General features: G+C 51.9%; 1 protein-coding gene across 1 annotated transcript; it reads right to left on the bottom strand.

The window, feature by feature from the left end:
- Nucleotides 1–3,088: 3,088 nt before the first annotated feature.
- Nucleotides 3,089–22,735, bottom strand: LOC142363300 (myosin heavy chain, embryonic smooth muscle isoform). Its single transcript, XM_075436812.1, has 16 exons — nucleotides 22,698–22,735; nucleotides 17,885–17,930; nucleotides 17,073–17,196; nucleotides 14,644–14,815; nucleotides 13,665–13,877; nucleotides 13,425–13,563; nucleotides 12,476–12,685; nucleotides 11,775–11,987; nucleotides 10,309–10,470; nucleotides 8,521–8,649; nucleotides 7,197–7,285; nucleotides 6,824–6,947; nucleotides 6,508–6,716; nucleotides 5,555–5,663; nucleotides 5,003–5,175; nucleotides 3,089–3,233 (listed from the first exon to the last, which is right to left on the bottom strand). Exons 1-16 carry the CDS (start codon nucleotides 22,733–22,735, stop codon nucleotides 3,089–3,091), a joined length of 2,295 nt encoding a protein of 764 aa, XP_075292927.1.
- Between the last annotated feature and the right edge of the window lie 47,662 nt (nucleotides 22,736–70,397).

Below are 70,397 nucleotides of genomic sequence, written 5' to 3' on the forward strand. Positions count from 1 at the left end.
ATGCGAGCTGTCCCACCACATTTCTGTGATGACAACCTAGCTGTCCTGCTGTACAATGGCTTCCAGCTCCTCCTGTTTATTGCCCATGCTACGTGCATTAGTGTAGATGCACTTGAGCTGGGCTGTCGATCTCCCCCTGACCCTGCCATGACACACCTGGGCTCATCCCTAGTGATGTGATCCCCCTTGGAACCTTGTTTAAAGCCCTCTCAGTGAATCCTTTTTCCCCTTTGAGACAGCTGTACTCCGTCTGTCCCCAGCAGGCCCGGTGCTGTGTGCACCTCCCCATGATCAAAGAAGCCAAAATTCAACCGAAGGCACCAGTCCCTGAGCCACCTGTTAACCAGGTGAGCTTTCCTCCCCTTTCAGTGCTGTTCCCTGCCACTGATGGGATGGAGGAAAACACCACCTGTGCCCCCGATCCCTCGACCAGTGCCCTGAAGTCCCCTTTGATGGCCTTGGGACTTCTCTCCGCAATCTTGTCCCCGCTAACCTGCATTACCAAGAGGGGGTAACAGTCAGAGGATCACACCAGACCAGGGAGTTTCCAAGCAACATCCCTGACCCGGGCCCCAGGGAGGCAGCAGACTTCCCTTGGGATGGGTCCTGTCAGCAGATCGGGCCCTCTGTTCCCCTCTGCAGGGAATCGCCTGTGACAGTTACCCTCCTTTTTTTTCTTAGCTGAGGCAGCCGTAATGCATGGGGCTGACCGACTCACGCTGGGCAACCTCTTGGTTGGAGCTTCACCCACATCCTCATCAGCCGGGCCCTCACATTCCCAAGCCCCGTACCCCAGGGGGTCTCACCAGCGTGGGGCAGAGAGGCAGAATCCCCCCCTTGCCCTGTAAGCACACACGGCTGGGTCGTGTCCAGCTTCTCACCCAGCAGCACCCCAAGCCTTTCTCCTCAGGGCCGCTCTCGCTCCCATTCTCTGCCCAGCCTGTGTTTGTGCCTGGTAGTGGCCCAAACCCTGCCCTGAGGTATGGAAGCCATGAGAGAGGCAGGGAAAAGCCCTTCAGCAGCCCCTGCCCCCTCCCCAGTATGGTCCTCACAGCAGGAGGAGCAGCAGCCACTGCCTTGAAGGAGACACCTGAGGTAACGGTACCCCTGACTGAACTGGGTTCCAGGAGCGGGTGCCTGGGATCAGCTCTGGTCCCCAGCAGCCCTTCGGTGCTGGAGGCTCCCTCAGCCCGGGCTTGCTGGGACCAGAGGGACCACTGACAGCAGCCCTGGACTGTAGAGCCCAGGCAGGGGCTTCCTGCTCTCCCCCACCCCTCTCCTCTCACTCCAGTTTTAAGCCCACCATCTCCCTGCTCCTATCAGCTCCCCACGCTGGTCCACCTTCTCTGTGCAGGGACCAGCCCCAGGGCACCAGTGCCAGCCTTGGCCTTACCCAACGCCATCACTGCCTTGGGCCAGGGAGGCAGGTACTGCACACTGGGACCTCCGAAACAGGAGATTCCACCGCCCAGCAGAAAGCCCAGACCCCGCTGAAGGCAGCCATGGGGCCTCTGCCTGGGTCCCAGCCCTGCAGGTCAGCAGGAGGGGACTTTGGACTCTAATGGCAACACAAAGGCTCAGCCCTGACCAGGCCATTTACACTGTGTTTAGGTCAAAAGAGAAAAAAAACCCTGAGCAAACAAAAGAGGAAGAAGGGTAAATGCAGCTTCCAGTCATATTCTTGTTTATTAAGGTCTACGCCAGCCTCAGGAGATAGCTCTTCCTGTAAGTAAACAGAGCAGGCGGCCACATCTATAATGAATAAATTTATTGTCTTACAAAAATCATTGTCTAGAAATATGGGTATACAAGAAAACAAGATATTTGCAGTCAGATGCCTGGTGGTCAACAGCCACTTTTATTAAAAGTATCCAAACACACACACCAAAACCTTTGTGACAGATGTTAAAGCTTTTAACCAAAAAAGGAAATCCACGGTTTTTGAGTATGTGGCAGAGGAAGGTTCCTAGTTAACACTGATTCATTGTCACTAATATCAGTAATACCACTTGGACTAGAGAGGTACGTGATATGAAGCACAGTCAAAATGAATACATTAAATCATTGTTATATGGGCAAATTATATATGTAACATTGTCTTAGTACTGTAGTGTCTAAGGCACTTTCTGTAAGTCAGTTTTTCAGCTATTTAAACAAAAAGAATGCTAACTACTCGCTGTAATACTGTTCAAAATTAAAAAAAAAAACAAAACACAACAACAAAAAGGATTCACATCCACTGGCATGTCAGCTCCTAGGCAGGCAACATCCGTCGCTGAACCCCTGTCACCGCCGGCTCCGCACCCGCCCCGCGCGGCCCCGGAGCTGCTCCCGCCGGAGCCGCCGCACCGCCTCGGCCTCCACGCACCGTGCAGCCGCTCGGCTCTGCGGCTTGAAGGCTAACTCACTCGGCCCTAAATTAATAAATTAATTTCGCCTGCGTTGTCTGTTTATTTTCCACTGGTGTTCACATTATAATAGCCTTAATATATACACAGATCTCTCGGGCGTGGTGATAGCGGGTCTCTACAAACGCAGAAGTACTGTACAGATGAGGAACGGCGACGCTGTTTCAGTTTGCCTGTACTGCAGGAACGCTAACTGATGAAGCAGGTGCTGAGAACACTTCAAAAGGGTATTGCAGGTTAAAAATGGACGCTACTCGTTCATCCCTACATCTCCCTCTAACACTTCCCAAGGCCTTTTCACAGTTCACTCGCTGACTGTGTGCTGATCACAACAATTAGGAGAAAAGAAAAAAAAAAATACAGGTGCAGTTTGGTCTTCAATGATCCACCAGACTCGATACAGCCACGGGCCACCCGAGCACAGGAGAAACGGAAGGATGCTGTCTGTACAACAAAGCATGCATAGTCATGACGACGGGTCTGCCCCAACCACCTACCCTCTGCGAATGAAGTTTCCGTGTTAATAAAAAAAAAAGTTCCATTATTCACATGATGCTTTATAAAAAGGCTATACAATGAGTATCTGGAAAATAGATGCACTGAACAGAGACAATTCCATTTTATTTACTACAGGAAAAAAGCAGTTGTAAGTATATCTGAAGCAGGGTACAGACGGGGCTCTACTCGGCGGGCGCCGGCTGCGCTTCATTCACATCGCTGCCTTTGCTCTCCGCGTCGTCGTCCGAGAGCTCCAGCGAGGCCCCTTCGATGTGCAGCTGGCGTCTCCCGGATCGGCTGGAGGAGAAGGTGATGGGGCCCCCCCTCCTGCGAACAGCAACCAGACAATCCATGAAGGGTCGTGGCTTGCCCACAGCCCACGGCCCCATGCTGGTGGCTGCTCCAGGAAGACCTCCGCACTGAACCATGGGGGAACAGTTTGCCCCCAGCCACAGGGCAAATTTCACACACAGGGTCTTGAAACCCCTTCTCTGACCAAGGAGAAGACAGGCTGTGCGCAAACATTCCGGTATTCTGGTATTCCTGCTTAGCGCTTACCATTATCTTAATTTTGCAAGTCCCAAGCAACCTAAAATATTGCCTCTGTACAAGCACCGAGCACAGACCAAGTCCTAAACAGAGCAGGGTCTCTAAAATAATACCAACTACTCGTTTGTGCAGCGCCGCGCTGCACCCCTCCTGCCACTCCTATAAGCCTCTCTCTGCCCCCGAGATGGTTTTGTTCTGCAGCAACCTCACCACTGCTGTCTCCCATCTGTATTCGATAGAGACCTTGATCTCCAAGAGCTGCTCTCAAGGAAAATGCTGAGACATTCCCACTGGAGTGGGTATGGGAAAAAAAAGGGATTGGTACCAGCCACTGGAAAAATCACAGAATGACAGAATGGTGGGGGTTGGAAGAGATTTCTGTGGGTCACCCAGCCCAACCCCCTGCCCAAGCAGGGTCACCCAGAGCAGGCTGCACAGCACCGCGTCCAGGCGGGTCTGGAATATCTCCAGAGAAGGAGACTCCACAGCCTCCCTGGGCAGCCTGGGCCAGGGCTCCGTCACCCTCAGAGGGAAGAAGTTCTTCCTCGTGTTCAGCTGGAACTTTCTCTGCTTCAGTTTGTGCCCGTTGCCCCTTGTCCTGTCACTGGGCACCACTGGAAAGAGTCTGGCCCCGTCCTCCTGACACCCACCCTGCAGATATTTATCAGCATTTCTAAGGTCCCCTCTCAGCCTTCTCTTCTTCAGGCTGAACAAGCCCAGCTCCCTCAGCCTCTCCTCGTAGGAGAGATGCTCCAGTCCCCTCGCCATCCTCATAGCCCTGCGCTGGACTCTCTCCAGTAGCTCCTCATCTTTCTTGAACTGGGGAGCCCAGCACTGGACACAGCACTCCAGATGGGGCCTCACTAGGGCAGTGTAGAGGGGAAGGAGAACCTCCCTCGCCCTGCTGCCCACACTCCTCTTGATGCACCCCAGGATCCCATTGGCCTTCTTGGCACCCAGGGCACACTGCTGGCTCATGGTCAACCTGTCGTCTGCCAGAACACCCAGGTCCCTCTCCACAGAGCTGCTCTCCAGCAGGTCCGCCCCAGCCTGTACTGGTGTGTGGGGTTGTTCCTCCCCAGGTGCAGGACCCTGCACTTGCCCTTGTTGAACCTCATCAGGTTCCTCTCTGCCCAGCTCTCCAGCCTGTCCAGGTCTCGCTGAATGGCAGCACAGCCTGCTGGTGTATCTACCACTCCTCCCAGGTTGGTGTCATCAGCAAACTTGCTGAGGGTACACTCCGTCTCTTCATCCAGGTCACTGATGAAGTTAAAAAAGACTGGGCCCAGTACTGACCCCTGAGGCACACCACTAGTTACCAGCCTCCAACCAGACTCGGCGCCGCTGATGACAGCCCTCTGAGCTCTGCCATTCAGCCAGTTCTCAATCCACCGCACCGAGCACTCATCCAGCCCACACTTCCTGAGCTGAACATCCCTAACACCAGCAGTTCCACAGCTGGATACTCCCCAAGGATGCACTGCGGAGAGTCTGTGGGCACACGAGGGCTCAGACAAACCCTGCCCACCGCCACTGGCACCACCTACCTCAGCCTGTTCTTCAGGGTGCTGACCTCCCGGCTCAGGCCCTCGTTAGCCTCTGTGGCATCGTCCAGCTCACGCTGAAGTTTACATCGGGAAGCATTTGCACGTGTGGCTTCCTCTTCGGCCTCCTCCAGCTGGCGTTTGAGCTGCTTCATTCTGGCATTTGCCTTTTCCATCTGAAATATAAACCCAGGGACTCAGGATCAAACTAGACAGCTGTAACGCCACGACCAGGAGTTAGCCAACGTCCTGTCCACCCAACCACTCCAGCTGGAGATGAACCAGCACAGCCTCACTGCAGATTCCAGCCTGGGCTCCTGGAAACACTGCAGAGCTCCTGGGTCTGGGAGACCAGGATGCGTAACGGACCATCACATCAGAGCTATCACGGGGAAGTTTTGACCACTGGGAACTACTCTAGTGGTTTAGTCATCAAGATAGATTCCCCAAAATCTTTTCATTAACATGCTTCTTAGCAAGCCCTTTCTACTAAAAGTATGGTTTTATTTACGTTTTCTGAGAAATAGGCCTCAAAATCTAAGCCCTTCCACCTACCTGCTCCTTGTACTGGTCTGCGTGTCGACGCTCATCCTCCACCTGCATGAAGACTTCCTTCAATTTCTTCTCCGTACGACGGACCAGTTTGTTAGCAGCTGCTCTTTCCCTAGAATAATCAAAAGCCGTCATTTGTCCCAGTACTTGAAGGCCAGGAAGACAAAATCTGTTCCTTCTGAAAGGCTCTCGCCTCATGGTGTAACTGATACTTGAGTTCTCCTAACACGCCTGCCACCATCAACAGCAGCAACAGTTTTAGCGTGCTGGTGCTTGGCTGGGATGCAGCTTTGAAAACATGAAGCCTTAGCACTGGAGCAATACCAGGATGGTATGCAGGCTCAAAAGAGGGATATCAAGGTGCTTCTTACAGAGTTATTGCTAACCAGTAACATGTTCCTCCCATAGAGCCAAAAGCACAAAAAGAAAAAAGATTGTTATAAGACCTTCAGATTCTGGGAGGAACTAGCTTAAAACAAATACATATATTTGGAGGACCAAGATGACAAGGATAGACAGGAAGAGCTCACTGCAGAAAGACTTCTGCAGAGTACAGGATTCATCTCAACCAACTAAAGCTGTCACACCTAAGCTCTTCAACTGGCTTCCTCTAACCAAAGAGACCAGGTGTCTCAAGGCGATGTTTCATCTTGTCTCAAGAAACTTCTGCATCACCTTGTGCATCCTGGGACTACCAGTCAACATATTCACCTCGTTAATGTCCAGAGTTAATTCAGCAGCTTCAGTTACGGAGCAAATCGTTTCTGAAAATTTCAACCCCAGTTACTTTGCAGCTCTCTTGTCAAAATGTGTCCCCCAAACAGTAGGCTTCCTGATCAGAAACCCCAATGCCTTTGCCAGAAGCTCATATCTCAGCCCTACAAAAACCTAAGGCACAGAGGTTTCAGACATGGCAAACACAAGCAAACAGAATTTTTTTTCCTTTTTCTCCTTACTTGGCTTCCTGCTCAAGCTGTTCTTCTAGCTGCACAATCTTGGCTTCTAGAGTAGAAATTGTTGCCTTGAACTTCGACTTCACGGATCCCTCCAGTTCCCGCAACTTGGCTTTCAGCTCTTTGTTCTGCCTTTCTAGCTGCTGCCGTGCATTTTCACTCTTCTGGGCAGCACTCCGCTCCCCAGCTAGCTCAGAATTCAGCGTGTCAACCTTTCAGAGGAGAAGGATAGAAGATCATTTGGTGCTATTCAGATCCTCCACTTATCTTCACACTGAAACATAGATTGCCCCTACAGCATTGCCACCAACGGACTCACCTGCAACGTGGTCTTTCGGAACCACTCATTGAGAAGCTCCATGATGCTCTGCTCTTCCTCGAGCTCTTCCTCCAATTGCGCAATCCGAGCTTCCAGCCGGCGCTTCTCATCCAGCAGCGCTGACCTAGAAAAGAAGTATTTGGGTCAAGACACGCTCAGATCTGATACGAAGCAACTGGCTATTTTGCTTTTGATACTTTAGACATTCCAAACTGTAACGAGAAGCTACTGTGTAAGCAATTCTCTTCGTAACAAGAAGGAATTTTTATCGGGACAACAGGTCAATACAGAAATTGCAAGCAGGCTACCAAGAACTGCAGCTGCTGGTGCCTGAAGTTCTTCAGATGCACAATTAATACATTTGATGACTCACTTTCCCGAAGCACTGTTTGCAATCTCATCAGCCAACTCATCCCTTTCTTGCTCAGCATGACGACGAGCTCTTTCAGGCGCAGCAAACTCCTGTGAAGGTTTAGGAAATATTCATTACAGCATTAGGAATCTCAAAACTTCTGCAAACGATTATGCCTTCTAATAACTTCTGGGAGATGCTGTGAAGTGTGATATCGCCGAGGTCTTTTAATGGATAAACAGAACCAACAGCTATAAAAGCTAGGAGGACGCATCTCCTTGATCTTTCCCTCCCGTAACTGCCACATGACTACTATGAATTTACTTCTCCCCGTCCCCTGAAAAGGCCAGTAACATTCAAGCCCTAAGCAGGAGGAGAAAACCGTTCTGTCACATGCTCTAATTCATTAAGTATAACGTGGGCACTAAATTAAGCAAATTTTTTAGGTTTCTACAGAGTACGTAGCATGACTGAAAGCAAAGTATAGAAAATGAATTTTTAGCACAAAAGTATAACAGCGCTGAATCTTGTATTGTGAAATTGTATTGAGTGGTAGAAACACCCAGACATTCACCAAGAAGGACACAATCTAATGCACTGCAAGTGCAAGACTGACAAGTTTGAAGTCTGTGAAAGAATGACATGGAGAAGCTCTAGTAAGTTGTAGGTAAAAGTCTCAAACATTAAGTACAGTGTAAGCTGAGTGATTGCTTCAACCTTTGCAGCTAACAGGGCAAAAAGAGGCCGTCTCTCACACAAGGCAATTCTGTTGCCTTCAAACCTCAAACGTTTAACCTTGTGGCAGACAACGGAGATAATCGGAGATAAGTGACAGCGATATGTAGCACGACTTGGAGCTCTTACATGAATTGTCAACAATGAGGGAACAGATGCCCGTAAAAGAAAGGCATGAGGACCTCAGATAGCAGAGAGATAAACCTCCACAGACTTACATGGTCCACTGAGGTACTGGAGAGATTGTTAGGTTTTTATATACTTCCAGTGACCAGTTTTAGTACTGACACTGTGCACCACAGCTTCCAGAGACTCTCAAACCACCTTGCAAATTTTAGTGAGGCTTGAAATCTGTTTAAGCAGTAGTAAGGCTTCCCTGCTACCCAGGCAGGGAAAGGAAGTCCAGACTACTAGAAGGATTCCTACAAAGCTATAAGAAGCTCACTAATGACCTGGGGCAGTGAGGAAGAGAAACATCTCCAGGCTCCCACTTTTCTGTTCAACTCACTGGATGGCTTTTTACTTTTTTTTTTTTTAAAAAAAACAAACACACTCTGGCCTTCCCCTTTTCTCTAGAAAGAAAAACAGATTTCTTGGATTTCAATCTCACCTCTTGGAGCTGGAGTATTTCTGCTTCAAGACCTTTGAGCTTCTTTTCACTTTCTTTGGACTGTGCAAAGATCTCATCTCTGGATGCACGGGCTTCTTCTAGCTCCCGCTGGTAGTCTTTCATTTCAGCCTGCAATTGGAGAGCAGAGGAAAGAATAAGCCATGATACAGCAGGACAACCACCAGATTTATTAGTAGCTCTGATGCTTTTTTGCCCTTAGGAGGCAAGACCTTCCTCCTAAAGTGGCTTCATTCCACTTAAATATATTTATTTTCAGTTCTTATTTTCATAGAATTATAGAATGGTTTGGGTTGGACAGGACCTTTAAAGATCAGAGTTCTATCCCTCTGCCACGGGCAGAGACACCTTCCAGGCTGCTCAAAGCCTCATCCAACCTGGCCTTGAACACTGCCAGGGAGGGGGCAGCCACAGCTTCTCTGGGCAACCTGGGCCAGTGCCTCATCACCCTCAGAGTGAAGAATTTCTTTCTTATATCCAATTTAAATCTACCCTCTTTCAGTCTACACCGTTCATTTTCTCATCTTTCCATCACTCACTCCTCATCAGAAATATCCCATTAGAAGACTTCACTTCATTTATTAGTATATTTCTTGTAGGAAAAAACCTCTAGTAGAGGTAGTAGAGATACCTTTGTAGTAGATAGGTAATGCTCTTGCAATTGTCTTGGAAAAAAACAAACCTATTTACTTAAATTGACTGATAAAACCTATTACAAGTACTCAAGGTAAGAAACTTCTCAGTGTAGAAGTACCACAATTCACCATTTTGCACATATAACGTAGAAGCACATACTTATCCTTCCCGTAAGACACTTAACACAGACTGATATCTTAATTCACACAAGTTTGACTTCAGATGCTAAAAGAATAAAGCTAGAGAAACTGCATTTAAGTTGTACCTGCATCTTCGCAATACCACCAGTCATGAGACCACTTATTTCAGGTGCTTGCATGAAAGTGTACAGAGATCAGGTATGAACTCTGTAACTGACTCAGCCTCTGGGAATAGAGAAGCCGCTACTGCTAGGTACCAGCATTTCTTGCTTTAATCTCCATTCCCTTCTCATCCAGCGCCTGGACCAAGTTCCAAAATAGCCCTCATTCAGTTGAAGTAGGATTGCCAAGGAATAGAGTGGACAGGGCAGAAAGGCAATGCAGTTTGCTCTATGCTTTACATGGTCTTGCCACGGCCTCATACTCCTGCAGCTTTGGGCCATGGCACTGAAAGCCTTGGGAAAACTGACCTCTACTAAAGACGGAGTATTTCTCTGGGAATGGGAAATAAATCCTTGACACAAGTACTGGATTCTTCTTGCCAATCTAAAAAGAATAGGCATCTTGGAGCTTTTTCAAAGCAACTAAAATTTACTCCTCCTATTTCTCTGGAGCATTTTTGGCTTCCTCAACTAGAGGAAGTAGCAATCAGCAAGAGCTGAGCTGAAATCAGTCAATTCAAAGATACAAACAACCATTAAATTTTAGGATTCAGCCTCAAAAGCAATCCTCAGTAAATCCTTATGCAAAGCGTTGAAAATGATGACTATTGAATAGAAGTACGTGGGGGACAATCTTAACTCCTTAGCAACAAAAGGATGAGAGGAGTTTTGAGCGTCTGATAAGTTCAGGCCAGATACTGTGACGTGTGCCAGCATAGCTGAGTCTGATACTCCTTCTTGCCTTCACACTACAAATGCATGTAACGAAAAGCAGCACCCTTGACAGACTGTCAGCAGGAGGGAAAGCAGCTCAGCTGATTTGCTGTGCCTACCTGGAGCTTAAGTAGCTGTTTGCTTGCTTCATCTCGAGCCTTGTTTGCAGCTTCTGTCTGACCTTCCAGGTCTTTCATATCCATCTCCATTTTCTTCTTGGCTGCCACAGCAAGAGCCCTCTGTTTGCGCTCATCTTCCAGTTCTGCCTCCAGCTCTCGCACCTGTGAAATCAAGGGATTTAACAGGCTCAAGCTCCAGGAACAGAGCAAACACAAAATCCTAACAAAATGGCTGATGAATCCAAAAGGCCTTTGCAGATCAGAATTAGCATTACTCGATTCGAAGAGCCTACAGAACTCAAGCTACATGGGAAGACACTGCAGACGGCAAAAAAATCCACAAACTGGAAGCAGAGATCTCTGAACTGACAAAAGGAAAATAAAGAAAAGAGCTCAGCATCTGAAGCATTTCCATTTCATCTGTTCAGCTACTTCATGATCAGCTTCTGGCCCAGTACATCTGTTTACATTTAGGTATGACTTGGGGGCAGATGTTGCTAATTCTGATCGAACCACTAAGAGGAAAATACGACATAGAATCACCACACATTCTCAAGAAAAAAAAAAAGAAATAATTCTCTTTGAAACAGATGTGCTACTAGAATGTATACACCAACAACTTTTCTTTTTTTCAAAAGAAAACAGAGAAGCAAAGTATCTAAGAAAGCAGCTAACAAGAACTAAGATGAACTCATACAACAATAAAAGTGAGCCAGAAGTGCCACAGGTTACCAACATGAAGGAATATGTTTCTTTTGAATCAAGCCTCCCTCCTCATGCCAGGTCAGGAGCTCTTGTCCAGTGCAAGACAATAGCAATTCAGCATTGCAGGGAACTTCAAAAGCCTTCCAGGTCAATGCTTTTATTTATTTCTAGGAGATCTCTATACAGGTAATTCTCAGTAAGTTTTTGTTTTCTTGTGATAAATCTTGAAATATTACGTGCTTTTTCCTTAAAGCTTTAGAAATGTTAATTTAGATCTATCTTCTCCTACAAGCATGAAATTTTAAAGGCATTTCTTTAGAATTCTAGTATCATAAGGTAGATCTGAAGAGACTCAAGTCTGGCAAATCTGGAATCTTTGCTACGTTTTTCATTTAAGAAACTGTTCACTTAATTACAGTCTTTCAGTCTATGTCGGCATCCATGGATTTGTTGCTGTACACCAAACAGGACGGGCTTGAAGGACACCCATGCAGCAACAGCCAAATCTACTTGCATGTTGAGTGCTTTGGAGGCAAGGTACAGTTGAATTGGAGGACCATCACTGGCAGACTAACATGAACAGTGGCTAATCCACAACAAGACCTATTGTCTTGTTGGTAAAGATCCGTGCTTGGGACTTCTATAGGATGGGATCTTTAAGCACAGAGTTTTATTTTCCTGGTAGCAAGTTCTCAAAGCCATAGAGCTTTGTCAAAAGATCATCACGCCCTTCCCACTGTGAAGCACAGTAAGATACACACTTGTTTAACCAGCATCCTCTTTTTCTCTTCATTCTGTTCATCTCTGGCTTGCAGATCTCTCTCAAACTGGGCTTTCATAGCTTGCATGTTCACCTCCAGACGAAGTTCAGCATCTTCTGTGGCCTGCAGTTCATCTTCCAGTTCCTCAAGCTGAGTCCTCATCTCTTCAACCTGTAGCTCTAAAGTTCTTTTTGATTTCTCCAGTTCATGGACCTAAGCCACAAACATTAATCAGACCCTCTCAAAATCAGCAGTTGACAGCAAAAGTAGACATTATATGAACTCAGTACACTACACTTTGTGATGCTCCAAACTGGACAATCAGAACAGGGAGAGCAGCATCTCTAAGATACAGATTAGAGAACCAAACAAACATCCGTGCAGATGAATGGAGAGATGAGCTGTGCAATATTCACAGAGAAAAAGTAGTAGTAGTAAGACAAGCTCTTAAATCCAGCACAAGTGCCATTAGGCATTGGGCCAGCAACTGTTGCTCTCCAAGTCTTCACATCTTTTGAACAGGCCTCATCTTAATAGAGACCACCCTCTTGTTCTGAGCATTAATTCCTCCAGAATTCTGGGTTACAAATCAGCCTCAAAACGTTCCATATTTGTGTCAAAAACACTTCTCCAACCAGGGAATTTTCCTGTGTTGTTCCCTGTGCAGTTCATAACAAAATAGGGTCTGGAAAGTTACTTACATTTTTGCCCATATCATCTTTTGAGCTCATTAAGTCTTCCATATCTGCCCGCAACTGTTTGTTCTGTCTTTCAAACTCTTCCTTAGCTTCCAGGGCTTCTTCCAAAGCCCGAGCCAGAGACAGTGCTTTGGTTTCCTTCTCCCTTGCCTCTGCTTCAGCACGATCTCTTTCCTCTGCATATCTGGCAGAAATGTTCTTTTCTTCTGCCAGCATCTGAATATAAGAAATAATTAATCCATCTCATCAGTTCTATAATCAGGTCCTTCCTGCCTCAGAGGTGTTTTAGTCACTGAAGTGTTTTTTTTTTTTTTTTTACAAGCTAGAGATACTTTTTTTTTTTTTTGGCAGTGTTGGATTAATTCTACTTCTGAACAAAGACACTGTAGCTGCACTAGTAGGAACCACGTTGTCCAGGTGTGCCGCTTCCTCTGCTCTGGCAGGGGTTACCAGAGACACAATAGAACTCTGCAAATCAGCAAGATACTCCACAGATATCTAGCACTGGAGGTCACGGTACAAGCATAAAGTGAAGAGTGGCTGGAAGAACTTTTATGCTACCCGTACTCACAGTTTGTTATTTGTGAGTGTCGACATGACAATTACCTTATTTGGAACCATTCCGCAGTTCGCTTAGGCAGAGAACTGCTTTTCACCAAATAAGCACATAGGCTGCTCGAGAATTCCCACAAAAGTACTACATCAACTTATCTCTAGGTGCACTGTTTCCAGGTCTAACAAACACTTTTAGATAGTCTTGGCATCTATCTGAAAAGTTGCTATATGTTCAAACCAGCAGGATATATTTGATTCAACTGCAGTAGTTAAGTATGTACACAGGACAATTTAGATCTGCAGATATCACTGGAAGTGACCACGCCACTTATGTTACTTATAAAAGTCCTGAAGCTGAAAAATGTATTTCTGTAATTAATTTTCTGCTCACCCTTTCGGCCTGTTCCAGTTGTTCAGAGAGCTCTTCCAGGGCAGTAGCATGCCTCTGCCTGATTTCCTGGATCTGTGCTTCATGGTTTTTGGTTTCCTCTTCAATAGCTTTCTTCAGTTCAGCCACCTCCTGCTCTCGCTTTGTCCTAGAGGAAGCATCAATAATTATCAAAAATCAACATTTTAGTCTTTTGTAAATTCAAGGTGAATTTTAATGGTGCCTGCTTATACAGACACATGATCCTACCTCAGCTCTTGCTGTGCTGCAGTGGTATCCAAGGTATCTTCTACTTCAGTTTTTAAAGCCTCCAGCTCTTCACTTAAATCTCTTTTCTGCTTTTCCGCCTTGTTGAGAGATGCCTTCTCAGATTCAAGATCCTCCTGCAGTTCTGCAATTTGAGCCTGCAACTCTCTTATCACTTGCAGTGCGTTGTTTTTCTCAACTGCTTCTTCATCACCTCTGTTAAACAGAACCACAACAGTTAATGATATTTCATAGCTTCAGATCACTTCTCATAAGTCTAGTATAAGTTATGTACTCAAAAAATAACTCATCTTTCCCACTTGAACAAAATCCACCTCCTAAAATTTCATAGACAAAGCCACTACTGCACTCTTATTCTCAAGATCCTAATGAGCACAGTGCCCCAGGTACTACAGATGCACTACTGGAATGATCAAGCTTTCCAGTTTGCATTCAGGTATTCCAGTTTTGTAGACCTCAACACTCCCAAAAATGCACCCTTGTCTGTAGGACTGTCTCTTCCTGCAAAGTTAGAGATCATTACTCAGAAAACTCAGGTGGTGTTTAGTTTATAACATGTGGCTGCGAGACTACCACACAGATCTTTGATTGAGTTGGACAGACATTATCCAGTATTTGGACGAACTAAGAACACTCTCGACGATTACATGTTTTTTCCCCCTCCTGAGGCTGAACTCTGGGAGACTAAAAAGCTTCCAGAGCCAAAGTGCTATTAAGCCCTGATGAAACATTGGTTTTGGAGCTTTATAGAGCAAGGATGGTGATGAAAGATTGAGTTCCTTTTTTGCCCTGTCTACGCAAAACACACAGGTGTCTGGAGATGCTGTAGTACAAACATGAACTGGCTTCTGCTTGAACACTCCCAGTTTTAACTCATCAGTTTGCAGTCAGCTGACATTCTGTCTGGGAAAGTAGGTTTCTACCACACTTCTGTAGTCATAAAGCTCCATCATGATCTGACCTAGCAAGAGCAGCCTGCAGTTCTTCCTCTTTCTTGGCCAGCTGGATCTTCAGTTCTTCAATCTGGGCTTGCAGCTCAGCTATTTGGTCCTGTAGGTCTGTTGTTTCACCATCAAGTTTTCTTTTAGCTTTTTCTAATTCTTGACGGGTCTTCTCCTCCTTTTTTAAGCCCTCTATGGAAGTAAAGGATTATATTTGTAAGCAATTTTTTCCTGTTGTTATCCTCAGAAGGTTCAGGGGCAGGGCAATGGGACAGCAAGAAGGGTGGGAAGTTTAATATACACTGTGTCAATTCTTTCTCCAGACTGCAGCTGGAAGGGTGACTGGGAAAGATGAAATAGCAAAGTAGAACTGCATGATTCAGATAGAAAGTCAAGAAAAAGTCAATGACTGGAGAAAAAAGTTTGAAGTAAGGTAACAAACATAATCACATGTTGACAGAAAAATAAGGAATAGAATCTAACAGAAGAGCAGTTTGAGCTGCTCGGCCAGGTGATCGCAGACATCGGGATTCAAAAATGAAGAACTACAGACTGGAAAAAATTATGGCTTGCATAGTTGTGGAAGGGCTAGGCTAGACTCCAAAAGGTCTACTGGAAAATAGTGTAACTTAAAGAAAACTTGGATAAACATTTTTTGCAAGTATCTGTACCACTAACTCACATCCCATTGATATTTAGCAAGACTTTGCAACCCTGATAGCCTCCAGTAATTTCTTTGTGTAGCCAAGATACTCCTGCCCTAAGGTATTTCTTTGTGAACACCATCCAGTTATCAGTGCCCTAGCAATAAAATACATTTAGATGATCTGCCTGTGGTCTGATTAAGATAGTTATTGGCTGCATTGTCTACAGTTAGCTAATGACCAGGTATGTAATATATTGAAGTCACAGGAAGGTTTTGCTTAGCATAGCATTAGCACAATTCAACATCTATTAGAATAAATGTAAGTTATTAGACTTGTTCAATACTTTGTGGGTTCTCAGTGCAGGGGTTTCTCACACCCCTCCTAAGCCTGCTACAAGATCAGGACATCTTCTACATGGAAATGGAGCCATGTTCAAGAATCATATCTTAGGGCTACCGAGGGGTATTTGGGATTTTCCAGACAATCTAAAGTAACATTTTTTTTCTCTAAACAGCTCCTCATTCAAAAAAAAAAAAAAAATAGCACTTTTCTCTGTTTTTACATTATATTTCTGGCAGGTGACAGAAGAGTGTCATAAGACACAATTTCGCAATGGGGAAAACTCACAGTAAACTGAATTAGTGGGGTATTTTGGGTTTTGTGGGTTTTTGTTGCCCCCCCCCCCCCAAATTTCAGTACTTACCAGTGTCAAGACCCTAGCAGAGTGACCTTCATGGCTTCTTGAATTGTCTCAGAGAGTATCATTTTACTGTGCTTTACTAGCCAAGCAGTTGCATGCCTTATATTTAAGCTTTAATTTCCATTTCTAAGGTCATCACTCTGGGAACAGCACCATAACCAACCACATCTGTCAAGTATCTTCAGAAACACTAGTCCCAATTTAAGTACACAACTACTCAAGCATTATTTTCCAATGAGTACAGCTTACTTATGCCCATCTTAAATTCCGTGAATAGGCTTTTTAAATAAAAGGTACATCAATCATCTATTACTCATATTACTTCAATACCTTCCTACACAGATAAGACTAAACTTTGGTATTTTTCCATAAGCGCACCAGTATTAAAATATGTAGCAAGACAGCCCATAACAGTAAGCGAAAAAAATATTTCCAAATTAGGGCAGATAGCAACATTGCCTTATATTTTGCAACTTTGGCTTGGCAGTTTATTAATGTTGCACAATACCTATTTACAACCATAAGTAATTAAAAAACCCACCATAACATCATGAAAGGTTACATATAGGGCTAATCCAGTCGTGACAACACAGGCAAAACAATCAGAAATAAATGGCCAAAGAAATTGAACCATTTTAGATAAACAAAGCATCAAGAAAGGCAGAACAATTCAGATTTGCTTATTCAAAAAATATTAGAAGGCTAATGAATGCCTACTAACATTTTTCCAGAAATATGTTGTTCTAATGTGTTATTATAGAAAAGTGTAGCGCCTTCCCAAGAGACAGATGTTTTACCTTGTTACTAAGGGATGCATGCAACAACATGAATTTCTGGAGTGTATCATTAAATAAAATGGATTCTCAAAAATGAAAAGCTAACAAATTAAACACGAGAAAGACTGAGCAGCCAAATGCAACAAGGCTTGCAAGCAATAAATTATTCTCTCAAGATTTAGATAAAAGCAACAGCTATTAAGGTATCTACATATAAGGTTACACTTAGCAGACTGGACCAGATACTGCATACTCTGTAATAAGTGATCCACTCCTTTCTCGCATGATGTACAACCTGTTAACAGGCAAATGTAGCAAGAACAAACCTTCCAAATCAGTGATCATCATTTCCTGTTTGTTCTTGAGTTTGGCCAAGTTTTTGGCCTTTTCTTCTTCTTCAGCCAGCTGAGAAGTACATTCAGCAATTGGATCCTCCATCAGCTTCTTTTCCTAGCCATGAGAAAGGGGAGAAAGAATAACTTCTACAATAGAATTTGAATCACAGAATCACAGAATTGTAGGGGTTAGAAGGGACCTCTGTGGGTCACCCAGTCCAACAACCCTGCCGAAGCAGGGTCACCCAGACCAGGCTGCACAGGACCACGTCTAGGCAGGTCTTGAATATCTCCAGAGAAGGAGACTCCACAACAATAGTCTCTAAGCAACACAAATAACTGAATATACAAAATCCATACAGAGGTCTCATACACCAGATATAATACAGATTTCTTTTCAAGTGACTGACCTGTCAATACTACGGATCAACTGGAACCGTACAGAGACATGAACACTTGTTTTCCAAGAAAGCGAGACTTGGAATTGAACACACAGGAGGTCTGGTTTTAGCACAGCCTTTGTTTTACACTTTTGGAAGTCTGTTTGCAATGAACAACAGTAGCTATGATAAACACTGTTTCCAGCTCTTAGGTTTGGAAGACCCATGGAATTGGAAAGAATGCATGGCAAATATCTCCCTTTTAAAGCTCTCAGTGTCTCAGCTTCCACTTGGTCAAACCCCACAAGTCTTCAGGCGCAAACTCTATAGATAACGCAACAGCAGCCTGAAATGCTTTGAGAGCTATCACTTGGTACTACCATCACTTAAGAGCAGAATCTCCACCACGCATACTGGTCTCACCTTCAGAAATTTGGAATTTTGGTCCTCCAACAAACAGAAAGGGGGGCTTGCAAGACAAGCAAGACTTCAATTAGTCAGACTGGCCGGGCCTCCGGCAGCCCTGCTTTCCACAGTTTTGACAAACAACAACAAAAATAAACCCACAACACCAAGTAACTGTCTCGACAGCCTTAGTCACTGCAAGGTGTTTTTCTACGGATAAGATCATCACTATTTTTCAAAAATCAAAAAGGTTATGAAAGAACCAAGAGGAAAGCAATACTTACAGAGCCTGTGGCTTTGTTTTTGCCCTGTACTTCAAGTACTTAAGAAAGGCAATCCTACAATCGAGACAGAAGCTTTCTTTCAAGAATTACCGTCCACATGAGAAGCAAAGTCTTAAAAAACTGGAATACCTTTAACTTTTGCCAGAAAAAAGGGTAAATGGAACATGAGTGTAATAAAGCCAAACAAAAAAATCCCCCAAATCCAAATTTGCAGTTTCTGCAGAAACGCAGAAATTTTCAATTCCCCTATTCCCTCGTCTCAGTCAGCAAATTTAACAATCTTGAGCTTCACACCGGAGAGCCTAGGGAGAAAACGCGGTGGTGAAACTCAGACCACAAGAAATTTTCACACCAAGAGAGACACACACTTCTTCCGTTTATGTCTACTAATTTAAATAACTAGCAACTAGCACTGTTTTAGTGAAGAATAACAGGTTTTGACAGAGTTCTGTAAAGCAGCTAGCAAAGGTTTAGTTTACTCAGCTAAGTGATGTGAATTTTGCAAAGCTGCATCATACCTGCTCAGAAAACAACTCAGGATCTAAAAATAAGGTTAGATGTTTCAGTATGAAGCTACCGCTCCTTCCGAAATCACTGGAGAAGGATAGGTACACCTCGGAACATAAGAGGCATTTCTTTTGCTTATCTTCAGACAGGATAGACTGCTTCCTCAGGGTGTCCATCTCTGTCCTCACTTAGAAGCAGAACGGAACATAATCAGACACACACTTAACTTCTGTGTTTCAATTAGGGCAGTTAAAGCTCATCTGGGAAATCCTCACCAAGGGGAGCTTCAGTCTGAATGAGCCTACCCATGATCCTGTACTTCAAAGCCAATTATATTTCTTCTGAAATTCATAAAACAGATTAAACAATTTAGTATTTCAGCTACAAAGGCAAATGCAGTCACTGAAAGCCATCATTAACCTGCAAGTACCAGTAATTATGTTACGGTTGAACTCGATGACCTTAAAGGTCTTTTCCAGCTTAAGTGATTCTATGCTTCTATTTCTGAAGCTTAAAACGGCACCACCTAGAAACCTGAATTTTAGTGACAATAAGAGTGGGTTTGGGATGTGAAGGCTTTGAGGAGCAGGGAAGTGAACAAAAGTCTAATTCCATTCACCTGAACCAGAGGTACACAGTACCAGAATGCCTAGAAGTGGATACAGCGGTGGTAGATGGATGCAGTTATTTATAGAACTTTACTTCACACACTACCACGATGGAACACACCTGCCCATTTCAGGTATCTGACCATGAATAGGGTCCAGGTATGTCCACAGTCCAGCTTAGAGTACCCCCTTAACCTCACGCAGCCTGGAGAACCTGCAAGTTCATGGCAGCCCCCAGGCAGTGAGTGACAACCAGCACTTTTCCTTCTTTTGGAAAGCTGTGTATGCAAACTTTTTTTTAGTTATTTCTACATTTTGCACTGACTTCCCTCCCCATTCAAAAACACAAAGTTTCTAAACTAAAGCAGAGCCCAAGAGTCAGAATTAGGACTCATTTCTTTACCATATTAAAGCAGCTCTAACACATGCATTAACACGATTTCATTCTTTTCTCTCTTTCCCATGCCACTTAGTGCACACAGGATTGATGAGCCACAAAGCCAAGTAGTTTAGAAGACTCTGTTTACTCCCTACCCTCCTTGCTTAATCTGTCAAAACCCCTCTCTGGACACATGAGCCCCCCCCTCCACTCACCAGTTACCTGTCCTTGTTCTCTTCCTCACCCTTTCATTCTAAATAACCTTTTCTCCACACCACCTGAGTCTACAGAGGAATAATTGAGAGCAAAGGCAAGAGAGGCTCCTATGCTGGCCTAGGAGCATGGGATAGCTGACCAGACCAACAGACACCAGTGTGGGTCACCTTTGGTCTGAGATGCCCAGGCTAAAGCACAATGGTTGCCTTTAGAAAGCTGGTCCATGTATGACCTGGTTAACAACCGAATAAACCACAATATGCCTGGTGCAGATAAAATATGCAGATTTACTGGTAAAGTTCGTAACACTACCACCTCACTCCCCCCAAATTCATTAGAGCGCAGATGTGTTGGATGTGAAGCTAAAGCTTCCAGTTATTTACAACAGATATCTTCCATCTTTTCTCCCTTGCTACGCACCAACTAGAACTGTACACGTGTTAGTTCTGATGCTCAACCAAGCACACTGCAGACAAGGATTCAGGCTCAGTTTCATTCCACCTTCAATCTATAGATGAGCCTGTTCATAACTCACTGCCATGCGCTTCTCCCTGCTCTCCATCACCTGGCTCTAGAAAGCCCAGACTCAATTCCTAATTGAAGGGACTACCCTAGTCTCACCTAGCTCTGCCAAGCCCCACAAGCACTAAAGCTTCTCTTCTACCTTTTTACCACCACCACCCACCCACGCTTCCTAGCACTGTGCCCAAGACAATACCTTTAACATTCTTTGTGATTAAACAGAAAAGAGACAGTGTGGCTACAGATTCAAACACTCAAAAACTAGGAAACGTTAGTATTCAGGCTGTTGGGCGCTGTAATTCCACCCTCCGTGGTTACACTGTGTTACTGGCTCCGTTCCCCACAGGACCCCTGCCTGGGGATGACGTGCCAAGGGCTACGCAGGACTCCTCTGCAGGCACACAGCCACCAGCTGTGATGAAACAGGGCGGCTGGGAAAGAAAAGTGTCACAGACAAACAGCTGAATGCCAGACACAAGAAGGCTGTTGAAGGGATGAGTAGAGCTCCTATGTGATGCTCCTTGCGTAAGCCAAACATTTCACAGCCAGTGCCGCTGGAGAACGTACATGGTGAGCATTTGTGGCATGGCAGACCATTACTGTTACTCTGGCCATGGCCTGAGGTGTCAAACTGGGGGCTGCGTTTGTTTGTAATACTTCTACAGCACCCTGTAAAGGTTTGCCTGTCAGGCAAAAGAGACAAAGTTAACCCTACACTTCAGAATGGTGTCGGGAAGATAATTATTCCTTCATCAGCATACAAATTGTTCATAAAAAAAAATCCATGCAACTTTCAGAAGTCTCAGTAATATGCATAGCACTGATAATTATTCGTTACAGGATGGATAAAAGTAAATCCATGACTTGCTGTCTATTTAACAAGCCTGTTTAGCATCATCTTTGTGCACAGGTCAGTGCAAAGGCTGTACAGATGGATACTACGGATCACCACCAGCCCTCTACAGTTTTCTAATATATATGTGAACAGGAACAAGTTAAGGCTGCTTAAATATAACCAATTCTGACACTTCCTAACTTTTGAGTGTTAGGTGTGTAGATTAGACATTCTTCAACTGCAGTATATAAATAAAAATTAATTGTTACAGAAGCAAGACTCATTTGTATTTTCAAAACGGTTTAGGTTACGTGAACATTTTGCATTTTTCATAAACATATACTTCATTCAGTACTGGCTTACTATAGCAGTGCATTGAATGAAGCGCACAATCAAAGTATCAAACTTCTATTCAGGACACTACCCTATTCTTTTTACTGTGTCTGAACTATGTTTTACAAAGAATAAAAACTTTTCCAGTCTTCATCGTGACAGTCTTCGATGGCTCACGAAGCAGCTGATTACACCCACCATCTTAAACTCCTGTCCCATTTGATCACGCTGCTAAGTAGAGAATTAGATTCCAGTTCAACCAGCAACTTAAACAGAATTAGCCAGCACTGCATTAGACTGAGCAACTCATCCTTCCCTTCACCAACATCTTCCACCCCAGCTTTTTTCTGTGCCTTCACTTCATATCAGTTATGCAGCCACGCAACAAACAGAGGAAACTTGTTTCATCTAAAGCCAGATGGACTTCATTTCTTCCCCATGAGGGTGATGAAACACTGGTCCAGGTTGCCCAGAGAAGCTGTGGCTGCCCCCTCCCTGGCAGGGTTCAAGGCCAGGTTGGATGGAGCTGTGAGCAACCTGGTCTGGTGGAAGATGTCCCTGCTGATGGCAGGGGGGTTGGAACCAGATGATCTTGAAGGTCCTTTCCAACCCAAACCATTCTATGATTCTATGACTTTCAGAACAGTAGTTTGAGCCTGCAGTCTCCAAGCCCAGTGAGTGGCCACAGGAATTGTTACGATGACAAAACTCAAAAAGGGGACTACTTTTAGCACAGGTACTGGCACAAAGTGCTTATGGAAACACAGCCAAACAAACAAGGAGTACTTTTTAAACCCCTATTTTTGGCTGTTGCAGTGGTTAAGCACAGGAAAAGTTTTGCAGAAAGGTTGTATAATCTTCATCACACAAGGTTTTCAAAACTCAGCTTTAAAGGGAAGCATATTTTGAAAGGAGGCTCGACAAGAGGCTCACAGAAGTCTCTTCAACCTGGTGCATTCCAAGCTGTCAATAGTGTGTTTAGAAGTACTTGGTATACAAACTCTGTGCAGTTCCATTCTCTGCATAATTCCCTTCCCCCCAAAAAAGTTGTAGGCAATTATACTCCTGTAGAAATTTTAAAAACACTAGTTTTGTTCAAGGCTGCACAGCCATAAATCCAAGAATATTTATAAATCAAAACCCACACAGAAAACAAGTTCTGAAGGACGACTTTCTAAATAACATTCTGCAGAGCCATGTATTCCCCTAGCACATGACAATGCTAATGCTGCCGACACTCCAGTCACAGCATCCTCCTAAGACCTCCAAATCTATCTGCAGAGCAATCTTTCCCTCTCTCCAACTTCAAATTCTTGCTTTTTTTTCTTCACAGACTGGTCAAAAGTCCTCTCCTGGTTTTCTAGGAGTTTGAGTCTTGACACATTCCAGAATATCTTAATATTAAGTGTTATACACTAGAAATTACAGAAGCTGATGCTTCTGAGTCTGATATAGTTTGAAAACTTCCAACCACATACGCCAGTATCGAATATAGCAAGCCACTTGCTTCTAGCAAGTTGAATTAATATTCCACTGCAAAGAGATCCAAGTGCTCATAGCAACAGATATTCAAACCCATCCATGTCTCGTAAAGTAAAACATTGATAGAAACTCATTGTGAATTTTGAAGTCTAGCAGTAAATCTGAAGAAAGTTCTACATAAATCAGTTAGTGACAAGTTACCAAAAAACCCAAGACTCTGACATAAGTGTATATGCTTTTGTCTGTAATGTACTAAAACTAGAGCTTTTTATTAGCTGCTCGCTTGTAGACATATCAAGTCTACAGCAGTTTTGAAGCTTGATGATTTTTCTTATTTACAAGATAATTTTTGAAAGAACAGAAAGCTTGTTCACAAATATAGTACTGAAAACTGCATCTGTGGGAACTAAATTCACTAAGACTTGCCCAAGTTAATTAAATTTTTGGAAAACTGGCATACACTGCATCAGAAAGCTTTGATACCGTTCCTAGTTACAATGGTTGCATAAAGCCTTTAATTTCAGAAGTTAAACAGCTAACATCAACTGGAAATTTTAATGTAACTGCTCATTTCAGACCCTACTAAAGAGAAAATAACAGTTGAGAAAATTATGTGGATTACATTACAGCTTATCATTAATAAAAAAGTTATGGTTTTTTTAAATGCAAAGATGGTAGTTTTCAAAAAGAACAATAAACAAATGATAAAATATCCAAACTTATGGGAATATTATGGTCCTTTCTTCCTTTATGGGAGGAAACAACAGGAGCAAGGTATTGAATAACTTTCTTTGTGTTTTCAGTCTTCCCAGCACCAGATTCACCTCTGCAAAACATTTCAGACATTTTCCTCAAAACTGATTTTCAACAACTTATGAAACCTTTGTTTAAAGCAACCTCATTTCATTCCATTTACGGCTTTGACTACACAACAGAACTTCACTGTCTAGAACAAAAAGCACTGATGTTGCACGGAACTACATGGTGTTTGTTTAAAATACTTTCTTCATCCTAAAGATCATCTTAGCATTAAGATGTTGATACAATGCATCACATTAGTTCTCGCACTGCGAGAACTGGCACCCTTCCACCACCACCCAGCTAGCCGTTAATGTCACTAGCAGATCAGGGGCTCCGCAGAACGTGCCGTGTAGTGCTGCGAGGCATGTAGACAGAAGGACACAAAATGACACATGCAAAGAAAGCTTTAAAATTCAAAGACAGACTTCTCTTCCTGTTGCTACCTTTGCACAAAGTCTACTGCAAGCTAACAATATTTGCAAAGATAAACCTCTGGAGTATATTAGGATGGTCAGATGCAGTTAGTGTCATCTGTCCCATTACAGATCGTATCTGTGACTTAAATTGCTGAAAAACTGTTTCGGTTTCGGCTGCCGCCGGCAACAAAAGCGCCACGCGGCCGCCCCTCCCCCCGCCGGCATGCGGAGGAGAATGAAAAGAAAGAGGCAGAAACAGGTGGGTCGGGATAAGGGCAGTTTAACAGAACAGCAAACAGAGGGAAAATAGGAACAACAATGATACAAATAAGGCGAAAACACAACAACGAACCGTACAACCCAGACAGCCGCTCTCCCGAAACAGGACCGGCGCTGCGTCCCCCCAAACCGCGAGTGCCTTCCCGCCGCCCTGCCCCCCCCACCGGAACCCAGCGTGACGTCACAGGGTATGGAACACCGGGCTCTGTTCGGCCAGGTGGGGTCAGCCCCCACCCCCCGGCTGTGCCCCTTCCTGGAGCCCGGTGAAAATTAACCCTGTTCTCGCCGAACCCAGGACATACAGCACTCAGCACTGGCAGGACAAGGCAACACCACCACCTCTTCCTGAACTGGTAAATGAGTTTCTGGATTTTAGGGAAGTCTAACTAGTTTGAAATTCCTTACTGGAATCGCACTGCGAGAACTGGTACCATTCCACCACCACCCAGCTAGCCGTTAATGTCACTAGCAGATCAGGGGCTCCGCAGAACGTGCAGTGTAGTGCTGCGAGTCACGTAGACAGAAGGACACAAAATGACACATGCAAAGAAAGCTTTAAAATTCAAAGACAGACTTCTCTTCCTCTTGCTACCTTTGCACAAAGTCTACTGCAAGCTAACAATATTTGCAAAGATAAACATCTGGAGTATATTAGGATGGTCAGATGCAGTTAGTGTCATCTGTCCCATTACAGATCATATCTGTGACTTAAATTGCTGAAAAACTTTCGGTTTCGGCTGCCGCCTGCAACAAAAGCGCCACGCGGCCGCCCCTCCCCCCGCCGGCGTGCGGAGGAGAATGAAAAGAAAGAGGCAGAAACAGGTGGGTCGGGATAAGGGCAGTTTAACAGAACAGCAAACAGAGGGAAAACAGGAACAACAACGATACAAATAAGGAGAAAACACAACAACGAACCGTACAACCCAGACAGCCGCTCTCCCGAAACAGGACCGGTGCTGCGTCCCCCCAAGCCGCGAGTGCCTTCCCGCCGCCCCGCCCCCCCCACCGGAACCCAGCGTGACGTCACAGGGTATGGAACGCCGGGCTCTGTTCGGCCAGGTGGGGTCAGCCCCCACCCCCCGGCTGTGCCCCTTCCTGGAGTCCGGTGAAAATTAACCCTGTTCTGGCCAAACCCAGGACATTATCCACCATTTATTCCATACCATCTACGTCATGCCCAGGTCCCCCATTGTCCAGTTTATCACCACCACTTCTCCTGTCTCCAGATATCATTCCCTTAGTCTATGGATCATCACTCTAAAGTGTCCATTGAGTTCATTTAATCCATGACTTTGGGCTCCATCTGTCGTAATGGTCTTCCGTGGCAGGAGGGGTGATGTGTATTGGTGGGCGGTCACTTGCTGCATCCGGAGCTCACGGCTGATGTATCTGGTGCGGCCCGTGCCCACATTCTGCAGGAGATGTTGATCTTGATGAAGTTGCTGGATGCCAGTTGTTGAAAACCAGGTCCAGTTCCATCATCACTGTGCTCTGCTAGGTTTTCATCGAAAAAGTCCATCCTTCTTTAATCTGGATGATTCTCACTATGCTACTACTGGTACAAAATATAACAATTATAACAGTGATGACAGACAGTGACAGGGTTATTTAACAATTAACTTTATACAATTTATTTATGGACTATTCTCGCCCGTAATCAAATCCCCATGAGGTACACATCCGACTTCCCCATCCTTCCGCATTACCCACCAGGTACACCCAGGACCTTGAGCAAAAGCAATCCCGCGGACGGGCTTGCCTTTGCCCGAGGCAGGATTAACCCAAACCGTCTTCCCTAACATGTTCCGCATGTGCACTACAGGGACTTTATCTCCTTCTGCGGGGCACTGAGGTTTTGACTGGGCAGGACCAGGCTGGTTGGTGGATCCCCGGTTGTTAACCAACCAGGTGACCTTTGCTAAATGGGGATCCCAATTTTTGAAAGTCCCACCCCCCATTGCCCTCAGATAGGTTTTTTAGCAGCCCATTGTACCGCTTGAACTTTCCAGAGGCTGGTGCATGGTAGGGGATGTGATACACCCACTCAATACTGTGTTCTTTGGCCCAGGTGTCTATGAGGCTGTTACGAAAATGAGTCCCGTTTTCTGACTCAATTCTTTCGGGGGTGCCATGTCACCACAGGACTTGTTTTTCCAGGCCCAGGATGGTATTCCGGGCGGTGGCATGGGGCACAGGGTAGGTTTCCAGCCATCCGGTGGTGGCCTCCACCATTGTGAGCGCATAGCGCTTGCCCTGGCGGGTTTGTGGCAGTGTGATGTAGTCAATCTGCCAAGCCTTCCCGTATTTATATTTTAGCCATCGTCCTCCATACCACTGAGGCTTTACCCGCTTGGCTTGCTTGATTGCAGCGCATGTTTCACATTCATGGATAACCTGTGTGATGGTATCCATAGCCAAGTCCACCCCTCGGTCACGAGCCCATCGGTATGTCGCGTCTCTTCCTTGGTGGCCCGAGGTGTCATGGGCCCACCGAGCTATAAACAGTTCACCCTTATGTTGCCAGTCCAGATCCACCTGAGCCACTTCAATCTTAGCAGCCTGATCTACCTGGTGGTTGTTTTGATGTTCCTCAGTGGCCAGACTCTTAGGGATGTGAGCGTCCATGTGAGGCACTTTTACAACCAACTGCTCCAGGCGGGCAGCAATATCTTGCCACAATGGGGCAGCCCAGATAGGTTTGCCTCTGCGCTGCCAGTTGTTCTTGTTCCATTGCTGCAGCCACCCCCACAAGGCACTGGCCACCATCCAAGAGTCAGTGTAAAGATAGAGCACTGGCCACTTCTCTCAACTGGCAATGTCTAAAGCCAGCTGGATGGCTTTCACCTCTGCAAACTGGCTGGACTCACCTTCTCCCTCGGCAGTTTCTGCGACTTGTCGTGTAGGGCTCCATACAGCAGCCTTCCATCTCCGCTGCTTCCCCACAATGCGACAGGACCCATCCGTGAACAGGGCATACTGTTTCTTATCTTCTGGCAGCTGGTTATACAGTGGGGCCTCTTCAGCACGTGTCACCTCCTCCTCTGGCGATGCTCCAAAATCTTTGCCTTCTGGCCAGTCCATGATGACCTCCAGAATTCCCGGGCTACTGGGGTTTCCCATTCGGGCACGCTGGGTGATCAGAGCGACCCACTTACTCCACGTAGCATCGGTGGCATGATGAGTAGAGGGGACCCTCTCTTTGAACATCCAGCCCAGGACCGGCAACCGTGGTGCTAGGAGGAGCTGTGCTTCAGTGCCGACCACTTCTTAAGCAGCTCAAACACCTTCATATGCTGCCAGAATCTCTTTTTCAGTGGAAGTATAGCGGGCCTCCGATCCTTTGTATCCCCAGCTCCAGAACCCCAGGGGTCGACCTCGAGTCTCCCCTGGTGCTTTCTGCCAGAGACTCCAGGTTGGGCCATTCTCCCCGGCTGCGGTGTAGAGCACGTTTTTAACATCTTGCCCTGACCGGACTGGACCAAGGGCTACGGCATGAACTATCTCCTGTTTAATTTGTTCAAATGCCTGTTGTTGCTCAGGGCCCCATTCAAAATCATTCTTGTTCCGGGTCACGTGGTACAGAGGACTTACAATCTGGCTGTAATTTGGGATGTGCATCCTCCAAAAACCCACAACACCCAGGAAGGCCTGTGCTTCCTTTTTGCTGGTTGGTGGAGACATAGCTACTATTTTGTTGATGACATCCATTGGGATTTGACGGCGCCCATCCTGCCATTTTATTCCCAAAAACTGGATCTCTTGCGCAGGTCCCTTGACTTTACTTCGCTTAATGGCGAAACCGGCTTTCAGAAGGATCTGAACTATTTTCTCCCCTTTCTCAAAAACCTCCTCCGCTGTGTCGCCCCATATAATGATGTCGTCGATGTACTGCAGATGTTCTGGAGCTTCACCCTTTTCCAGTGCAGTCTGGATTAGTCCATGGCAAATGGTGGGACTGTGTTTCCACCCCTGGGGCAGTCGGTTCCAGGTGTACTGGATGCCCCTCCAGGTGAAAGCAAACTGTGGCCTGCACTCTGCTGCCAAAGGGATGGAGAAGAATGCATTGGCAATGTCAATTGTAGCATACCACTTGGCTGCCTTTGACTCCAGCTGATACTGAAGTTCTAGCATGTCTGGCACGGCAGCACTCAGCGGTGGTGTGACTTCATTCAGGCCACGGTAGTCTATTGTCAGTCTCCACTCTCCAGTAGATTTTCTCACTGGCCATATGGGACTATTAAAGGGTGAGCGAGTTTTCGTGATCACTCCTTGACTCTCCAGCTGGCGGATCAGCTGATGAATGGGGAGAAGGGAGTCTCGGTTGGTACGATACTGTTGCCGGTGCACCGTTGTTGTCGCGATTGGCACCTGTTGTTCTTCAACCCTCAGCAACCCCACAACGGAAGGATCCTCCGAGAGACCAGGCAAAATGGACAGCTGTTTAATTTCTTCCGTCTCTACAGCAGCTATGCCAAAAGCCCACCAATAACCCCTTGGGTCCTTGAAATAGCCTCTCCTAAGATAGTCTATCCCAAGGATGCACGGAGCCTCGGGGCCAGTTACAATGGGGTGCTTCTGCCAGTCCTGCCCAGTGAGGCTCACTTCAGCCTCCAGTACACTCAGCTCTTGGGACCCCCCTGTCACTCCCGAAATGCAAATGGACTCTGACCCTTTGAACTCTGATGGCATTAAAGTACACTGTGCACCAGTGTCCACTAGAGCTTGATACTCTTGTGGATCTGACGTGCCAGGCCACCGAATCCACACCGTCCAATAAACACGGTTGTCCCTTTCCTCCACCTGGCTGGAGGCAGGGCCCCTCTAATCCTCGTCAGAGAATTTGCTGCTCACTTGCTGTAAGAATGACTTGGAGGTCCCCTCCAGAGGATCGGAATCAAGGTCAAACTGTCTACCTGGTTTGGAGAGCTGGCTTCTGGAAACTGGAGTGGCATTTTTCCTAACACAATCCCCTTTGGTGATTGTTTTACCTCGCAGCTCACGCACTCGTGCCTCTAGACTTGAGGTGGGTTTTCCATCCCACTTCCTCATGTCCTCTCCGTGGTCACGCAGGTAAAACCACAGGGTGCCCCGGGGTGTATAGCCTCTGTATTCCCTCTCCTGAGCAGAGAAACGCTTGCCCCTAATAGCTGAGACACTGGCCCGTACAGGTGGGAAGTTAGACATGTTCTCTTTGATTTGCCGCACCTCCTGGGCCAGTTTCTCCAAAGCTGAGACAAGAGATGAAGAGAGACTTTCCTCATATTGCCGGAGTCTGACAGCCACCTCATCCACTGTTGGTGCCTTTTTACCTTTCCAGTTTACAACTGCCAGTGAGTTGGCATATGAGGAGGGTGCACTCCGCACAAACTTCCTCCACATAGATGCTGTGCACTGGACTTCATCTGGGTCTGTGGGTAACTGGTCATCGTCTGGTTTATTATAAACCAGCTCCCGCACAGCTAATTCCCTCAAGTACTGAATACCCTTTTCCATATTGGTCCACTTGCCAGGATGACATACAAAATAGTCACTGAAGGGGTACCTCTCCCTCACACCTGACAGAAGTCTCCTCCAGAGGCTGAGGACTTGTTCCTTTTTCCCAATGGCCTTGTCAATGCCCCCATCCCTGGCCAGGGCTCCCATCTGCTTGGCTTCCTTGCCCTCTAACTCCAAGCTGCTGGCCCCGTTATCCCAGCACTGCAGCAGCCAGGTGACAATGTGCTCGCCTGGGTGGCGGATGAAATCTTTCTGCATGTCTCGCAGCTCCCCCAGGGACAGGGACCGGGTGATGATCTCTGTCTCTATCTCCCGAGATGACCCTGGCTCATCGTCATCCCTCCCGGAGCGATCTGCTCTCTTTGCGTCTTTCTTTAGTTTTACAGGGGCGACTGCTACCGGTACAGGTTGGTCGTTGGGCTCAGCCACGCTGCCTGCAGCTGGAGCTGGGGCTGGAGCAGCTGCTCTGCCTGCCAGGGAAACCGAGGCAGACCCTGCAGCTGTGGCAGCGACGGTGCCAGTCTGGGGGGCTGTGGCTGCCTGCTGGGCTGGAGGGGCTGCAGGGTTGGCTGGGGGGGCAGCGCCAGTTGCAGTGCCTGCCGCTTCGCTTCCCCCCCTTTCCCCTTTAAGGCACTGAACAGTGTTGAACAGGGCTCGGTAGGCATGGGCCAGACCCCAGCACATTGTGGTGATCTGTGTCTCTCTGGAGTTCCCAGGGTGGCAGCACACTTTTTTCAGATATTTTACCAGATTGTCCGGATTCTGTATTTGTTCAGGGGTGAGTTTAAAACACACCGCAGGTGCCCACTGCTCTAGACATCTGCCCATGCTGTCCCACACACCCAGCCACTCACAGCTATCCAGCCCCGGGGCAGGTCTCTGCACGATGTTCTTAACGACTTGCTTAACCCTAAACAAAACCCAGAACCCGTTCAGCAGGCAGAACAAAAGGAGAGTGCTGCCCTGAGCATCCCACGGGTACTTGAAATTCTCAAAAGCAGTTAGGACCAGCCTGAGGAAGAGAGGGGGGGCGAAAGAGTGGGGGAAGGTATCCCCTTCGGCTTTCCCCACAGATTGGGTCTGATTATTAACAAAATCTAAGACATAGGATCCGAGGTATGAAAATGATCGCAGTGCCGCATGCAAATACAAGACTAATTTCATGCACAGTGATGTTATCATATCATAAGTCGATATCGTACAGTACAGCAAAATCATCATCCTGATCTTTTTTCCCGAGGTAACAAACAGCACGGCGGCAAACACATACAGCAAGTAAGGATTTACGTAGCACAGATATTTCATCAAAGTCAGAAACATTTTTACCGGCGACTTTAACTAGCACAGTAAATGCGTATAATAAATTTTAACAAAATCTATGAAAGCAGTTTTAACACCCGCTGCTCAGCCCTGCCGTTATCCCCGCTCCACGTCTGGGCGCCATTTTAATGTTTTGGTTTCGGCTGCCGCCGGCAACAAAAGCGCCACGCGGCCGACCCTCCCCCCGCCAGCGTGCGGAGGAGAATGGAAAGAAAGAGGCAGAAACTGGTGGGTCGGGATAAGGGCAGTTTAACAGAACAGCAAACAGAGGGAAAACAGGAACAACAACGATACAAATAAGGAGAAAACACAACCACGAACCGTACAACAGCCGCTCTCCCGAAACCGGACCGGCGCTGCGCCCGCCCAAGCCGGGAGTGCCTTCCCGCCGCACCGCCCCCCCCCCCCACCGGAACCCAGCGTGACGTCCCATGGTATGGAATACCCGGCTCTGTTTGGCCAGGTGGGGTCAGCCCCCAACCCCCGGCTGTGCCCCTTCCTGGAGTCTGGTGAAAATTAACCCTGTCCTGGCCAAACCCAGGACACCTGGAAAGCTGTTGCTCAGCCTCATCTGCCCGCCCATGGCACTGCTCACACAGAGGCACAGAGACTGGGGCTGCTTGCTTGTCTTGCTCCCTCAATATTCAATCGTAGGTTAGTGGGTCCATGCCGGACGCCTCGGGCAGCCCTGTTTCGAAAACGCGAACGTCTGCAGACAGCGGGCAGGCAGAAGGGGCTAGCCTGGAAAGCTGTTGGTCAGCCTCATGTGCTCATGGCACTGCTCGCACAGAGGCACAGAGACTGGGGCTGCTTGCTTGTCTTGCCACCTCAAACTTCACACGTAGCCTGGGAACGGGGAGGGTCCCTGCCAGGCACCTTCGCAGCCGTTCATCGAGAGTGCAAACGTCTGCAGATAGCTGGCAGGCAGAAGGGGCTAGCCTGGAAAGCTGTTGCTCAGACTCATCTGCCCGGCCATGGCACTGCTCGCACAGAGGCACAGAGACTGGGGCTGCTTGCTTGTCTTGCCACCTAACTTCAAAGGTATCTGAGGTAGTTAGTGACGATGGCCTGCGGCAGCCCTGCTCTGAAAATGCGAACGTCTGCAGATAGCTCGCAGCCAGAAAGAGCTAGCCTGGAAAGCTGTTGTTCAGCCTCATCTGCCCATGGCACTGCTCGCACAGAGGCACAGAGACTGGGGCTGCTTGCTTGTCTTGCAACCTCAAACTTCAAACGTAGCTTAGGACGTACGTGCCGGGCGCCTCCGGCAGCCCTGCTCCGAAAATGCGAACGTCTGCAGATAGCTCGCAGGCAGAAAGAGCTAGCCTGGAAAGCTGTTTCTCAGCCTCATATGCCCATGGCACTGCTCGCACAGAGGCACAGAGACTGGGCCTGCTTGTTTGTCTTACCACCTCAAACTTCAAACATAGCTTAGGTGGTCCGTACCCGGCGCCTCCGGCAGGCCTGGTCCGACATTGCGAACGTCTGCAGATAGCTCACAGGCAGACACATTTAGATTGCAAAGCTGTTGCTCAGCCTCATCTGCCCATGGCGCTGCTCGCACGGAGGCACAGAGACTGGGGCTGCTTGCTTGTCTTGGCACCTCAAACCTCAAACCTAGTTTTTGTGGTCTGTGCATGGGGCCTCCAGCAGCCCTGGTCCAAAAACGCGAACGTCTACAGATAGATCGCAGACAGAAAGAGCTAGCCTGGAAAGCTGTTGCTCAGCTTCATCTGCCCATGGCACTGCTCGCACAGAGGCACAGAGACTGGGGCTGCTTGCTTGTCTTGCCACCTCAAACTTCAAACGTAGATTTGGGGTCTTTGCCGAGGGCCTACGGCAGCCCTGGTCTGAAAATGCGAACGTCTGCAGATAGCTGGCAGGCAGAAGGGGCTAGCCTGGAAAGCTGTTGCTCAGCCTCATCTGCCCATGGCACTGCTCGCACAGAGGCACAGAGACTGGGGCTGCTTGCTTGTCTTGCCACCTCAAACTTTCAATGTTTCTTTTGGGGTCCGTGCCGGGCGCCTACGGCAGCCTTGCTCCGAAAATGCGAACGTCTGCAGATAGCTGGCAGGCAGAAAAGGCTAGCCTGGAAAGCTGTTTCTCAGCCTCATCTGCCCATGGCACTGCTCGCACAGAGGCACAGAGACTGGGGCTGCTTGCTTGTCTTGCCACCTCAAACTTCCAATGTTTCTTTGGGGGTCCGTGCCGGGCGCCTACGGCAGCCTTGCTCCAAAAATGCGAACCTCTGCAGATAGCTGGCAGGCAGAAAAGGCTATCCTGGAAAGCTGTTTCTCAGCCTCATCTGCCCATGGCACTGCTCGCACAGAGGCACAGAGACTGGGGCTGCTTGCTTGTCTTGCCACTTCAAAATTCCAATGTTCATTTGGGGCTCCGTGCCGGGTGCCTCCTGCAGTCTTGCTACGAAAATGCGAACGTCTGCAGATAGCTCGCAGGCAGAGGGGGCTAGCCTGGAAAGTTGTTGCTCAGCCTCATCTGCCCATGGCACTGCTCGCACAGAGGCACAGAGACTGGGCCTGCTTGTTTGTCTTACCACCTCAAACTTCAAACATAGCTTAGGTGGTCCGTACCCGGCGCCTCCGGCAGGCCTGGTCCGACATTGCGAACGTCTGCAGATAGCTCACAGGCAGACACATTTAGATTGCAAAGCTGTTGCTCAGCCTCATCTGCCCATGGCGCTGCTCGCACGGAGGCACAGAGACTGGGGCTGCTTGCTTGTCTTGGCACCTCAAACCTCAAACCTAGTTTTTGTGGTCTGTGCATGGGGCCTCCAGCAGCCCTGGTCCAAAAACGCGAACGTCTACAGATAGATCGCAGACAGAAAGAGCTAGCCTGGAAAGCTGTTGCTCAGCTTCATCTGCCCATGGCACTGCTCGCACAGAGGCACAGAGACTGGGGCTGCTTGCTTGTCTTGCCACCTCAAACTTCAAACGTAGATTTGGGGTCTTTGCCGAGGGCCTACGGCAGCCCTGGTCTGAAAATGCGAACGTCTGCAGATAGCTGGCAGGCAGAAGGGGCTAGCCTGGAAAGCTGTTGCTCAGCCTCATCTGCCCATGGCACTGCTCGCACAGAGGCACAGAGACTGGGGCTGCTTGCTTGTCTTGCCACCTCAAACTTTCAATGTTTCTTTTGGGGTCCGTGCCGGGCGCCTACGGCAGCCTTGCTCCGAAAATGCGAACGTCTGCAGATAGCTGGCAGGCAGAAAAGGCTAGCCTGGAAAGCTGTTTCTCAGCCTCATCTGCCCATGGCACTGCTCGCACAGAGGCACAGAGACTGGGGCTGCTTGCTTGTCTTGCCACCTCAAACTTCCAATGTTTCTTTGGGGGTCCGTGCCGGGCGCCTACGGCAGCCTTGCTCCAAAAATGCGAACGTCTGCAGATAGCTGGCAGGCAGAAAAGGCTATCCTGGAAAGCTGTTTCTCAGCCTCATCTGCCCATGGCACTGCTCGCACAGAGGCACAGAGACTGGGGCTGCTTGCTTGTCTTGCCACTTCAAAATTCCAATGTTCATTTGGGGCTCCGTGCCGGGTGCCTCCTGCAGTCTTGCTACGAAAATGCGAACGTCTGCAGATAGCTCGCAGGCAGAGGGGGCTAGCCTGGAAAGTTGTTGCTCAGCCTCATCTGCCCATGGCACTGCTCGCACAGAGGCACAGAGACTGGGGCTGCTTGCTTGTCTTGCCAACTCAAACTTCAAACGTAGCTTAGGACGTACGTGCCGGGCGCCTCCGGCAGCCCTGCTCCGAAAATGCGAACGTCTGCAGATAGCTGGCAGCCAGAATGAGATAGCCTGGAAAGCTATTGCTCAGCCTCATCTGCCCATGGCACTGCTTACACAGAGGCACAGAGACTGGGGCTGCTTGCTTGTCTTGCCACCTCAAACTTCAAACGTATCTTAGGATGTACGTGCCGGGCGCCTCCGGTAGCGCTGCTCCGAAAATGCGAACGTCTGCAGATATCTGGCAGGCAGAAGGGGCTAGCCTGGAAAGCTGTTGCTCAGCCTCATCTGCCCATGACACTGCTCGCACAGAGGCACAGAGACTGGAGCTGCTTGCTTGTCTTGCCATCTCAACCATCAAATGTAGCCAGGGAATGGGGGTGTTCCCTGCCAGGCTCCTTTGCAGCCCTGCTTCAAAAATGCGAACCTGTGCAGATAGCCGGCAGGCAGAAGGGGCTAGCCTGGAAAGCTGTTGCTCAGCCTCATCTGCCCATGGCACTGCTCGCACAGAGGCACAGAGACTGGGGCTGCTTGCTTGTCTTGCCACCTCAAACTTCAAACGTAGCTTAGGACGTACATGCCGGGCTCCTCCGACAGCCCTGCTCTGAAAATGCGAACGTCTGCAGATAGCTGGCAGGCAGACGGGGCTAGCCTGGAAAGCTGTTTCTCAGCCTCATCTGCCCATGGCACTGCTCGCACAGAGGCACAGAGACTGGGGCTGCTTGCTTGTCTTGCCACCTCAAACTTCAAACGTAGCTAGGACGTACGTGCCGGTCGCCTCCGGCAGCCCCGCTTCGAAAATGCGAACATCTGCAGATAGCTCGCAGGCAGACGGGGCTAGCCTGGAAAGCTGTTGCTCAGCCTCATCTGCCCATGGCACTGCTCGCACAGAGGCACAGAGACTGGGGCTGCTTGCTTCTCTTGCCACCTCAAACTTCCAATGTTACTTTGGGGGTCCGTGCCGGGCGCCTACGGCAGCCTTGCTCCGAAAATGCGAACGTCTGCAGATAGCTCGCAGGTAGAAGGGGATAGCATGGAAAGCTGTTGCTCAGCCTCATCTGCCCATGGCACTGCTCGCACAGAGGCACAGAGACTGGGGCTGCTTGCTTCTCTTGCCACCTAAAACTTCAAACGTAGCTTAGGGGTCCTTGCCGAGCGCCTCCGGCAGCCCTGGTCTGAAAATGCGAACGTCTGCAGATAGCTCGCAGGCAGAGGGGGCTAGCCTGGAAAGCTGTTGCTCACCCTCATCTGCCCATGGCACTGCTCGCACAGAGGCACAGAGACTGGGGCTGCTTGCTTGTCTTGCCACCTCAAACTTCAATCATATATTTGGGGGTGCGTGGAGTGAGACTCCGGTAGCCTTGCTCTGAAAATGCGAATGTCTGCAGATAGATCGCAGACAGAAAGAGCTAGCCTGGAAAGCTGTTGCTCAGCCTCATCTGCCCATGGCACTGCTCGCACAGAGGCACAGAGACTGGGGCTGCTTGCTTGTCTTGCCACCTCAAACTTCTATTGTATCTTTGGGGGTCTGTGCAGGGCGCCTCCGGCAGCCATGCTCCCAAAATACGAACGTCTGCAGATAGCTGGCAGGCAGAAAAGGCTATCCTGGAAAGCTGTTTCTCAGCCTCATCTGCCCATGGCACCGCTCGCACAGAGGCACAGAGACTGGGGCTGCTTGCTTGTCTTGCCACCTCAAAATTCAAATGTTCATTTGGGGCTCCGTGCCGGGTGCCTCCTGCAGTCTTGCTACGAAAATGCGAACGTCTGCAGATAGCTCGCAGGCAGAGGGGGCTAGCCTGGAAAACTGTTGCTCAGCCTCATCTGCCCATGGCACTGCTCGCACAGAGGCACAGAGACTGGGGCTGCTTGCTTTTCTTGCAACCTCAAACTTCAAACATAGCTTAGGTGGTCCGTACCCGGCGCCTCCGGCAGGCCTGGTACGACAATGCGAACGTCTGCAGATAGCTCACAGGCAGAAAAATTTAGATTGCAAAGCTGTTGCTCAGCCTCATCTGCCCATGGCACTGCTCGCACGGAGGCACAGAGACTGGGGCTGCTTGCTTGTTTTGGCACCTCAAACCTCAAACCTAGTTTTTGGGGTCTGTGCATGGGGCCTCCAACAGCCCTGCTCGAAAATGCGAACGTCTGCAGATAGCTCACAGGCACAAAGAGCTAGCCTGGAAAGTTGTTGCTCAGCCTCATCTGCCCATGCCACTGCTCTCACAGAGGCAGAGACTGGGGCTGCTTGCTTTTCTTGCCCCCTCAATCTTCAAATGTAGCTTTGGTGTTTGGTGCCGGGCTCCTCCGCCAGTCCTGCTCTTAAAATGCAAACGTCTGCAGATAGCTGGCAGTCAGAAAGAGCTAGCCTGGAAAGCTGTTGCTCAGCCTCATCTGCCCATGGCACTGCTTGCACAGAGGCACAGAGACTGGGGCTGCTTGCTTGTCCTGCCACCTAACTTCAAAAGTATCTGAGGTAGTTCGTGACGATGGCCTACGGAAGACCTGCTCTGAAAATGCGAACATCTGCATATAGTTCGCAGGCAGAAAGAGCTAGCCTGGAAAGCTGTTGCTCAGCCTCATCTGCCCATCGCACTGCTCGCACCAAGGCACAGAGACTGGGGCTGCTTGCTTGTCTTGCCCCCTCAAACTTCAAACGTAGCTTAGGTGGTTCATGCCCGGCACCTCCGGCAAGCCTGCTCCGACAATGCGAACGTCTGCAGATAGCTGGCAGGCAGAAAAGGCTAGCCTGGAAAGCTGTTTCTCAGCCTCATCTGCCCATGGCACTGCTCGCACAGAGGCACAGAGACTGGGGCTGCTTGCTTGTCTTGCCACCTCAAACTTCCAATGTTTCTTTGGGGGTCCGTGCCGGGCGCCTACGGCAGCCTTGCTCCAAAAATGCGAACCTCTGCAGATAGCTGGCAGGCAGAAAAGGCTATCCTGGAAAGCTGTTTCTCAGCCTCATCTGCCCATGGCACTGCTCGCACAGAGGCACAGAGACTGGGGCTGCTTGCTTGTCTTGCCACTTCAAAATTCCAATGTTCATTTGGGGCTCCGTGCCGGGTGCCTCCTGCAGTCTTGCTACGAAAATGCGAACGTCTGCAGATAGCTCGCAGGCAGAGGGGGCTAGCCTGGAAAGTTGTTGCTCAGCCTCATCTGCCCATGGCACTGCTCGCACAGAGGCACAGAGACTGGGGCTGCTTGCTTGTCTTGCCAACTCAAACTTCAAACGTAGCTTAGGACGTACGTGCCGGGCGCCTCCGGCAGCCCTGCTCCGAAAATGCGAACGTCTGCAGATAGCTGGCAGCCAGAATGAGATAGCCTGGAAAGCTATTGCTCAGCCTCATCTGCCCATGGCACTGCTTACACAGAGGCACAGAGACTGGGGCTGCTTGCTTGTCTTGCCACCTCAAACTTCAAACGTATCTTAGGATGTACGTGCCGGGCGCCTCCGGTAGCGCTGCTCCGAAAATGCGAACGTCTGCAGATATCTGGCAGGCAGAGGGGGCTAGCCTGGAAAGCTGTTGCTCAGCCTCATCTGCCCATGACACTGCTCGCACAGAGGCACAGAGACTGGAGCTGCTTGCTTGTCTTGCCATCTCAACCATCAAATGTAGCCAGGGAATGGGGGTGTTCCCTGCCAGGCTCCTTTGCAGCCCTGCTTCAAAAATGCGAACCTGTGCAGATAGCCGGCAGGCAGAAGGGGCTAGCCTGGAAAGCTGTTGCTCAGCCTCATCTGCCCATGGCACTGCTCGCACAGAGGCACAGAGACTGGGGCTGCTTGCTTGTCTTGCAACCTCAAACTTCAAACGTAGCTTAGGACGTACATGCCGGGCTCCTCCGACAGCCCTGCTCTGAAAATGCGAACGTCTGCAGATAGCTGGCAGGCAGACGGGGCTAGCCTGGAAAGCTGTTTCTCAGCCTCATCTGCCCATGGCACTGCTCGCACAGAGGCACAGAGACTGGGGCTGCTTGCTTGTCTTGCCACCTCAAACTTCAAACGTAGCTAGGACGTACGTGCCGGTCGCCTCCGGCAGCCCTGCTTCGAAAATGCGAACGTCTGCAGATAGCTGGCAGCCAGAAGGGGCTAGCCTGGAAAGCTGTTGCTCAGCCTAATCTGCCCATGGCACTGCTCGTACAGAGGCACAGAGACTGGGGCTGCTTGCTTCTCTTGCCACCTCAAACTTCCAATGTTACTTTGGGCGTCCGTGCCGGGCGCCTCGGGCAGCCCCGCTTCGAAAATGCGAACGTCTGCAGATAGCTCGCAGGCAGACGGGGCTAGCCTGGAAAGCTGTTGCTCAGCCTCATCTGCCCATGGCACTGCTCGCACAGAGGCACAGAGACTGGGGCTGCTTGCTTGTCTTGCCACCTCAAACTTCCAAAGTTACTTTGGGGGTCCGTGCCGGGCGCCTACGGCAGCCTTGCTCCGAAAATGCGAACGTCTGCAGATAGCTCGCAGGTAGAAGGGGATAGCCTGGAAAGCTGTTGCTCAGCCTCATCTGCCCATGGCACTGCTCACACAGAGGCACAGAGACTGGGGCTGCTTGCTTCTCTTGCCACCTAAAACTTCAAACGTAGCTTAGGGGTCCTTGCCGAGCGCCTCCGGCAGCCCTGGTCTGAAAATGCGAACGTCTGCAGATAGCTCGCAGGCAGAGGGGGCTAGCCTGGAAAGCTGTTGCTCAGCCTCATCTGCCCATGGCACTGCTCGCACAGAGGCACAGAGACTGGGGCTGCTTGCTTGTCTTGCCACCTCAAACTTCAATCATATATTTGGGGGTGCGTGGAGTGAGACTCCGGTAGCCTTGCTCTGAAAATGCGAATGTCTGCAGATAGATCGCAGACAGAAAGAGCTAGCCTGGAAAGCTGTTGCTCAGCCTCATCTGCCCATGGCACTGCTCGCCCAGAGGCACAGAGACTGGGGCTGCTTGCTTGTCTTGCCACCTCAAACTTCTATTGTATCTTTGGGGGTCTGTGCAGGGCGCCTCCGGCAGCCATGCTCCCAAAATACGAACGTCTGCAGATAGCTGGCAGGCAGAAAAGGCTATCCTGGAAAGCTGTTTCTCAGCCTCATCTGCCCATGGCACCGCTCGCACAGAGGCACAGAGACTGGGGCTGCTTGCTTGTCTTGCCACTTCAAAATTCCAATGTTCATTTGGGGCTCCGTGCCGGGTGCCTCCTGCAGTCTTGCTACGAAAATGCGAACGTCTGCAGATAGCTCGCAGGCAGAGGGGGCTAGCCTGGAAAACTGTTGCTCAGCCTCATCTGCCCATGGCACTGCTCGCACAGAGGCACAGAGACTGGGGCTGCTTGCTTGTCTTGCAACCTCAAACTTCAAACGTAGCTTAGGACGTACGTGCCGGGCGCCTCCGGCACCCCTGCTCCGAAAATGCGAACGTCTGCAGATAGCTCGCAGGCAGAAATAGCTAGCCTGGAAAGCTGTTTCTCAGCCTCATGTGCCCATGGCACTGCTCGCACAGAGGCACAGAGACTGGGGCTGCTTGCTTGTCTTACCACCTCAAACTTCAAACATAGCTTAGGTGGTCCGTACCCGGCGCCTCCGGCAGGCCTGGTACGACAATGCGAACGTCTGCAGATAGCTCACAGGCAGAAAAATTTAGATTGCAAAGCTGTTGCTCAGCCTCATCTGCCCATGGCACTGCTCGCACGGAGGCACAGAGACTGGGGCTGCTTGCTTGTTTTGGCACCTCAAACCTCAAACCTAGTTTTTGGGGTCTGTGCATGGGGCCTCCAACAGCCCTGCTCGAAAATGCGAACGTCTGCAGATAGCTCACAGGCACAAAGAGCTAGCCTGGAAAGTTGTTGCTCAGCCTCATCTGCCCATGCCACTGCTCTCACAGAGGCAGAGACTGGGGCTGCTTGCTTTTCTTGCCCCCTCAATCTTCAAATGTAGCTTTGGTGTTTGGTGCCGGGCTCCTCCGCCAGTCCTGCTCTTAAAATGCAAACGTCTGCAGATAGTTGGCAGTCAGAAAGAGCTAGCCTGGAAAGCTGTTGCTCAGCCTCATCTGCCCATGGCACTGCTTGCACAGAGGCACAGAGACTGGGGCTGCTTGCTTGTCCTGCCACCTAACTTCAAAAGTATCTGAGGTAGTTCGTGACGATGGCCTACGGAAGACCTGCTCTGAAAATGCGAACATCTGCATATAGTTCGCAGGCAGAAAGAGCTAGCCTGGAAAGCTGTTGCTCAGCCTCATCTGCCCATCGCACTGCTCGCACCAAGGCACAGAGACTGGGGCTGCTTGCTTGTCTTGCCCCCTCAAACTTCAAACGTAGCTTAGGTGGTTCATGCCCGGCACCTCCGGCAAGCCTGCTCCGACAATGCGAACGTCTGCAGATAGCTGGCAGGCAGAAAAGGCTAGCCTGGAAAGCTGTTTCTCAGCCTCATCTGCCCATGGCACTGCTCGCACAGAGGCACAGAGACTGGGGCTGCTTGCTTGTCTTGCCACCTCAAACTTCCAATGTTTCTTTGGGGGTCCGTGCCGGGCGCCTACGGCAGCCTTGCTCCAAAAATGCGAACCTCTGCAGATAGCTGGCAGGCAGAAAAGGCTATCCTGGAAAGCTGTTTCTCAGCCTCATCTGCCCATGGCACTGCTCGCACAGAGGCACAGAGACTGGGGCTGCTTGCTTGTCTTGCCACTTCAAAATTCCAATGTTCATTTGGGGCTCCGTGCCGGGTGCCTCCTGCAGTCTTGCTACGAAAATGCGAACGTCTGCAGATAGCTCGCAGGCAGAGGGGGCTAGCCTGGAAAGTTGTTGCTCAGCCTCATCTGCCCATGGCACTGCTCGCACAGAGGCACAGAGACTGGGGCTGCTTGCTTGTCTTGCCAACTCAAACTTCAAACGTAGCTTAGGACGTACGTGCCGGGCGCCTCCGGCAGCCCTGCTCCGAAAATGCGAACGTCTGCAGATAGCTGGCAGCCAGAATGAGATAGCTTGGAAAGCTATTGCTCAGCCTCATCTGCCCATGGCACTGCTTACACAGAGGCACAGAGACTGGGGCTGCTTGCTTGTCTTGCCACCTCAAACTTCAAACGTATCTTAGGATGTACGTGCCGGGCGCCTCCGGTAGCGCTGCTCCGAAAATGCGAACGTCTGCAGATATCTGGCAGGCAGAAGGGGCTAGCCTGGAAAGCTGTTGCTCAGCCTCATCTGCCCATGACACTGCTCGCACAGAGGCACAGAGACTGGAGCTGCTTGCTTGTCTTGCCATCTCAACCATCAAATGTAGCCAGGGAATGGGGGTGTTCCCTGCCAGGCTCCTTTGCAGCCCTGCTTCAAAAATGCGAACCTGTGCAGATAGCCGGCAGGCAGAAGGGGCTAGCCTGGAAAGCTGTTGCTCAGCCTCATCTGCCCATGGCACTGCTCGCACAGAGGCACAGAGACTGGGGCTGCTTGCTTGTCTTGCAACCTCAAACTTCAAACGTAGCTTAGGACGTACATGCCGGGCTCCTCCGACAGCCCTGCTCTGAAAATGCGAACGTCTGCAGATAGCTGGCAGGCAGACGGGGCTAGCCTGGAAAGCTGTTTCTCAGCCTCATCTGCCCATGGCACTGCTCGCACAGAGGCACAGAGACTGGGGCTGCTTGCTTGTCTTGCCACCTCAAACTTCAAACGTAGCTAGGACGTACGTGCCGGTCGCCTCCGGCAGCCCTGCTTCGAAAATGAGAACTTGTGCAGATAGCTGGCAGCCAGAAGGGGCTAGCCTGGAAAGCTGTTGCTCAGCCTAATCTGCCCATGGCACTGCTCGTACAGAGGCACAGAGACTGGGGCTGCTTGCTTCTCTTGCCACCTCAAACTTCCAATGTTACTTTGGGCGTCCGTGCCGGGCGCCTCGGGCAGCCCCGCTTCGAAAATGCGAACGTCTGCAGATAGCTCGCAGGCAGACGGGTCTAGCCTGGAAAGCTGTTGCTCAGCCTCATCTGCCCATGGCACTGCTTGCACAGAGGCACAGAGACTGGGGCTGCTTGCTTGTCCTGCCACCTAACTTCAAAAGTATCTGAGGTAGTTCGTGACGATGGATTACGGAAGACCTGCTCTGAAAATGCGAACATCTGCATATAGTTCGCAGGCAGAAAGAGCTAGCCTGGAAAGCTGTTGCTCAGCCTCATCTGCCCATGGCACTGCTCGCACCAAGGCACAGAGACTGGGGCTGCTTGCTTGTCTTGCCCCCTCAAACTTCAAACGTAGCTTAGGTGGTTCATGCCCGGCGCCTCCGGCAAGCCTGCTCCGACAATGCGAACGTCTGCAGATAGCTGGCAGGCAGAAAAGGCTAGCCTGGAAAGCTGTTTCTCAGCCTCATCTGCCCATGGCACTGCTCGCACAGAGGCACAGAGACTGGGGCTGCTTGCTTGTCTTGCCACCTCAAACTTCCAATGTTTCTTTGGGGGTCCGTGCCGGGCGCCTACGGCAGCCTTGCTCCAAAAATGCGAACCTCTGCAGATAGCTGGCAGGCAGAAAAGGCTATCCTGGAAAGCTGTTTCTCAGCCTCATCTGCCCATGGCACTGCTCGCACAGAGGCACAGAGACTGGGGCTGCTTGCTTGTCTTGCCACTTCAAAATTCCAATGTTCATTTGGGGCTCCGTGCCGGGTGCCTCCTGCAGTCTTGCTACGAAAATGCGAACGTCTGCAGATAGCTCGCAGGCAGAGGGGGCTAGCCTGGAAAGTTGTTGCTCAGCCTCATCTGCCCATGGCACTGCTCGCACAGAGGCACAGAGACTGGGGCTGCTTGCTTGTCTTGCCAACTCAAACTTCAAACGTAGCTTAGGACGTACGTGCCGGGCGCCTCCGGCAGCCCTGCTCCGAAAATGCGAACGTCTGCAGATAGCTGGCAGCCAGAATGAGATAGCCTGGAAAGCTATTGCTCAGCCTCATCTGCCCATGGCACTGCTTACACAGAGGCACAGAGACTGGGGCTGCTTGCTTGTCTTGCCACCTCAAACTTCAAACGTATCTTAGGATGTACGTGCCGGGCGCCTCCGGTAGCGCTGCTCCGAAAATGCGAACGTCTGCAGATATCTGGCAGGCAGAAGGGGCTAGCCTGGAAAGCTGTTGCTCAGCCTCATCTGCCCATGACACTGCTCGCACAGAGGCACAGAGACTGGAGCTGCTTGCTTGTCTTGCCATCTCAACCATCAAATGTAGCCAGGGAATGGGGGTGTTCCCTGCCAGGCTCCTTTGCAGCCCTGCTTCAAAAATGCGAACCTGTGCAGATAGCCGGCAGGCAGAAGGGGCTAGCCTGGAAAGCTGTTGCTCAGCCTCATCTGCCCATGGCACTGCTCGCACAGAGGCACAGAGACTGGGGCTGCTTGCTTGTCTTGCAACCTCAAACTTCAAACGTAGCTTAGGACGTACATGCCGGGCTCCTCCGACAGCCCTGCTCTGAAAATGCGAACGTCTGCAGATAGCTGGCAGGCAGACGGGGCTAGCCTGGAAAGCTGTTTCTCAGCCTCATCTGCCCATGGCACTGCTCGCACAGAGGCACAGAGACTGGGGCTGCTTGCTTGTCTTGCCACCTCAAACTTCAAACGTAGCTAGGACGTACGTGCCGGTCGCCTCCGGCAGCCCTGCTTCGAAAATGAGAACTTGTGCAGATAGCTGGCAGCCAGAAGGGGCTAGCCTGGAAAGCTGTTGCTCAGCCTAATCTGCCCATGGCACTGCTCGTACAGAGGCACAGAGACTGGGGCTGCTTGCTTCTCTTGCCACCTCAAACTTCCAATGTTACTTTGGGCGTCCGTGCCGGGCGCCTCGGGCAGCCCCGCTTCGAAAATGCGAACGTCTGCAGATAGCTCGCAGGCAGACGGGTCTAGCCTGGAAAGCTGTTGCTCAGCCTCATCTGCCCATGGCACTGCTCGCACAGAGGCACAGAGACTGGGGCTGCTTGCTTGTCTTGCCACCTCAAACTTCCAAAGTTACTTTGGGGGTCCGTGCCGGGCGCCTACGGCAGCCTTGCTCCGAAAATGCGAACGTCTGCAGATAGCTCGCAGGTAGAAGGGGATAGCATGGAAAGCTGTTGCTCAGCCTCATCTGCCCATGGCACTGCTCACACAGAGGCACAGAGACTGGGGCTGCTTGCTTCTCTTGCCACCTAAAACTTCAAACGTAGCTTAGGGGTCCTTGCCGAGCGCCTCCGGCAGCCCTGGTCTGAAAATGCGAACGTCTGCAGATAGCTCGCAGGCAGAGGGGGCTAGCCTGGAAAGCTGTTGCTCAGCCTAATCTGCCCATGGCACTGCTCGTACAGAGGCACAGAGACTGGGGCTGCTTGCTTCTCTTGCCACCTCAAACTTCCAATGTTACTTTGGGCGTCCGTGCCGGGCGCCTCGGGCAGCCCCGCTTCGAAAATGCGAACGTCTGCAGATAGCTCGCAGGCAGACGGGTCTAGCCTGGAAAGCTGTTGCACAGCCTCATCTGCCCATGGCACTGCTCGCACAGAGGCACAGAGACTGGGGCTGCTTGCTTGTCTTGCCACCTCAAACTTCCAAAGTTACTTTGGGGGTCCTTGCCGAGCGCCTCCGGCAGCCCTGGTCTGAAAATGCGAACGTCTGCAGATAGATCGCAGACAGAAAGAGCTAGCCTGGAAAGCTGTTGCTCAGCCTCATCTGCCCATGGCACTGCTCACACAGAGGCACAGAGACTGGGGCTGCTTGCTTGTCTTGCCACCTCAAACTTCTATTGTATCTTTGGGGGTCTGTGCAGGGCGCCTCCGGCAGCCATGTTCCCAAAATACGAACGTCTGCAGATAGCTGGCAGGCAGAAAAGGCTATCCTGGAAAGCTGTTTCTCAGCCTCATCTGCCCATGGCACCGCTCGCACAGAGGCACAGAGACTGGGGCTGCTTGCTTTTCTTGCAACCTCAAACTTCAAACGTAGCTTAGGACGTACGTGCCGGGCGCCTCCGGCAGCCCTGCTCCGAAAATGCGAACGTCTGCAGATAGCTCGCAGGCAGAAAGAGCTAGCCTGGAAAGCTGTTTCTCAGCCTCATGTGCCCATGGCACTGCTCGCACAGAGGCACAGAGACTGGGGCTGCTTGCTTGTCTTACCACCTCAAACTTCAAACATAGCTTAGGTGGTCCGTACCCGGCGCCTCCGGCAGGCCTGGTACGACAATGCGAACGTCTGCAGATAGCTCACAGGCAGAAAAATTTAGATTGCAAAGCTGTTGCTCAGCCTCATCTGCCCATGGCACTGCTCGCACGGAGGCACAGAGACTGGGGCTGCTTGCTTGTTTTGGCACCTCAAACCTCAAACCTAGTTTTTGGGGTCTGTGCATGGGGCCTCCAACAGCCCTGCTCGAAAATGCGAACGTCTGCAGATAGCTCACAGGCACAAAGAGCTAGCCTGGAAAGTTGTTGCTCAGCCTCATCTGCCCATGCCACTGCTCTCACAGAGGCAGAGACTGGGGCTGCTTGCTTTTCTTGCCCCCTCAATCTTCAAATGTAGCTTTGGTGTTTGGTGCCGGGCTCCTCCGCCAGTCCTGCTCTTAAAATGCGAACGTCTGCAGATAGCTGGCAGTCAGAAAGAGCTAGCCTGGAAAGCTGTTGCTCAGCCTCATCTGCCCATGGCACTGCTTGCACAGAGGCACAGAGACTGGGGCTGCTTGCTTGTCCTGCCACCTAACTTCAAAAGTATCTGAGGTAGTTCGTGACGATGGCCTACGGAAGACCTGCTCTGAAAATGCGAACATCTGCATATAGTTCGCAGGCAGAAAGAGCTAGCCTGGAAAGCTGTTGCTCAGCCTCATCTGCCCATGGCACTGCTCGCACCAAGGCACAGAGACTGGGGCTGCTTGCTTGTCTTGCCCCCTCAAACTTCAAACGTAGCTTAGGTGGTTCATGCCCGGCGCCTCCGGCAAGCCTGCTCCGACAATGCGAACGTCTGCAGATAGCTGGCAGGCAGAAAAGGCTAGCCTGGAAAGCTGTTTCTCAGCCTCATCTGCCCATGGCACTGCTCGCACAGAGGCACAGAGACTGGGGCTGCTTGCTTGTCTTGCCACCTCAAACTTCCAATGTTTCTTTGGGGGTCCGTGCCGGGCGCCTACGGCAGCCTTGCTCCAAAAATGCGAACCTCTGCAGATAGCTGGCAGGCAGAAAAGGCTATCCTGGAAAGCTGTTTCTCAGCCTCATCTGCCCATGGCACTGCTCGCACAGAGGCACAGAGACTGGGGCTGCTTGCTTGTCTTGCCACTTCAAAATTCCAATGTTCATTTGGGGCTCCGTGCCGGGTGCCTCCTGCAGTCTTGCTACGAAAATGCGAACGTCTGCAGATAGCTCGCAGGCAGAGGGGGCTAGCCTGGAAAGTTGTTGCTCAGCCTCATCTGCCCATGGCACTGCTCGCACAGAGGCACAGAGACTGGGGCTGCTTGCTTGTCTTGCCAACTCAAACTTCAAACGTAGCTTAGGACGTACGTGCCGGGCGCCTCCGGCAGCCCTGCTCCGAAAATGCGAACGTCTGCAGATAGCTGGCAGCCAGAATGAGATAGCCTGGAAAGCTATTGCTCAGCCTCATCTGCCCATGGCACTGCTTACACAGAGGCACAGAGACTGGGGCTGCTTGCTTGTCTTGCCACCTCAAACTTCAAACGTATCTTAGGATGTACGTGCCGGGTGCCTCCTGCAGTCTTGCTCCGAAAATGCGAACGTCTGCAGATATCTGGCAGGCAGAAGGGGCTAGCCTGGAAAGCTGTTGCTCAGCCTCATCTGCCCATGACACTGCTCGCACAGAGGCACAGAGACTGGAGCTGCTTGCTTGTCTTGCCATCTCAACCATCAAATGTAGCCAGGGAATGGGGGTGTTCCCTGCCAGGCTCCTTTGCAGCCCTGCTTCAAAAATGCGAACCTGTGCAGATAGCCGGCAGGCAGAAGGGGCTAGCCTGGAAAGCTGTTGCTCAGCCTCATCTGCCCATGGCACTGCTCGCACAGAGGCACAGAGACTGGGGCTGCTTGCTTGTCTTGCAACCTCAAACTTCAAACGTAGCTTAGGACGTACATGCCGGGCTCCTCCGACAGCCCTGCTCTGAAAATGCGAACGTCTGCAGATAGCTGGCAGGCAGACGGGGCTAGCCTGGAAAGCTGTTTCTCAGCCTCATCTGCCCATGGCACTGCTCGCACAGAGGCACAGAGACTGGGGCTGCTTGCTTGTCTTGCCACCTCAAACTTCAAACGTAGCTAGGACGTACGTGCCGGTCGCCTCCGGCAGCCCTGCTCCGAAAATGCGAACGTCTGCAGATAGCTGGCAGCCAGAATGAGATAGCCTGGAAAGCTATTGCTCAGCCTCATCTGCCCATGGCACTGCTTACACAGAGGCACAGAGACTGGGGCTGCTTGCTTGTCTTGCCACCTCAAACTTCAAACGTATCTTAGGATGTACGTGCCGGGCGCCTCCGGTAGCGCTGCTCCGAAAATGCGAACGTCTGCAGATATCTGGCAGGCAGAAGGGGCTAGCCTGGAAAGCTGTTGCTCAGCCTCATCTGCCCATGACACTGCTCGCACAGAGGCACAGAGACTGGAGCTGCTTGCTTGTCTTGCCATCTCAACCATCAAATGTAGCCAGGGAATGGGTGTGTTCCCTGCCAGGCTCCTTTGCAGCCCTGCTTCAAAAATGCGAACCTGTGCAGATAGCCGGCAGGCAGAAGGGGCTAGCCTGGAAAGCTGTTGCTCAGCCTCATCTGCCCATGGCACTGCTCGCACAGAGGCACAGAGACTGGGGCTGCTTGCTTGTCTTGCAACCTCAAACTTCAAACGTAGCTTAGGACGTACGTGCCGGGCTCCTCCGACAGCCCTGCTCTGAAAATGCGAACGTCTGCAGATAGCTGGCAGGCAGACGGGGCTAGCCTGGAAAGCTGTTTCTCAGCCTCATCTGCCCATGGCACTGCTCGCACAGAGGCACAGAGACTGGGGCTGCTTGCTTGTCTTGCCACCTCAAACTTCAAACGTAGCTAGGACGTACGTGCCGGTCGCCTCCGGCAGCCCTGCTTCGAAAATGAGAACTTGTGCAGATAGCTGGCAGCCAGAAGGGGCTAGCCTGGAAAGCTGTTGCTCAGCCTAATCTGCCCATGGCACTGCTCGTACAGAGGCACAGAGACTGGGGCTGCTTGCTTCTCTTGCCACCTCAAACTTCCAATGTTACTTTGGGCGTCCGTGCCGGGCGCCTCGGGCAGCCCCGCTTCGAAAATGCGAACGTCTGCAGATAGCTCGCAGGCAGACGGGGCTAGCCTGGAAAGCTGTTGCTCAGCCTCATCTGCCCATGGCACTGCTCGCACAGAGGCACAGAGACTGGGGCTGCTTGCTTGTCTTGCCACCTCAAACTTCCAAAGTTACTTTGGGGGTCCGTGCCGGGCGCCTACGGCAGCCTTGCTCCGAAAATGCGAACGTCTGCAGATAGCTCGCAGGTAGAAGGGGATAGCCTGGAAAGCTGTTGCTCAGCCTCATCTGCCCATGGCACTGCTCACACAGAGGCACAGAGACTGGGGCTGCTTGCTTCTCTTGCCACCTAAAACTTCAAACGTAGGTTAGGGGTCCTTGCCGAGCGCCTCCGGCAGCCCTGGTCTGAAAATGCGAACGTCTGCAGATAGCTCGCAGGCAGAGGGGGCTAGCCTGGAAAGCTGTTGCTCAGCCTCATCTGCCCATGGCACTGCTCGCACAGAGGCACAGAGACTGGGGCTGCTTGCTTGTCTTGCCACCTCAAACTTCAAACGTAGCTTAGGACGTACGTGCCGGGCGCCTCCGGCAGCCCTGCTCCGAAAATGCGAACGTCTGCAGATAGCTGGCAGCCAGAATGAGATAGCCTGGAAAGCTATTGCTCAGCCTCATCTGCCCATGGTACTGCTTACACAGAGGCACAGAGACTGGGGCTGCTTGCTTGTCTTGCCACCTCAAACTTCAAACGTATCTTAGGATGTACGTGCCGGGCGCCTCCGGTAGCGCTGCTCCGAAAATGCGAACGTCTGCAGATATCTGGCAGGCAGAAGGGGCTAGCCTGGAAAGCTGTTGCTCAGCCTCATCTGCCCATGACACTGCTCGCACAGAGGCACAGAGACTGGAGCTGCTTGCTTGTCTTGCCATCTCAACCATCAAATGTAGCCAGGGAATGGGGGTGTTCCCTGCCAGGCTCCTTTGCAGCCCTGCTTCAAAAATGCGAACCTGTGCAGATAGCCGGCAGGCAGAAGGGGCTAGCCTGGAAAGCTGTTGCTCAGCCTCATCTGCCCATGGCACTGCTCGCACAGAGGCACAGAGACTGGGGCTGCTTGCTTGTCTTGCCACCTCAAACTTCAAACGTAGCTTAGGACGTACATGCCGGGCTCCTCCGACAGCCCTGCTCTGAAAATGCGAACGTCTGCAGATAGCTGGCAGGCAGACGGGGCTAGCCTGGAAAGCTGTTTCTCAGCCTCATCTGCCCATGGCACTGCTCGCACAGAGGCACAGAGACTGGGGCTGCTTGCTTGTCTTGCCACCTCAAACTTCAAACGTAGCTAGGACGTACGTGCCGGTCGCCTCCGGCAGCCCTGCTTCGAAAATGAGAACTTGTGCAGATAGCTGGCAGCCAGAAGGGGCTAGCCTGGAAAGCTGTTGCTCAGCCTAATCTGCCCATGGCACTGCTCGTACAGAGGCACAGAGACTGGGGCTGCTTGCTTCTCTTGCCACCTCAAACTTCCAATGTTACTTCGGGCGTCCGTGCCGGGCGCCTCGGGCAGCCCCGCTTCGAAAATGCGAACGTCTGCAGATAGCTCGCAGGCAGACGGGGCTAGCCTGGAAAGCTGTTGCTCAGCCTCATCTGCCCATGGCACTGCTCGCACAGAGGCACAGAGACTGGGGCTGCTTGCTTGTCTTGCCACCTCAAACTTCCAAAGTTACTTTGGGGGTCCGTGCCGGGCGCCTACGGCAGCCTTGCTCCGAAAATGCGAACGTCTGCAGATAGCTCACAGGTAGAAGGGGATAGCCTGGAAAGCTGTTGCTCAGCCTCATCTGCCCATGGCACTGCTCACACAGAGGCACAGAGACTGGGGCTGCTTGCTTCTCTTGCCACCTAAAACTTCAAACGTAGCTTAGGGGTCCTTGCCGAGCGCCTCCGGCAGCCCTGGTCTGAAAATGCGAACGTCTGCAGATAGCTCGCAGGCAGAGGGGGCTAGCCTGGAAAGCTGTTGCTCAGCCTCATCTGCCCATGGCACTGCTCGCACAGAGGCACAGAGACTGGGGCTGCTTGCTTGTCTTGCCACCTCAAACTTCAATCATATATTTGGGGGTGCGTGGAGTGAGACTCCGGTAGCCTTGCTCTGAAAATGCGAATGTCTGCAGATAGATCGCAGACAGAAAGAGCTAGCCTGGAAAGCTGTTGCTCAGCCTCATCTGCCCATGGCACTGCTCGCCCAGAGGCACAGAGACTGGGGCTGCTTGCTTGTCTTGCCACCTCAAACTTCTATTGTATCTTTGGGGGTCTGTGCAGGGCGCCTCCGGCAGCCATGCTCCCAAAATACGAACGTCTGCAGATAGCTGGCAGGCAGAAAAGGCTATCCTGGAAAGCTGTTTCTCAGCCTCATCTGCCCATGGCACCGCTCGCACAGAGGCACAGAGACTGGGGCTGCTTGCTTGTCTTGCCACTTCAAAATTCCAATGTTCATTTGGGGCTCCGTGCCGGGTGCCTCCTGCAGTCTTGCTACGAAAATGCGAACGTCTGCAGATAGCTCGCAGGCAGAGGGGGCTATCCTGGAAAACTGTTGCTCAGCCTCATCTGCCCATGGCACTGCTCGCACAGAGGCACAGAGACTGGGGCTGCTTGCTTGTCTTGCAACCTCAAACTTCAAACGTAGCTTAGGACGTACGTGCCGGGCGCCTCCGGCAGCCCTGCTCCGAAAATGCGAACGTCTGCAGATAGCTCGCAGGCAGAAAGAGCTAGCCTGGAAAGCTGTTTCTCAGCCTCATGTGCCCATGGCACTGCTCGCACAGAGGCACAGAGACTGGGGCTGCTTGCTTGTCTTACCACCTCAAACTTCAAACATAGCTTAGGTTGTCCGTACCCGGCGCCTCCGGCAGGCCTGGTACGACAATGCGAACGTCTGCAGATAGCTCACAGGCAGAAAAATTTAGATTGCAAAGCTGTTGCTCAGCCTCATCTGCCCATGGCACTGCTTGCACGGAGGCACAGAGACTGGGGCTGCTTGCTTGTTTTGGCACCTCAAACCTCAAACCTAGTTTTTGGGGTCTGTGCATGGGGCCTCCAACAGCCCTGCTCGAAAATGCGAACGTCTGCAGATAGCTCACAGGCACAAAGAGCTAGCCTGGAAAGTTGTTGCTCAGCCTCATCTGCCCATGCCACTGCTCTCACAGAGGCAGAGACTGGGGCTGCTTGCTTTTCTTGCCCCCTCAATCTTCAAATGTAGCTTTGGTGTTTGGTGCCGGGCTCCTCCGCCAGTCCTGCTCTTAAAATGCGAACGTCTGCAGATAGCTGGCAGTCAGAAAGAGCTAGCCTGGAAAGCTGTTGCTCAGCCTCATCTGCCCATGGCACTGCTTGCACAGAGGCACAGAGACTGGGGCTGCTTGCTTGTCCTGCCACCTAACTTCAAAAGTATCTGAGGTAGTTCGTGACGATGGCCTACGGAAGACCTGCTCTGAAAATGCGAACATCTGCATATAGTTCGCAGGCAGAAAGAGCTAGCCTGGAAAGCTGTTGCTCAGCCTCATCTGCCCATGGCACTGCTCGCACCAAGGCACAGAGACTGGGGCTGCTTGCTTGTCTTGCCCCCTCAAACTTCAAACGTAGCTTAGGTGGTTCATGCCCGGCGCCTCCGGCAAGCCTGCTCCGACAATGCGAACGTCTGCAGATAGCTGGCAGGCAGAAAAGGCTAGCCTGGAAAGCTGTTTCTCAGCCTCATCTGCCCATGGCACTGCTCGCACAGAGGCACAGAGACTGGGGCTGCTTGCTTGTCTTGCCACCTCAAACTTCCAATGTTTCTTTGGGGGTCCGTGCCGGGCGCCTACGGCAGCCTTGCTCCGAAAATGCGAACGTCTGCAGTTAGCTCGCAGGTAGAAGGGGATAGCCTGGAAAGCTGTTGCTCAGCCTCATCTGCCCATGGTACTGCTCACACAGAGGCACAGAGACTGGGGCTGCTTGCTTCTCTTGCCACCTAAAACTTCAAACGTAGCTTAGGGGTCCTTGCCGAGCGCCTCCGGCAGCCCTGGTCTGAAAATGCGAACGTCTGCAGATAGCTCGCAGGCAGAGGGGGCTAGCCTGGAAAGCTGTTGCTCAGCCTCATCTGCCCATGGCACTGCTCGCACAGAGGCACAGAGACTGGGGCTGCTTGCTTGTCTTGCCACCTCAAACTTCTATTGTATCTTTGGGGGTCTGTGCAGGGCGCCTCCGGCAGCCATGCTCCCAAAATACGAACGTCTGCAGATAGCTGGCAGGCAGAAAAGGCTATCCTGGAAAGCTGTTTCTCAGCCTCATCTGCCCATGGCACCGCTCGCACAGAGGCACAGAGACTGGGGCTGCTTGCTTGTCTTGCCACTTCAAAATTCCAATGTTCATTTGGGGCTCCGTGCCGGGTGCCTCCTGCAGTCTTGCTACGAAAATGCGAACGTCTGCAGATAGCTCGCAGGCAGAGGGGGCTAGCCTGGAAAACTGTTGCTCAGCCTCATCTGCCCATGGCACTGCTCGCACAGAGGCACAGAGACTGGGGCTGCTTGCTTGTCTTGCAACCTCAAACTTCAAACGTAGCTTAGGACGTACGTGCCGGGCGCCTCCGGCAGCCCTGCTCCGAAAATGCGAACGTCTGCAGATAGCTCGCAGGCAGAAAGAGCTAGCCTGGAAAGCTGTTTCTCAGCCTCAAGTGCCCATGGCACTGCTCGCACAGAGGCACAGAGACTGGGGCTGCTTGCTTGTCTTACCACCTCAAACTTCAAACATAGCTTAGGTGGTCCGTACCCGGCGCCTCCGGCAGGCCTGGTACGACAATGCGAACGTCTGCAGATAGCTCACAGGCAGAAAAATTTAGATTGCAAAGCTGTTGCTCAGCCTCATCTGCCCATGGCACTGCTCGCACGGAGGCACAGAGACTGGGGCTGCTTGCTTGTTTTGGCACCTCAAACCTCAAACCTAGTTTTTGGGGTCTGTGCATGGGGCCTCCAACAGCCCTGCTCGAAAATGCGAACGTCTGCAGATAGCTCACAGGCACAAAGAGCTAGCCTGGAAAGTTGTTGCTCAGCCTCATCTGCCCATGCCACTGCTCGCACAGAGGCACAGAGACTGGAGCTGCTTGCTTGTCTTGCCATCTCAACCATCAAATGTAGCCAGGGAATGGGGGTGTTCCCTGCCAGGCTCCTTTGCAGCCCTGCTTCAAAAATGCGAACCTGTGCAGATAGCCGGCAGGCAGAAGGGGCTAGCCTGGAAAGCTGTTGCTCAGCCTCATCTGCCCATGGCACTGCTCGCACAGAGGCACAGAGACTGGGGCTGCTTGCTTGTCTTGCCACCTCAAACTTCAAACGTAGCTTAGGACGTACATGCCGGGCTCCTCCGACAGCCCTGCTCTGAAAATGCGAACGTCTGCAGATAGCTGGCAGGCAGACGGGGCTAGCCTGGAAAGCTGTTTCTCAGCCTCATCTGCCCATGGCACTGCTCGCACAGAGGCACAGAGACTGGGGCTGCTTGCTTGTCTTGCCACCTCAAACTTCAAACGTAGCTAGGACGTACGTGCCGGTCGCCTCCGGCAGCCCTGCTTCGAAAATGAGAACTTGTGCAGATAGCTGGCAGCCAGAAGAGGCTAGCCTGGAAAGCTGTTGCTCAGCCTAATCTGCCCATGGCACTGCTCGTACAGAGGCACAGAGACTGGGGCTGCTTGCTTCTCTTGCCACCTCAAACTTCCAATGTTACTTTGGGCGTCCGTGCCGGGCGCCTACGGCAGCCTTGCTCCAAAAATGCGAACCTCTGCAGATAGCTGGCAGGCAGAAAAGGCTATCCTGGAAAGCTGTTTCTCAGCCTCATCTGCCCATGGCACTGCTCGCACAGAGGCACAGAGACTGGGGCTGCTTGCTTGTCTTGCCACTTCAAAATTCCAATGTTCATTTGGGGCTCCGTGCCGGGTGCCTCCTGCAGTCTTGCTACGAAAATGCGAACGTCTGCAGATAGCTCGCAGGCAGAGGGGGCTAGCCTGGAAAGCTGTTGCTCAGCCTCATCTGCCCATGGCACTGCTCGCACAGAGGCACAGAGACTGGGGCTGCTTGCTTGTCTTGCCAACTCAAACTTCAAACGTAGCTTAGGACGTACGTGCCGGGCGCCTCCGGCAGCCCTGCTCCGAAAATGCGAACGTCTGCAGATAGCTGGCAGCCAGAATGAGATAGCCTGGAAAGCTATTGCTCAGCCTCATCTGCCCATGGCACTGCTTACACAGAGGCACAGAGACTGGGGCTGCTTGCTTGTCTTGCCACCTCAAACTTCAAACGTATCTTAGGATGTACGTGCCGGGCGCCTCCGGTAGCGCTGCTCCGAAAATGCGAACGTCTGCAGATATCTGGCAGGCAGAAGGGGCTAGCCTGGAAAGCTGTTGCTCAGCCTCATCTGCCCATGACACTGCTCGCACAGAGGCACAGAGACTGGAGCTGCTTGCTTGTCTTGCCATCTCAACCATCAAATGTAGCCAGGGAATGGGGGTGTTCCCTGCCAGGCTCCTTTGCAGCCCTGCTTCAAAAATGCGAACCTGTGCAGATAGCCGGCAGGCAGAAGGGGCTAGCCTGGAAAGCTGTTGCTCAGCCTCATCTGCCCATGGCACCGCTCGCACAGAGGCACAGAGACTGGGGCTGCTTGCTTGTCTTGCCACTTCAAAATTCCAATGTTCATTTGGGGCTCCGTGCCGGGTGCCTCCTGCAGTCTTGCTACGAAAATGCGAACGTCTGCAGATAGCTCGCAGGCAGAGGGGGCTAGCCTGGAAAACTGTTGCTCAGCCTCATCTGCCCATGGCACTGCTCGCACAGAGGCACAGAGACTGGGGCTGCTTGCTTGTCTTGCAACCTCAAACTTCAAACGTAGCTTAGGACGTACGTGCCGGGCGCCTCCGGCACCCCTGCTCCGAAAATGCGAACGTCTGCAGATAGCTCGCAGGCAGAAAGAGCTAGCCTGGAAAGCTGTTTCTCAGCCTCATCTGCCCATGGCACTGCTCGCACAGAGGCACAGAGACTGGGGCTGCTTGCTTGTCTTACCACCTCAAACTTCAAACATAGCTTAGGTGGTCCGTACCCGGCGCCTCCGGCAGGCCTGGTACGACAATGCGAACGTCTGCAGATAGCTCACAGGCAGAAAAATTTAGATTGCAAAGCTGTTGCTCAGCCTCATCTGCCCATGGCACTGCTCGCACGGATGCACAGAGACTGGGGCTGCTTGCTTGTTTTGGCACCTCAAACCTCAAACCTAGTTTTTGGGGTCTGTGCATGGGGCCTCCAACAGCCCTGCTCAAAAATGCGAACGTCTGCAGATAGCTCACAGGCACAAAGAGCTAGCCTGGAAAGTTGTTGCTCAGCCTCATCTGCCCATGCCACTGCTCTCACAGAGGCAGAGACTGGGGCTGCTTGCTTTTCTTGCCCCCTCAATCTTCAAATGTAGCTTTGGTGTTTGGTGCCGGGCTCCTCCGCCAGTCCTGCTCTTAAAATGCGAACATCTGCAGATAGCTGGCAGTCAGAAAGAGCTAGCCTGGAAAGCTGTTGCTCAGCCTCATCTGCCCATGGCACTGCTTGCACAGAGGCACAGAGACTGGGGCTGCTTGCTTGTCCTGCCACCTAACTTCAAAAGTATCTGAGGTAGTTCGTGACGATGGCCTACGGAAGACCTGCTCTGAAAATGCGAACATCTGCATATAGTTCGCAGGCAGAAAGAGCTAGCCTGGAAAGCTGTTGCTCAGCCTCATCTGCCCATGGCACTGCTCGCACCAAGGCACAGAGACTGGGGCTGCTTGCTTGTCTTGCCCCCTCAAACTTCAAACGTAGCTTAGGTGGTTCATGCCCGGCGCCTCCGGCAAGCCTGCTCCGACAATGCGAACGTCTGCAGATAGCTGGCAGGCAGAAAAGGCTAGCCTGGAAAGCTGTTTCTCAGCCTCATCTGCCCATGGCACTGCTCGCACAGAGGCACAGAGACTGGGGCTGCTTGCTTGTCTTGCCACCTCAAACTTCAAACGTATCTTAGGATGTACGTGCCGGGCGCCTCCGGTAGCGCTGCTCCGAAAATGCGAACGTCTGCAGATATCTGGCAGGCAGAAGGGGCTAGCCTGGAAAGCTGTTGCTCAGCCTCATCTGCCCATGACACTGCTCGCACAGAGGCACAGAGACTGGAGCTGCTTGCTTGTCTTGCCATCTCAACCATCAAATGTAGCCAGGGAATGGGGGTGTTCCCTGCCAGGCTCCTTTGCAGCCCTGCTTCAAAAATGCGAACCTGTGCAGATAGCCGGCAGGCAGAAGGGGCTAGCCTGGAAAGCTGTTGCTCAGCCTCATCTGCCCATGGCACTGCTCGCACAGAGGCACAGAGACTGGGGCTGCTTGCTTGTCTTGCCACCTCAAACTTCAAACGTAGCTTAGGACGTACATGCCGGGCTCCTCCGACAGCCCTGCTCTGAAAATGCGAACGTCTGCAGATAGCTGGCAGGCAGACGGGGCTAGCCTGGAAAGCTGTTTCTCAGCCTCATCTGCCCATGGCACTGCTCGCACAGAGGCACAGAGACTGGGGCTGCTTGCTTGTCTTGCCACCTCAAACTTCAAACGTAGCTAGGACGTACGTGCCGGTCGCCTCCGGCAGCCCTGCTTCGAAAATGAGAACTTGTGCAGATAGCTGGCAGCCAGAAGGGGCTAGCCTGGAAAGCTGTTGCTCAGCCTAATCTGCCCATGGCACTGCTCGTACAGAGGCACAGAGACTGGGGCTGCTTGCTTCTCTTGCCACCTCAAACTTCCAATGTTACTTTGGGCGTCCGTGCCGGGCGCCTACGGCAGCCTTGCTCCAAAAATGCGAACCTCTGCAGATAGCTGGCAGGCAGAAAAGGCTATCCTGGAAAGCTGTTTCTCAGCCTCATCTGCCCATGGCACTGCTCGCACAGAGGCACAGAGACTGGGGCTGCTTGCTTGTCTTGCCACTTCAAAATTCCAATGTTCATTTGGGGCTCCGTGCCGGGTGCCTCCTGCAGTCTTGCTACGAAAATGCGAACGTCTGCAGATAGCTCGCAGGCAGAGGGGGCTAGCCTGGAAAGCTGTTGCTCAGCCTCATCTGCCCATGGCACTGCTCGCACAGAGGCACAGAGACTGGGGCTGCTTGCTTGTCTTGCCAACTCAAACTTCAAACGTAGCTTAGGACGTACGTGCCGGGCGCCTCCGGCAGCCCTGCTCCGAAAATGCGAACGTCTGCAGATAGCTGGCAGCCAGAATGAGATAGCCTGGAAAGCTATTGCTCAGCCTCATCTGCCCATGGCACTGCTTACACAGAGGCACAGAGACTGGGGCTGCTTGCTTGTCTTGCCACCTCAAACTTCAAACGTATCTTAGGATGTACGTGCCGGGCGCCTCCGGTAGCGCTGCTCCGAAAATGCGAACGTCTGCAGATATCTGGCAGGCAGAAGGGGCTAGCCTGGAAAGCTGTTGCTCAGCCTCATCTGCCCATGACACTGCTCGCACAGAGGCACAGAGACTGGAGCTGCTTGCTTGTCTTGCCATCTCAACCATCAAATGTAGCCAGGGAATGGGGGTGTTCCCTGCCAGGCTCCTTTGCAGCCCTGCTTCAAAAATGCGAACCTGTGCAGATAGCCGGCAGGCAGAAGGGGCTAGCCTGGAAAGCTGTTGCTCAGCCTCATCTGCCCATGGCACCGCTCGCACAGAGGCACAGAGACTGGGGCTGCTTGCTTGTCTTGCCACTTCAAAATTCCAATGTTCATTTGGGGCTCCGTGCCGGGTGCCTCCTGCAGTCTTGCTACGAAAATGCGAACGTCTGCAGATAGCTCGCAGGCAGAGGGGGCTAGCCTGGAAAACTGTTGCTCAGCCTCATCTGCCCATGGCACTGCTCGCACAGAGGCACAGAGACTGGGGCTGCTTGCTTGTCTTGCAACCTCAAACTTCAAACGTAGCTTAGGACGTACGTGCCGGGCGCCTCCGGCACCCCTGCTCCGAAAATGCGAACGTCTGCAGATAGCTCGCAGGCAGAAAGAGCTAGCCTGGAAAGCTGTTTCTCAGCCTCATCTGCCCATGGCACTGCTCGCACAGAGGCACAGAGACTGGGGCTGCTTGCTTGTCTTACCACCTCAAACTTCAAACATAGCTTAGGTGGTCCGTACCCGGCGCCTCCGGCAGGCCTGGTACGACAATGCGAACGTCTGCAGATAGCTCACAGGCAGAAAAATTTAGATTGCAAAGCTGTTGCTCAGCCTCATCTGCCCATGGCACTGCTCGCACGGATGCACAGAGACTGGGGCTGCTTGCTTGTTTTGGCACCTCAAACCTCAAACCTAGTTTTTGGGGTCTGTGCATGGGGCCTCCAACAGCCCTGCTCAAAAATGCGAACGTCTGCAGATAGCTCACAGGCACAAAGAGCTAGCCTGGAAAGTTGTTGCTCAGCCTCATCTGCCCATGCCACTGCTCTCACAGAGGCAGAGACTGGGGCTGCTTGCTTTTCTTGCCCCCTCAATCTTCAAATGTAGCTTTGGTGTTTGGTGCCGGGCTCCTCCGCCAGTCCTGCTCTTAAAATGCGAACATCTGCAGATAGCTGGCAGTCAGAAAGAGCTAGCCTGGAAAGCTGTTGCTCAGCCTCATCTGCCCATGGCACTGCTTGCACAGAGGCACAGAGACTGGGGCTGCTTGCTTGTCCTGCCACCTAACTTCAAAAGTATCTGAGGTAGTTCGTGACGATGGCCTACGGAAGACCTGCTCTGAAAATGCGAACATCTGCATATAGTTCGCAGGCAGAAAGAGCTAGCCTGGAAAGCTGTTGCTCAGCCTCATCTGCCCATGGCACTGCTCGCACCAAGGCACAGAGACTGGGGCTGCTTGCTTGTCTTGCCCCCTCAAACTTCAAACGTAGCTTAGGTGGTTCATGCCCGGCGCCTCCGGCAAGCCTGCTCCGACAATGCGAACGTCTGCAGATAGCTGGCAGGCAGAAAAGGCTAGCCTGGAAAGCTGTTTCTCAGCCTCATCTGCCCATGGCACTGCTCGCACAGAGGCACAGAGACTGGGGCTGCTTGCTTGTCTTGCCACCTCAAACTTCCAATGTTTCTTTGGGGGTCCGTGCCGGGCGCCTACGGCAGCCTTGCTCCAAAAATGCGAACCTCTGCAGATAGCTGGCAGGCAGAAAAGGCTATCCTGGAAAGCTGTTTCTCAGCCTCATCTGCCCATGGCACTGCTCGCACAGAGGCACAGAGACTGGGGCTGCTTGCTTGTCTTGCCACTTCAAAATTCCAATGTTCATTTGGGGCTCCGTGCCGGGTGCCTCCTGCAGTCTTGCTACGAAAATGCGAACGTCTGCAGATGGCTCGCAGGCAGAGGGGGCTAGCCTGGAAAGCTGTTGCTCAGCCTCATCTGCCCATGGCACTGCTCGCACAGAGGCACAGAGACTGGGGCTGCTTGCTTGTCTTGCCAACTCAAACTTCAAACGTAGCTTAGGACGTACGTGCCGGGCGCCTCCGGCAGCCCTGCTCCGAAAATGCGAACGTCTGCAGATAGCTGGCAGCCAGAATGAGATAGCCTGGAAAGCTATTGCTCAGCCTCATCTGCCCATGGCACTGCTTACACAGAGGCACAGAGACTGGGGCTGCTTGCTTGTCTTGCCACCTCAAACTTCAAACGTATCTTAGGATGTACGTGCCGGGCGCCTCCGGTAGCGCTGCTCCGAAAATGCGAACGTCTGCAGATATCTGGCAGGCAGAAGGGGCTAGCCTGGAAAGCTGTTGCTCAGCCTCATCTGCCCATGACACTGCTCGCACAGAGGCACAGAGACTGGAGCTGCTTGCTTGTCTTGCCATCTCAACCATCAAATGTAGCCAGGGAATGGGGGTGTTCCCTGCCAGGCTCCTTTGCAGCCCTGCTTCAAAAATGCGAACCTGTGCAGATAGCCGGCAGGCAGAAGGGGCTAGCCTGGAAAGCTGTTGCTCAGCCTCATCTGCCCATGGCACTGCTCGCACAGAGGCACAGAGACTGGGGCTGCTTGCTTGTCTTGCCACCTCAAACTTCAAACGTAGCTTAGGACGTACATGCCGGGCTCCTCCGACAGCCCTGCTCTGAAAATGCGAACGTCTGCAGATAGCTGGCAGGCAGACGGGGCTAGCCTGGAAAGCTGTTTCTCAGCCTCATCTGCCCATGGCACTGCTCGCACAGAGGCACAGAGACTGGGGCTGCTTGCTTGTCTTGCCACCTCAAACTTCAAACGTAGCTAGGACGTACGTGCCGGTCGCCTCCGGCAGCCCTGCTTCGAAAATGAGAACTTGTGCAGATAGCTGGCAGCCAGAAGGGGCTAGCCTGGAAAGCTGTTGCTCAGCCTAATCTGCCCATGGCACTGCTCGTACAGAGGCACAGAGACTGGGGCTGCTTGCTTCTCTTGCCACCTCAAACTTCCAATGTTACTTTGGGCGTCCGTGCCGGGCGCCTCGGGCAGCCCCGCTTCGAAAATGCGAACGTCTGCAGATAGCTCGCAGGCAGACGGGGCTAGCCTGGAAAACTGTTGCTCAGCCTCATCTGCCCATGGCACTGCTCGCACAGAGGCACAGAGACTGGGGCTGCTTGCTTGTCTTGCAACATCAAACTTCAAACGTAGCTTAGGACGTACGTGCCGGGCGCCTCCGGCAGCCCTGCTCCGAAAATGCGAACGTCTGCAGATAGCTCGCAGGCAGAAAGAGCTAGCCTGGAAAGCTGTTTCTCAGCCTCAAGTGCCCATGGCACTGCTCGCACAGAGGCACAGAGACTGGGGCTGCTTGCTTGTCTTGCCACCTCAAACTTCTATTGTATCTTTGGGGGTCTGTGCAGGGCGCCTCCGGCAGCCATGCTCCCAAAATACGAACGTCTGCAGATAGCTGGCAGGCAGAAAAGGCTATCCTGGAAAGCTGTTTCTCAGCCTCATCTGCCCATGGCACCGCTCGCACAGAGGCACAGAGACTGGGGCTGCTTGCTTGTCTTGCCACTTCAAAATTCCAATGTTCATTTGGGGCTCCGTGCCGGGTGCCTCCTGCAGTCTTGCTACGAAAATGCGAACGTCTGCAGATAGCTCGCAGGCAGAGGGGGCTAGCCTGGAAAGCTGTTGCTCAGCCTCATCTGCCCATGGCACTGCTCGCACAGAGGCACAGAGACTGGGGCTGCTTGCTTGTCTTGCAACCTCAAACTTCAAACGTAGCTTAGGACGTACGTGCCGGGCGCCTCCGGCAGCCCTGCTCCGAAAATGCGAACGTCTGCAGATAGCTCGCAGGCAGAAAGAGCTAGCCTGGAAAGCTGTTTCTCAGCCTCAAGTGCCCATGGCACTGCTCGCACAGAGGCACAGAGACTGGGGCTGCTTGCTTGTCTTACCACCTCAAACTTCAAACATAGCTTAGGTGGTCCGTACCCGGCGCCTCCGGCAGGCCTGGTACGACAATGCGAACGTCTGCAGATAGCTCACAGGCAGAAAAATTTAGATTGCAAAGCTGTTGCTCAGCCTCATCTGCCCATGGCACTGCTCGCACGGAGGCACAGAGACTGGGGCTGCTTGCTTGTTTTGGCACCTCAAACCTCAAACCTAGTTTTTGGGGTCTGTGCATGGGGCCTCCAACAGCCCTGCTCGAAAATGCGAACGTCTGCAGATAGCTCACAGGCACAAAGAGCTAGCCTGGAAAGTTGTTGCTCAGCCTCATCTGCCCATGCCACTGCTCGCACAGAGGCACAGAGACTGGAGCTGCTTGCTTGTCTTGCCATCTCAACCATCAAATGTAGCCAGGGAATGGGGGTGTTCCCTGCCAGGCTCCTTTGCAGCCCTGCTTCAAAAATGCGAACCTGTGCAGATAGCCGGCAGGCAGAAGGGGCTAGCCTGGAAAGCTGTTGCTCAGCCTCATCTGCCCATGGCACTGCTCGCACAGAGGCACAGAGACTGGGGCTGCTTGCTTGTCTTGCCACCTCAAACTTCAAACGTAGCTTAGGACGTACATGCCGGGCTCCTCCGACAGCCCTGCTCTGAAAATGCGAACGTCTGCAGATAGCTGGCAGGCAGACGGGGCTAGCCTGGAAAGCTGTTTCTCAGCCTCATCTGCCCATGGCACTGCTCGCACAGAGGCACAGAGACTGGGGCTGCTTGCTTGTCTTGCCACCTCAAACTTCAAACGTAGCTAGGACGTACGTGCCGGTCGCCTCCGGCAGCCCTGCTTCGAAAATGAGAACTTGTGCAGATAGCTGGCAGCCAGAAGGGGCTAGCCTGGAAAGCTGTTGCTCAGCCTAATCTGCCCATGGCACTGCTCGTACAGAGGCACAGAGACTGGGGCTGCTTGCTTCTCTTGCCACCTCAAACTTCCAATGTTACTTTGGGTGTCCGTGCCGGGCGCCTACGGCAGCCTTGCTCCAAAAATGCGAACCTCTGCAGATAGCTGGCAGGCAGAAAAGGCTATCCTGGAAAGCTGTTTCTCAGCCTCATCTGCCCATGGCACTGCTCGCACAGAGGCACAGAGACTGGGGCTGCTTGCTTGTCTTGCCACTTCAAAATTCCAATGTTCATTTGGGGCTCCGTGCCGGGTGCCTCCTGCAGTCTTGCTACGAAAATGCGAACGTCTGCAGATAGCTCGCAGGCAGAGGGGGCTAGCCTGGAAAGCTGTTGCTCAGCCTCATCTGCCCATGGCACTGCTCGCACAGAGGCACAGAGACTGGGGCTGCTTGCTTGTCTTGCCAACTCAAACTTCAAACGTAGCTTAGGACGTACGTGCCGGGCGCCTCCGGCAGCCCTGCTCCGAAAATGCGAACGTCTGCAGATAGCTGGCAGCCAGAATGAGATAGCCTGGAAAGCTATTGCTCAGCCTCATCTGCCCATGGCACTGCTTACACAGAGGCACAGAGACTGGGGCTGCTTGCTTGTCTTGCCACCTCAAACTTCAAACGTATCTTAGGATGTACGTGCCGGGCGCCTCCGGTAGCGCTGCTCCGAAAATGCGAACGTCTGCAGATATCTGGCAGGCAGAAGGGGCTAGCCTGGAAAGCTGTTGCTCAGCCTCATCTGCCCATGACACTGCTCGCACAGAGGCACAGAGACTGGAGCTGCTTGCTTGTCTTGCCATCTCAACCATCAAATGTAGCCAGGGAATGGGGGTGTTCCCTGCCAGGCTCCTTTGCAGCCCTGCTTCAAAAATGCGAACCTGTGCAGATAGCCGGCAGGCAGAAGGGGCTAGCCTGGAAAGCTGTTGCTCAGCCTCATCTGCCCATGGCACCGCTCGCACAGAGGCACAGAGACTGGGGCTGCTTGCTTGTCTTGCCACTTCAAAATTCCAATGTTCATTTGGGGCTCCGTGCCGGGTGCCTCCTGCAGTCTTGCTACGAAAATGCGAACGTCTGCAGATAGCTCGCAGGCAGAGGGGGCTAGCCTGGAAAACTGTTGCTCAGCCTCATCTGCCCATGGCACTGCTCGCACAGAGGCACAGAGACTGGGGCTGCTTGCTTGTCTTGCAACCTCAAACTTCAAACGTAGCTTAGGACGTACGTGCCGGGCGCCTCCGGCACCCCTGCTCCGAAAATGCGAACGTCTGCAGATAGCTCGCAGGCAGAAAGAGCTAGCCTGGAAAGCTGTTTCTCAGCCTCATGTGCCCATGGCACTGCTCGCACAGAGGCACAGAGACTGGGGCTGCTTGCTTGTCTTACCACCTCAAACTTCAAACATAGCTTAGGTGGTCCGTACCCGGCGCCTCCGGCAGGCCTGGTACGACAATGCGAACGTCTGCAGATAGCTCACAGGCAGAAAAATTTAGATTGCAAAGCTGTTGCTCAGCCTCATCTGCCCATGGCACTGCTCGCACGGATGCACAGAGACTGGGGCTGCTTGCTTGTTTTGGCACCTCAAACCTCAAACCTAGTTTTTGGGGTCTGTGCATGGGGCCTCCAACAGCCCTGCTCAAAAATGCGAACGTCTGCAGATAGCTCACAGGCACAAAGAGCTAGCCTGGAAAGTTGTTGCTCAGCCTCATCTGCCCATGCCACTGCTCTCACAGAGGCAGAGACTGGGGCTGCTTGCTTTTCTTGCCCCCTCAATCTTCAAATGTAGCTTTGGTGTTTGGTGCCGGGCTCCTCCGCCAGTCCTGCTCTTAAAATGCGAACATCTGCAGATAGCTGGCAGTCAGAAAGAGCTAGCCTGGAAAGCTGTTGCTCAGCCTCATCTGCCCATGGCACTGCTTGCACAGAGGCACAGAGACTGGGGCTGCTTGCTTGTCCTGCCACCTAACTTCAAAAGTATCTGAGGTAGTTCGTGACGATGGCCTACGGAAGACCTGCTCTGAAAATGCGAACATCTGCATATAGTTCGCAGGCAGAAAGAGCTAGCCTGGAAAGCTGTTGCTCAGCCTCATCTGCCCATGGCACTGCTCGCACCAAGGCACAGAGACTGGGGCTGCTTGCTTGTCTTGCCCCCTCAAACTTCAAACGTAGCTTAGGTGGTTCATGCCCGGCGCCTCCGGCAAGCCTGCTCCGACAATGCGAACGTCTGCAGATAGCTGGCAGGCAGAAAAGGCTAGCCTGGAAAGCTGTTTCTCAGCCTCATCTGCCCATGGCACTGCTCGCACAGAGGCACAGAGACTGGGGCTGCTTGCTTGTCTTGCCACCTCAAACTTCCAATGTTTCTTTGGGGGTCCGTGCCGGGCGCCTACGGCAGCCTTGCTCCAAAAATGCGAACCTCTGCAGATAGCTGGCAGGCAGAAAAGGCTATCCTGGAAAGCTGTTTCTCAGCCTCATCTGCCCATGGCACTGCTCGCACAGAGGCACAGAGACTGGGGCTGCTTGCTTGTCTTGCCACTTCAAAATTCCAATGTTCATTTGGGGCTCCGTGCCGGGTGCCTCCTGCAGTCTTGCTACGAAAATGCGAACGTCTGCAGATGGCTCGCAGGCAGAGGGGGCTAGCCTGGAAAGCTGTTGCTCAGCCTCATCTGCCCATGGCACTGCTCGCACAGAGGCACAGAGACTGGGGCTGCTTGCTTGTCTTGCCAACTCAAACTTCAAACGTAGCTTAGGACGTACGTGCCGGGCGCCTCCGGCAGCCCTGCTCCGAAAATGCGAACGTCTGCAGATAGCTGGCAGCCAGAATGAGATAGCCTGGAAAGCTATTGCTCAGCCTCATCTGCCCATGGCACTGCTTACACAGAGGCACAGAGACTGGGGCTGCTTGCTTGTCTTGCCACCTCAAACTTCAAACGTATCTTAGGATGTACGTGCCGGGCGCCTCCGGTAGCGCTGCTCCGAAAATGCGAACGTCTGCAGATATCTGGCAGGCAGAAGGGGCTAGCCTGGAAAGCTGTTGCTCAGCCTCATCTGCCCATGACACTGCTCGCACAGAGGCACAGAGACTGGAGCTGCTTGCTTGTCTTGCCATCTCAACCATCAAATGTAGCCAGGGAATGGGGGTGTTCCCTGCCAGGCTCCTTTGCAGCCCTGCTTCAAAAATGCGAACCTGTGCAGATAGCCGGCAGGCAGAAGGGGCTAGCCTGGAAAGCTGTTGCTCAGCCTCATCTGCCCATGGCACTGCTCGCACAGAGGCACAGAGACTGGGGCTGCTTGCTTGTCTTGCCACCTCAAACTTCAAACGTAGCTTAGGACGTACATGCCGGGCTCCTCCGACAGCCCTGCTCTGAAAATGCGAACGTCTGCAGATAGCTGGCAGGCAGACGGGGCTAGCCTGGAAAGCTGTTTCTCAGCCTCATCTGCCCATGGCACTGCTCGCACAGAGGCACAGAGACTGGGGCTGCTTGCTTGTCTTGCCACCTCAAACTTCAAACGTAGCTAGGACGTACGTGCCGGTCGCCTCCGGCAGCCCTGCTTCGAAAATGAGAACTTGTGCAGATAGCTGGCAGCCAGAAGGGGCTAGCCTGGAAAGCTGTTGCTCAGCCTAATCTGCCCATGGCACTGCTCGTACAGAGGCACAGAGACTGGGGCTGCTTGCTTCTCTTGCCACCTCAAACTTCCAATGTTACTTTGGGCGTCCGTGCCGGGCGCCTCGGGCAGCCCCGCTTCGAAAATGCGAACGTCTGCAGATAGCTCGCAGGCAGACGGGGCTAGCCTGGAAAGCTGTTGCTCAGCCTCATCTGCCCATGGCACTGCTCGCACAGAGGCACAGAGACTGGGGCTGCTTGCTTGTCTTGCCACCTCAAACTTCCAAAGTTACTTTGGGGGTCCGTGCCGGGCGCCTACGGCAGCCTTGCTCCGAAAATGCGAACGTCTGCAGATAGCTCGCAGGTAGAAGGGGATAGCATGGAAAGCTGTTGCTCAGCCTCATCTGCCCATGGCACTGCTCGCACAGAGGCACAGAGACTGGGGCTGCTTGCTTCTCTTGCCACCTAAAACTTCAAACGTAGCTTAGGGGTCCTTGCCGAGCGCCTCCGGCAGCCCTGGTCTGAAAATGCGAACGTCTGCAGATAGCTCGCAGGCAGAGGGGGCTAGCCTGGAAAGCTGTTGCTCAGCCTCATCTGCCCATGGCACTGCTCGCACAGAGGCACAGAGACTGGGGCTGCTTGCTTGTCTTGCCACCTCAAACTTCAAACGTATCTTAGGATGTACGTGCCGGGCGCCTCCGGTAGCGCTGCTCCGAAAATGCGAACGTCTGCAGATATCTGGCAGGCAGAAGGGGCTAGCCTGGAAAGCTGTTGCTCAGCCTCATCTGCCCATGACACTGCTCGCACAGAGGCACAGAGACTGGAGCTGCTTGCTTGTCTTGCCATCTCAACCATCAAATGTAGCCAGGGAATGGGGGTGTTCCCTGCCAGGCTCCTTTGCAGCCCTGCTTCAAAAATGCGAACCTGTGCAGATAGCCGGCAGGCAGAAGGGGCTAGCCTGGAAAGCTGTTGCTCAGCCTCATCTGCCCATGGCACCGCTCGCACAGAGGCACAGAGACTGGGGCTGCTTGCTTGTCTTGCCACTTCAAAATTCCAATGTTCATTTGGGGCTCCGTGCCGGGTGCCTCCTGCAGTCTTGCTACGAAAATGCGAACGTCTGCAGATAGCTCGCAGGCAGAGGGGGCTAGCCTGGAAAACTGTTGCTCAGCCTCATCTGCCCATGGCACTGCTCGCACAGAGGCACAGAGACTGGGGCTGCTTGCTTGTCTTGCAACCTCAAACTTCAAACGTAGCTTAGGACGTACGTGCCGGGCGCCTCCGGCACCCCTGCTCCGAAAATGCGAACGTCTGCAGATAGCTCGCAGGCAGAAAGAGCTAGCCTGGAAAGCTGTTTCTCAGCCTCATGTGCCCATGGCACTGCTCGCACAGAGGCACAGAGACTGGGGCTGCTTGCTTGTCTTACCACCTCAAACTTCAAACATAGCTTAGGTGGTCCGTACCCGGCGCCTCCGGCAGGCCTGGTACGACAATGCGAACGTCTGCAGATAGCTCACAGGCAGAAAAATTTAGATTGCAAAGCTGTTGCTCAGCCTCATCTGCCCATGGCACTGCTCGCACGGATGCACAGAGACTGGGGCTGCTTGCTTGTTTTGGCACCTCAAACCTCAAACCTAGTTTTTGGGGTCTGTGCATGGGGCCTCCAACAGCCCTGCTCAAAAATGCGAACGTCTGCAGATAGCTCACAGGCACAAAGAGCTAGCCTGGAAAGTTGTTGCTCAGCCTCATCTGCCCATGCCACTGCTCTCACAGAGGCAGAGACTGGGGCTGCTTGCTTTTCTTGCCCCCTCAATCTTCAAATGTAGCTTTGGTGTTTGGTGCCGGGCTCCTCCGCCAGTCCTGCTCTTAAAATGCGAACATCTGCAGATAGCTGGCAGTCAGAAAGAGCTAGCCTGGAAAGCTGTTGCTCAGCCTCATCTGCCCATGGCACTGCTTGCACAGAGGCACAGAGACTGGGGCTGCTTGCTTGTCCTGCCACCTAACTTCAAAAGTATCTGAGGTAGTTCGTGACGATGGCCTACGGAAGACCTGCTCTGAAAATGCGAACATCTGCATATAGTTCGCAGGCAGAAAGAGCTAGCCTGGAAAGCTGTTGCTCAGCCTCATCTGCCCATGGCACTGCTCGCACCAAGGCACAGAGACTGGGGCTGCTTGCTTGTCTTGCCCCCTCAAACTTCAAACGTAGCTTAGGTGGTTCATGCCCGGCGCCTCCGGCAAGCCTGCTCCGACAATGCGAACGTCTGCAGATAGCTGGCAGGCAGAAAAGGCTAGCCTGGAAAGCTGTTTCTCAGCCTCATCTGCCCATGGCACTGCTCGCACAGAGGCACAGAGACTGGGGCTGCTTGCTTGTCTTGCCACCTCAAACTTCCAATGTTTCTTTGGGGGTCCGTGCCGGGCGCCTACGGCAGCCTTGCTCCAAAAATGCGAACCTCTGCAGATAGCTGGCAGGCAGAAAAGGCTATCCTGGAAAGCTGTTTCTCAGCCTCATCTGCCCATGGCACTGCTCGCACAGAGGCACAGAGACTGGGGCTGCTTGCTTGTCTTGCCACTTCAAAATTCCAATGTTCATTTGGGGCTCCGTGCCGGGTGCCTCCTGCAGTCTTGCTACGAAAATGCGAACGTCTGCAGATGGCTCGCAGGCAGAGGGGGCTAGCCTGGAAAGCTGTTGCTCAGCCTCATCTGCCCATGGCACTGCTCGCACAGAGGCACAGAGACTGGGGCTGCTTGCTTGTCTTGCCAACTCAAACTTCAAACGTAGCTTAGGACGTACGTGCCGGGCGCCTCCGGCAGCCCTGCTCCGAAAATGCGAACGTCTGCAGATAGCTGGCAGCCAGAATGAGATAGCCTGGAAAGCTATTGCTCAGCCTCATCTGCCCATGGCACTGCTTACACAGAGGCACAGAGACTGGGGCTGCTTGCTTGTCTTGCCACCTCAAACTTCAAACGTATCTTAGGATGTACGTGCCGGGCGCCTCCGGTAGCGCTGCTCCGAAAATGCGAACGTCTGCAGATATCTGGCAGGCAGAAGGGGCTAGCCTGGAAAGCTGTTGCTCAGCCTCATCTGCCCATGACACTGCTCGCACAGAGGCACAGAGACTGGAGCTGCTTGCTTGTCTTGCCATCTCAACCATCAAATGTAGCCAGGGAATGGGGGTGTTCCCTGCCAGGCTCCTTTGCAGCCCTGCTTCAAAAATGCGAACCTGTGCAGATAGCCGGCAGGCAGAAGGGGCTAGCCTGGAAAGCTGTTGCTCAGCCTCATCTGCCCATGGCACTGCTCGCACAG

Source organism: Opisthocomus hoazin, chromosome 15 (genome assembly GCF_030867145.1).
Source record: "Opisthocomus hoazin isolate bOpiHoa1 chromosome 15, bOpiHoa1.hap1, whole genome shotgun sequence".
NCBI lineage: Eukaryota > Metazoa > Chordata > Aves > Opisthocomiformes > Opisthocomidae > Opisthocomus > Opisthocomus hoazin.

What these genes read in the sequence shown, in the direction of transcription:
- LOC142363300 (XM_075436812.1), bottom strand. Translation starts at nt 22,735, where the DNA reads ATGTTATTTAGAAAGTCGTCCTTCAGAACTTGTTTTCT. An exon ending in AAAATTCCAAATTTCTGAAG is followed by an intron (nt 17,197 to 17,884) that starts GTGAGACCAGTA and finishes TCTCATGGCTAG; the next exon opens with GAAAAGAAGCTGATGGAGGA. An exon ending in ACCCTGAAGAACAGGCTGAG is followed by an intron (nt 3,234 to 5,002) that starts GTAGGTGGTGCC and finishes TGCTGTTCGCAG; the next exon opens with GAGGGGGGGCCCCATCACCT.